The 72,089-nt window shown below is 40.3% G+C and overlaps 4 protein-coding genes and 2 long non-coding RNA genes across 7 annotated transcripts in view; 4 read left to right on the forward strand and 2 right to left on the reverse strand.

The window, feature by feature from the left end:
• The first annotated feature begins 1,400 nt into the window (after positions 1-1,400).
• On the forward strand, positions 1,401-36,805 carry LOC115581342 (GTPase IMAP family member 8-like). Of its 2 annotated transcripts, XM_030416363.1 has the most exons (6): positions 1,401-1,464; positions 1,567-1,690; positions 3,753-3,826; positions 28,672-28,727; positions 32,535-32,594; positions 32,777-36,805. In XM_030416363.1, the coding sequence occupies exons 4-6, from the start codon at positions 28,709-28,711 to the stop codon at positions 34,846-34,848; spliced, it is 2,151 nt and encodes a 716-aa protein (XP_030272223.1). In that variant the 5' UTR covers positions 1,401-1,464; positions 1,567-1,690; positions 3,753-3,826; positions 28,672-28,708; the 3' UTR covers positions 34,849-36,805. The 2 variants fall into 2 exon arrangements, with proteins under 2 accessions (XP_030272223.1, XP_030272224.1); XM_030416364.1 differs by lacking the exons at positions 1,401-1,464; positions 1,567-1,690; positions 3,753-3,826 and adding an exon at positions 26,889-26,949.
• Positions 8,120-14,370, forward strand: LOC115582207 (GTPase IMAP family member 8-like; the record flags this gene model as incomplete). The annotated part of the gene is made up of 4 exons (XM_030418023.1): positions 8,120-8,765; positions 8,887-8,943; positions 9,560-10,774; positions 13,292-14,370. Coding segments are annotated over 4 exons (2,997 nt in total), but the record flags the coding sequence as incomplete, so codon positions are not given.
• On the reverse strand, positions 15,413-24,529 carry LOC115581402 (uncharacterized). Its single transcript, XR_003984030.1, has 3 exons — positions 24,003-24,529; positions 23,497-23,586; positions 15,413-17,802 (listed from the first exon to the last, which is right to left on the reverse strand). It is a non-coding gene; the product is annotated as an uncharacterized LOC115581402 (long non-coding RNA).
• A 10,450-nt stretch (positions 36,806-47,255) lies between the features above and the next one.
• On the forward strand, positions 47,256-53,280 carry LOC115582208 (GTPase IMAP family member 2-like; the record flags this gene model as incomplete). The annotated part of the gene is made up of 3 exons (XM_030418024.1): positions 47,256-47,268; positions 52,457-52,516; positions 52,700-53,280. Coding segments are annotated over 3 exons (654 nt in total), but the record flags the coding sequence as incomplete, so codon positions are not given.
• Positions 53,281-54,389: 1,109 nt separating this feature from the next.
• Positions 54,390-72,089, forward strand: part of LOC115581356 (GTPase IMAP family member 8-like) — a 25,044-nt gene continuing 7,344 nt past the window's right edge. The window contains exon 1 of the mRNA XM_030416380.1: positions 54,390-54,652. Within this exon, the coding sequence (XP_030272240.1) occupies positions 54,465-54,652 (188 nt within the window). The 5' untranslated portion in view covers positions 54,390-54,464. The remainder of the gene's footprint in view (positions 54,653-72,089) is intronic.
• On the reverse strand, positions 67,993-70,850 carry LOC115581405 (uncharacterized). Its single transcript, XR_003984033.1, has 3 exons — positions 70,039-70,850; positions 69,534-69,623; positions 67,993-68,078 (listed from the first exon to the last, which is right to left on the reverse strand). It is a non-coding gene; the product is annotated as an uncharacterized LOC115581405 (long non-coding RNA).

Here is a 72,089-nt window from a genome sequence, read left to right on the forward strand (position 1 = left end):
TTTGAGTCGTGGACCACAGCTCAAAATGTATTTTCATAGGTAGTTTTCCAAAATCTTTACCCGAAGCTGAGTATGTTAAAAGAACTTGAGGCCATTGTTTTTTTTATTAAGGCACTCATCCTGAGTAACGCTGATGAACTATCTGAACTATCTTATCCTGAGCTAATATTCTGGTTGATCTGCTTGTTTTTCAGTCTGTTTGTTTGGTGCAGATTTGCAAGATACGGCTAAACTGGCTGATGGGGAGGCTTTTTTTTGTTCAAGTGAAGTGAATGAAATGATTGTTAAGGCAGGAACACACCAGCCCAACCGTTGGACGTCTGAAGCGTTTGGAGAGACTCGGAAGAGGTCGGGAACACATATGTTTAGTGTGTTCGGCTCTGTCGGAAGCTTTCGGAGCCGCGCGGACGTTGTCGGATCCGACTGAGCATGCGAAGTCTGAGGAGGAGGGCTGTCGGACGTCTGAGCCATTGGATCCTCTGATTGGTTGTGTGCCAGCTGAATGGCCGTTCTGATTGGCGGTGTGCTAGCGAATCACCGCGGTGTGTGGGAGGGACGGAATACTGTGTGCGCTTTGTTTTTCTATGCACTCCGTTCCGTCATTCCCCGTTTTCATGTTTTGCAGTAGTGACACCAGACAAGTTGTTACGTCCGTTCAGGACGAATTAATTTGTGTAAGTTTGGTAATGCCTCGCTGCATGTTCAGTATGCAGCTGTTTTTTATCGGAAATAGTTAAGTTTCGTTTTGATCGAAAGTAAAAAGAGTTGCATGCATAAGGTTCTCGTTTACAACTCACAACACAAGCGCCACCCGCTTATTGCATCTCGCGCAAGCGCAGAACGCACACGCTACTGTGGCGTAGTCAGCACGTCGAAGCGGTGTGTTCAATGCAACTTTTCTGCCGAACGGGTCAGACAAGAGGCAACGGAGTGGTCGGAGAGTGGTCGGATAAGGCAGTTGGACGTCTGGGCGGTGTGTGGGGGACCTTAATGACTATTCACCCTCACATCAAACTAGACTGTCAAAAAACTGATTTGTTGTATGATTTGTCTCGATTAATGGTCAGTTTTAATTGTTACCATTAACAGTGTAAAACATTATTTATATACAATGTATATGAGTATCTCTACTTCTTAACTTTTTATTGTATTGTTTTTTTTCTTTTACTATTATTATTGTTTATTACATTATCACTGTCCTTTGGCTGCTGTGATGAAGAAATGTACCTGTTTGCAGGACAAATTAAGGAATTTCTGATTCTGATGACAGTTATTGTGATATTTAAAACACACACACACAAACACACACACACACTCTCACACACACACAGTGATAATAATTAACTTAGCTGATTATCTGATGTCAGATCCGTGCCGTGTCCTGCCCAGTCTGAAGGAAAGGTTGTCCAAGGTGAGTTTGGCTTCAGTGTGATTTCTCCGATGTTCCTGGCAGCAAAGAGGACGGTGAGAACACAGAACTGAAATAGAAATTCAAATCAAATGTGTTTGATTATAAGACAATATTCTCAAGATGATGAGTGAAAACTGTTTGTTATTAATCCTCAGGTGATCGTAATTACCTGGATCACTGCTCGTATTAACCGAATAACTGAAGCTGAAAATAAAATCTACTTTCAACCATCCATGATGTGAGACCGACAGGCAGAGACAGCAGCAGCACACACCTCCGGTAAGTCATGACATGGAAACAAAATTTTGCAGAATTCCGGAGAAAGATCAAACCCAAAGCTACAAAGTTTATGATACTGCGAAATTCATTGGCGCCTTTATTAAAAATTAACAGATAAGCTGTAAGAAGAAACAAAGTTCAGACTGAAGCTGAACACGGATGTCATGTTGAGACGAGAGCAGCTATAAAACCAAGATTACAGTCACAGATTTTATAACCTCTGATTACACTTTAACTATATTTTACCAAGCAGAGTGTAAATGTTTATTTTATATTAAGTGCTTTGAAAAGATTTATGAATGACAATATTTTCTACATAAATCTTCCACCAGATTTGATTTGATTTTAGTCTGAGTTCCACAATGTGTTCATGATTGCACAAAAAATCTGCAGGTAAATAATTCGATTTATGTAGTAAACTTTATCTATAACATGTGTTGGATTACATTTTATCAAACATCTTGAAATGTTTTAAAAGAGTAAAAAAATGACTGACTGCCTCCAGCGTGCTTCAGCTGAGAGCATAGAGCTACATAATATATTGTACAGACACTTTAGTTACAGGCCTCTCGTGACATCCTGAAATCCACGAGTAAATCAAACTGTCTGACAAAACACAATAAAATATGTGTTGTCTGTGGCTGTAACAGGCCTGTAATAAAGCCACCCAATCATTTCATTTGTCTCAGATCAGGTTACATCCTTTTGTTCTGGAATAAAGGCTAACAGACAAAGAATGAGAAACATATAAATAAAAGAAAACCAATAATAATATATAAGCACCAAGTAAAGAACTCAAAACAGTCTTTCACACTGCCGTTTGCATGCGAGGATCCTGCGCCAATTCTCCGCAACCTCCTCTGTGTGAAAGTTTCAGATGTGGAGAGGGGGGAAATTTCGCTCCGGCGCTGACCCGCCTCTGCAGATAGTATCAGGGCTGCATTATTGGTGAGCCGTCTCCCTGTGTGAACGGAAAAACCAGAGGCGCGGAGCAATTAGTGCTCGTAACATCACTAAGGTCTCTACTCATGAACACGAGCATTGAGAACATTGTTTGTGTACACAGAGTTTATGAAAAAGAAGGTTTTTGAACTCAGGTCGCACTCGGGGATCGACACTTTTTGTCTGCCTTGACGACGACGCGCAGGAGATTCAGCAGCTAACGTGAGTAGTTCAAAAACCTTTTTTCATAAACTCTCTGTACACAAACAATGTTCTAAATGCTCGTGTTCATGAGTAGAGACCCTGGTGATGCTACGAGCAAAGTTTCATGTTGTGTCGAGCCTTCTTAGTGTTCTAAAAATAGCGAACTTGATGCTAGCATGTCCTGCTACATGCACTCCCGTTCAAAATTAACGTGCCCAAAACCGAAACTACGGTAAATCTTAAAAGTGCCTCTTTCGTCCTAATTATGCTTTCACACGAAGGTTTGACTCATATTCAATCCCAAATAAAGACTCGGTTGCTTTTTGGCGAGAGTTTTGCTTTAACTTTGTATCAATGCTGCTCACACTAAGATCCACACTACAAGACTTTGTATTAGTAGTATTGATTCTTTAGGGATCAATCCATCTACCCCCACTAACAGGAGGGGGTGGAATTCTTTTCAGATGAATACTTTGAAAATCAGAATTCCTCTTACATGTTTAATCAAATGTTCCCTGTCATCAGCTCCAGCTTTAGAGAGTCATCAAATGAAATGAGACAGTCAAATGTTAGTTTTCATCATTGACTGAGTTAAATAGTGGACAGAGCCACTGTGACGCCACCCACAGGCTTCTGATTGAGTCAGACTGAGGCTCAGAGTGTTTGGTACCTGCAGTCGCCATCTTGACAATGCATGACTTTACAAATGCCCATTTGAGGAACTGCAGTTTTTGGTATTTCTGCATTGACTACATTTTTCAGACCTGCAGATGGCTGCTTGGTTTTTACTCACTGGATTGCTCTACTAAATCAAACTGAACAGAACTTTGAATAATTTGAGCGTTTGATGTTTTTATTCCTGTGTGATGACAAAGACTGTGATGATGATGATGATGATGGTGACAACATGTTACAGGACAGTTGGTGACTCAGAGTTTCTGACTTCACTCCTCAGAGATCAGAGGACACCGTGCAGCAACACTGACACAAGTATGAGTTCACTGCTTGTACAAAGACATTAACTTCACACAGATTCATGATGACGTATCACCAGATAACTTTTACTGTGATTTGACTTTATATAAATCAAGCTGACTATCATGAGTTAATCATGGCTGTCTGGGTGAAACAGAGAGTTCAGTATCAGAGAACATAAATTCTGTTCCTTCTTCCCTCCAGGTGAACGAGTCCCTGAGGTTTACAGCAGAGAGACATCATGGCGGCAGCAGGATCAGGTCAGTCCAGTCAGACTTGATTAATCCTGATAACACTCTGTCTTCTCTCTCTGTCAACATATTAACTTAGAATATGAACCTCAGAACTTAAATCAGGTCTGTGAGTCCTGCATAAAGTCTATCTGATTGGACATCCTCAATTCTGAAGCATTATATTTTATTCCTTATTTGCATTTTGATTTAAAGAAGTGTTGTGATCTATAATCTGAATGAAATGTTGCCTCTGACCAAGTCTTTAATGTGACTGTAAATACTGTTAACAAAGTTTCACTCCAACAATTATTTACTATGTTTGTAAAGTAGAGCTCAGGCCTGAAACTGAGACCTGAGTCTTTGACCCCATTTACACTTTTCATTTCAAGTCTCATCAGGTAAATATAAATATCCAGACCTATCCTCCCCAGACCTAGACCCTCCTCTTCTCTCCACAGCAACACAATGACAGAAAGCTAAAACTGAAAACCAGTGAAATACTGACATGAAGAAAAAGTCAGAAGATCGTCACTAAAAGACTGATTGATCAAAAAACTAAAAAAATAAAGAAATAATATTTAATGTCTGTGCACAACTCTCAGATAAACATATTTCAGTGTCAGTGTTTCCTTTGTCGGTTCAGGTTTTGTTTTCAATGACACATTTTATGTTTTTGATTCCAAAATTCAATGTAACTGTTCTGACTCCATATATACATACTGTACACTATGTTGACTGATTATCACACTGATATCCAGCATTTTTACTGATTTCTGATCACTCTTTTCTTTTCTTTGATTGGCAGTAAAATGAATTAATTTGATTTCCACTCTGATGTGGCATGTTATCTCCAAACTAACTAGTGACTAAAGTTATTGAACAAATGTGTAAAAAGTAAAGTATTTGCCTCCAAAATAAAGTTGAAGTATAAAGTAGCAGAAAAGGGAAATATTCAAAGTATAAGTATATAAAGAGATGCATTTCTTAATAATTAGTATTTGAAATAAACATACTCTAGCCTGAACCTTTTTGCAACAACACAGTCCAAACCTACAACCTGATACTTTGTCCAGACCCGTCAGGTTCAGGTTGCAAGTAGAACTCAAGGTTCAAGGTTCATTCAACTGTCGTCTACGACACAAGGCTGTACCTTCAAATGTAAGTTGTCATCATTTTATGCTACACAAGAACTTAACTCTATAATGTTTGATTAAAAAAATGTGAAACAAATTAAATTACATCAACATAAAAAGATCTAGAGTTAACAGGTATGAGCAGGCTGCAGTATATACATACATGGTTCTTACCATTACTGTCTGTCAGTTTCGCTCTTGTTACGATTTATACATTTTCATTATGCCCCATCGACCACTTAGTATGTCCCCCTATGACCCCGGCCTACTAAATATTGCCCATGACTGCCCGTGACTCCCCTTAACAAACACACTACTCATGAAACTACACGCACATCATTCATTGCTCATTAAATTATGACGTCTGCCACACTGTGACACATACAGATTGTCTTTTCCCATCTTTTCCTGTTATCTCACATTATTAAGAGTTGCACATATCCTGCTGACTGAAATGGTCAGAAGCGAACAGAACATATTCACTCATCCCTTTCACACATGAAGAGGCCTCCAAGGACAGCGATATCACCTCCCAAATCCCTTATGTGTATGAGACAGTGAAGGCGCCATAAACAAAGGCAGATAACGGGGAACAGGCAGTTGAGGCCAGGAACAAATTGTTTTCTTCAACAGGGTGACGACTCCAGGAATCATGGTTCGTGTGCTGAGAAACTGGGACCAGTTTGTGCACCAACGACGGGAGGGCTAAAGTCTAAACCACGGTTTCTCCCCACCTTTTTTCTTGACTGTCCAATAATAGTGCTCATCCTATCTATATGATTGACCAATGACAATTCAACACATACATTGTGACAGCAATATATAATGTATTACATGCTGAAATTCTGCATCTTTTTCTGGGCGACTGGTTGCTTGGCTTTTGCGGCCTGCGATTTTTCAAACAGAGAAAGACCTTGATCAAGCTTTTTTTGCTTTTGCTTAAATGATACAATTCTTTTTATTAAATAGTTAACAGTACGTCGTAGTCTGTCTTCTATATTCGTCTGTCTACTTTCACCTCTCAAACAAACGAACACGCCTGACACTCTGCGATCATGAATTCTGTCTGACAGGATGAAAGCATCATCCAAGCAGTGGTTCAGAAAATATCTAAATTAGTATCCGGATCAATGGATGTAATTATACTTGAGTCTGAGCGTATCTGAAGGACAGTGTGGATGATACCGATGATCACCGTCAGAGTTCATGACCACATAGCTAAACATTCAGCTGACTAATGGTTACTAACGATTATCATGTCTGTATGATATAATTTACTCTGTTGCTCCTGCTAACACAACAGACCTGAGGTAGACGGGGACACAGAACAGGAACTATGAGCAAGGCTGTCAAACTGTGCAGGGCTCCGTCTGTATGCGATGAACTTTCTCGATGTTGATGTTTTGAAAGATTGCTCGTGTTCCCACCCTGACATGCAAAATACTTTTTGCACTTGTGGCAATGAACATCGTCTGCATGGATTCTCATTAAGTATAAACACATTTCTGAAAGTTGACTCCCTCCGCCCCCTGCACAGGACAGGCTCCAACAGATCTGTGATCAGGATTTGGAATAGTGAAAATTCATAATAGACAAATGGCTTCTTTGTTTCAAAACAGTAGGGGGCTGAGCTTACAGCCCTGAGGGGCTCCAGTGTTGAGCACTAATGTAGAGGAGGTGTGACCGTAAGGTTAAAGTTCAGGTTCAGGTTTTTGTTGTCCCTCGAGGGGAAATTTGATTTACAGTAGAGGGCAAAAAATGACACAAACACATCATGAAGAGGACATGGGACATTAATCACAGTAACAGCAAACAACCAACCAAAAGATTAAAAGTAGAAGTATCAAACCATTGAATTAGTAACCATAGTAAAGTGCTGCTTGTAAGTGCTGCTGAGCAGTGCAATAAAGGTTTAGTGCAAATTAAGTGCATTTATTGCACTTGGAACAAAGGAAAATCGTTTTTTACCCTCTGGGACCTGTAGTGTTGTACTGAAGCCCAGAGTGTTTAGTTTCCCACTGTTCTTATTGTCAAGGCATATAAAAGCTGTGCAGAGGAATAGTTTTAGGTCCAAGTGTGACTGTCTGTGTTTATCTGTAGAAGGATGGTGGATCTGTCCTCTTAAATCTCTGGTGCAGGAAGGCTGGCACGGCCACACAGGACTTGTTCTCTCACTGGCTCCTTAATCTGACATAAAAATCAACAGCCCAGTCCTCAATAACACTGTGTTAGGTAACTGTACGCACTCAGGTCTCCAGCTCAGGTGTATTTTTCCTTTTTTCTTTACAAAAGACTAATATATATTTTCACATTACAATGTCATTAAAGTCTTTTAACCAACGTTCTAGCAGTAACATGTTGTGAATTCATACTGGTAATCTTACAGACACCCTTTTTTCAGCACCCATTAGTAAGAGTTATTTCTGTGACATTTACAATAGAAAAAACATTATAGAAAACATGGACCGCCTGATAACAGGAGGGAAAACCACTCAAGAGGAGGAAATGAAAAGAACACAAGGGCACAATTCAAAATAAAACAGGAAGTCACAGAAACCAAAACAGGAACATGACAGAAGAAATTCCTAAGAGTAGAGAATTGGTAAATCACAGTTATTGATACAAAACCTCATGATAACTGCATGTGTGAATGATGCCATTGTGTCCAAATCTTGTCCATCAGAAATTACATGAAAAAGAGAGAATGACTGAGGGAATGTTTGTGTTTCTGTATTTTATAGTTACAGATGAACTTCAACCTCGTGAACGCAGGGACAGCCTTGAACTGCCTCCTAGCTGTGAGTCAAACTGAACTGAGTCAGAATTATTCTTGTGTTCAATAACATTTAAAGTCAGTGTTAATAGTTTATCATTCTGAGAGTTTAGTGTGTTCACTGTAAATTGTTAAAAGTGCAGGTGATTAAATAATTTAACTAATTGTCTCTCCAGTGTCTGAGCTGAGGGTGGTTCTGCTGGGGAACAGCTGGTCTCAGAGGAGTTCAGTGGGGAACTTCATACTGGGAACAACTGTGTTCAACACTGAGGAAGAACCAGACCGCTGTCTGAGAGTCAGTGCAATGTTAAAGGAGAAAGAAATAGTTCTGATCAACACCCCAGATCTGCTGCATCCCAACATGCCTGAATACAGACTGAGAGAACATGTAGAAACCTGTGAGAGACTCTCTGATCCTGGACCTCATGTGTTCCTGCTGGTTCTACAGCCTGAAGACTTCACTGAGGAACACAAACTGAAGCTCTGCAGAGTCCTGAACCTCTTCAGTGATCGATCATTTGATCATTCACTGGTTCTGATATCAACACCCAGAGAGAAGAGTCCAGGTCTGAAGGATGAATATGTGTCAAATCCACCGTTAAGAGACATGATCGGAAGGTGTAGATCCAACTTGTTCTGGCACCGTGACCGTCAACAGTTGTTGACACTCATAGACAAAATGGTGAAGGAGAATAATGGAGATCATATAAGCTGTGAGGTTTTCAAAGACTTAAAATCTGATTTACCTGCTGGTCATCAAAGCCTGAAACAAGGTGAAGAAGCCCCCATCAACTTTGATCCTGTTGGAGATGTTGGTAAGTGGCAGAATTACTTTAATAATGAATGAAGATGATGAAAATGAAAACATCTCATCCATGATCAGATTTCAATATTAAGTTCAGGTTTTTCAGGTGACTGTGTTTTTCTGTTTTACAGGACAGAAACATCTCAAGTCAAGCAGAAAGCATTCAGTTAAGAAAACATTCAGCAACTGTGAGTACACTTAGATTAGTTATCATGCAGTTAGAGAGGAAGTTAATTTTTTGGATTAATACTGATGTTTTGTGTTCTAACAGTGATGAAACTTTGGTCCACATCACCTACTCCATCATCAGCGGAAAACAGAAGCAACCAGTGTAAGTAAACTAAATAAATCCAGCAGTGTAGTGTTGCAGTGGGCCATAATACATTACCTAGTAGCAGGACAGCTGTGTGTCTTCACTGTGAAAAGATTATCTCCATAGTGTCAGAGGGGAGGAGGAGCTGGATAGATTAACATTAAACTCTTGATCTATAGTGACAGACCAAACGGGTGTTGTGTTTATTTTTTTATTTAGTTTTCATTAATAGAAATATTTAGTATCCTACAAGTATTACAAGAAAAGAGAAAAAGAAGAAGAAGAGTTTTTTTCCTCCTCGATCAGGATTTATCTGATGGGGGTCCAACAGGGACCTGGATGATGGATGAGGGAGCACTGGTCCAAAAAGAGAGAACCAGTGTTACAGGTGGTTTTCAGTCAAACTGCTTCTTGTTTGCTCTTGTCTGAATTGGGCTCGACTCATCTGTTGCCATCAACCCTAAACTGTGACTTTCCCTCTTTTATTACAGTGTCTGCACCCAGGATTGTTCTGTTGGGGAAGAGTGAAGACAAAATGACAAAACTTGGTAACTTCATCTTGAAGAATCAAGATTTTCATTTCCAAAAACATTTTAAACAAGTTGTGGCCGCCCAGAGACAGTGGAGAGGAAATTCTCTAACTGTAGTTAAAACTACAGACATGTTCAGTCTGTCTGTGGAAGCTGTGAGAGAAGAGATGAAGAGCTGTATCAATCTTTGTCCTCCTGGACCAAATGTTCTCCTGCTGTTAGTGAAACCTTCTGAGTTCACAGAGAAGAACAGAGAAACTCTGAAGTTCATCCTGAGTTTGTTTGGTCAAGATGCTTTTAAACATTCGATGGTCATCATCACACATGAGGAAAAGAAAATCACTCTCCCTGTTAATGAACTCCTTAAAGTCTGTGGAGGAAGACACTACAACATGTCTGAAGACAACCGCTGGTCATTAATGCAGAAGATTGAGAAGATTGTCCATGAAAACAGGGGAGCCTTCCTCACCTGCAGTGAAGAGACCATCAGACCAAAGTCTGAAGACATCAGAGCAGCTTTAAACCTGGTTCTGTGTGGGAGGAGAGGAGCAGGGAAGACTTCAGCAGCTGAGGCCATTTTAGGTCAGACAGAGTTTCCTTCAGTCTCCAACTCATCAGAGTGTGTTCAGAGTCAGGGAGAGGTGTGTGGACGTTGGGTTTCCCTGGTGGAGCTGCCTGCCTTGTGTGGAAAACCTCAGGAGGAAGTGATGGAGGACTCATTCAGGTGTATCTCCCTCTGTGATCCTGAGGGCGTCCATGCCTTCATCCTGGTCCTACCTGTGGGTCCCCTCACTGATGAAGACAAGAGTGAGTTAAAGACCATCCAGAACACATTCAGCTCTCGAGTCAATGACTTCACCATGATTCTGTTCACTGTGGAGTCAGATCCTACAGCTCCAGCTGTTGTTAACTTAAAGGGAAACAGAGACATCAAGGAGTTCCTTCAGAGCTGTGGAGGAAGATATGTTGTCCTCAACATCAAGGACAAGCAGCAGATCCCAGAGCTGTTGGACACGGCGGATAAAATGAGACTGAGACCCTTCAAAGAAAAAACGTGCAGCTACACAACAGAAACATTTGCATTTGCTCAAATGGAAAAGATCAGACAACAAGAGGAAAACATCACCACACTGCAGGCTGAGCTGAAGGACCTGAGAACAAAAAGGACCATCAGCTGTAAGTACCGAAGATGACAGATATTAATAATAATAAATCATACTTTTGTTAATATTAATCTTCTGTCCTGAAACATCCACAGGACATTAAACAATCTAAACTGTCTCTCTAAGTGTTGTATTGTAGGCAATTGGACTTGTTTTAGTTTCTCGAAGACGTTTCACCTTTGATCCAAGAGGCTTCTTCAGTTGTAAATAACTGGAGGGACGTTACAGGCTTTTAAACATTGTGAGCACTGACTTTCAGGGTTGTTAGGGCCACTTGTGGGTCGCTGGTCCAACCAGCCTTCCAGTGGGCTGCTGGGGCTAGGTGAGCCCAGGTGTGAATGGTTGTTAAGCTGTCTAGGGAGAGAACTCAGTAGGCCTTAACAACTCTGAAACTTAGGGGCCGTCCTTCCTCGGCATCATTTCAAGAATATTTGCGTCTACACGGATCCACTGACAATCGACCGAAAACGCTTTAGTTCATATTCCAGGCCTATAGGTGGCGCTTAACATTCACCAAAAATGGAGAAAAAGACACGGAGCATGCGCATTATGCTTGCGCGCTGTAAACAAACAGACAGTAGATGGAGAAACCAAACACAACAAGAAGAAGATGAAAATGGCGAGTGCAAGGAAACCAGAATCGTTTGTGTGTGGACCGTTAATGAGGTCGAACTGCTGCTGCGACACACACTCAACTACAAGGCGAGCATGTAGTCCGCGTTGTTGTTGTTGTTATGAGACGTTGCGGGGTGGGTCGATGGCGTCATCGTTTTGGCCCATTTTCAAAAAAGTGCATTTTCAGGCACTGCGTTTTCACGATCGGAATGGACGGTCGGCCAAAACAATGCAATACATGTGCGTTTTCGCAAAAGAGCATTGTTGTCTGGACGGGGCCTTAGAGCTCCCACATGTCCTGAATGACTCTGTAAGGACACTCCCACACAGGGTTTAAAAGCCTGTAACTAATACATTTTATTTAAAGAAAGAAAACAGACAGAGTAGGACAATGTGGACAATTAAGTGGGGTATGCAATTCCCCACTTAATTGTCCACATTGATTTGAAGAGGGGGAGAGAGTCAAGGTTCCTGATGTCCGGTGGCAGTGAGTTCCAGAGTCGGGGGGCTGAAAGCCCTGCTCCCCGTGGTGACAAGGCGGGCGTGAGGGACAGAGAGGTGGACAGAGAAGCCAGATCTGAGGGAACGGGAAGGGGTGGCAATGTGGAGGAGTTCAGACAGTAAGGAGGGGAAAGGTTATGGAGGGCCTTAAATGTAAACAGGAGGATTTTAAAGTCTATATGGAGTTTGACTGGGAGTCAGGGGAGCTGCTGCAAAACAGGGGTAATGTGGTGAATGAAGGGGGTTCTGGTGATGATCCGAGCTGCAGAGTTCTGAACCATTTAACGTTTATGTAGGTATTTGTGAGGTAGACCAAAGAGAAGGCAGTTACAGTAATCAAAGCGGGAGGTGACAAGAATGGCAGTGGAGTGAGGAGAGAGGGAGGGGCGGAGGCGGTTGATGTTGCGTAGATGGAAATAGGCAGACCAGGTTATGTTGTTGATATGTGATTGGAAGGATAACGTGCTGTCAAGGATGACTCTTAACCTGAGGGGAGGGGGAGACAGAAAATCTGTCAGCTTTTGAAAGGGTTGCTTTAGTACCAATAAGAAGACATTCAGTTTTATCACTGTTAGTTTGAGGAAGTTGGAGGAGAACCAGGATTTGAGTTCAGTGAAGCAGTCAGTAAGGGAGGAAGGTGGGAGAGTGGAATTGAGTTTGCTGGAGAGGTAGAGCTGGGTGTCATCCGCGTAGCAATAAAAATGGATGTTGTATTTACGGAAGATATTGCCAAGGGAAAGGAGGTAGATTATGAAGAGAAGGGGCCCCAGGACGGAGCCCTGGGACACACCAGTGATGGGAGACAGGTGGGAAGTGAAGGACTGGAGTTGGATGAGTGCGGCCTGAGAGGTAGGATTTAAACCAGGCAAGGTCTGTGTGCGAAATACCAGTGGAGATTAATTCGTTAAGGAGGATAATGTGAGAGACGGTGTCAAAGGCCGCACTCAGATCGAGGTGGTTGAGAATAGTGAGTAGACCAGAGTCGGCTGCCAGGAGGGGAGGTCATTGGTGATTTTGATCAGTGCAGATTCTGTGCTATGGAGGGGGCGGAAACCAGACTGGAATTGTTCATACAAGTTGTAAAGGGTTAGATGATGGTGAATTTGTGAAGCAACAGTTTTTTCAAGGATTTTTGAGAGGAAAGGTGGATTGGAGATGGGATGAAAATTATTATAATTATTAGGGTCAGTACCAGGTTTTTTCAGTATTTCAGTAACTCCCCTCCAGTTAGTTATAACTGAAGAAGACTCTTTCATCAGAGGTGAAACATCTTCAAGAAACTGGAACAAATCCAGTTACCTACGATATAGCACTTATAATTACCATGACTTGGATGACTGAGAACCTTCATCAACAATCTATACTGTCCCAACCTGTAATATCTAAAGTAACTCTGTGTCTTTATATTTCACAGGTGCTGATGAAGAACAGAGCCCAGAGTGTCTCAGGATTGTGCTGATAGGGAAGACTGGCAGTGGGAAGAGCTCCTCAGGAAACACCATTCTAGGAAGAAATGAGTTTAAAGCCAAATCAGGCCAAACATCAGTCACTAAGTGTTGCCAGAAAGAACAGACTGTAGTAAACGGTCGTCCAGTCGTTGTGGTCGACACTCCTGGTCTGTTTGACACAACTCTGTCTCATGAAGAGGTTAATGAGGAGATGATGAAATGCATCAGTCTTCTGGCTCCAGGACCACATGTCTTCCTGCTGGTGATACAACTTGGCAGATTTACACCAGAAGAGAAGGAGACATTAAAACGTATCAAGCAAGGGTTCTGGAAGAATGCTGAGAGTTTCACCATCATTCTGTTTACTGGAGGAGATAAACTAAAGAACGACGAGATATCTGTTGAAGAATACATTGAAAATAAATGTGATGATTCCTTTAAGAAACTGATCGCTGACTGTGGAGGAAGATACCACGTGTTTAATAACTATGATGAACAAAAGCACATGCAGGTCAGTGAGCTGATCACCAAGATCGACACCATGGTGAAGACAAATGGAGGCAGCTGCTACACTAATGAGATGCTGCAAGAGGCCGAGGCAGCGATAAAGAAAAAGATGGAGAGAATCCTGAAGGAGAAGGAAGATGAGGAGCTTCAAAGAAAACATGAAGAAGAGATGGAAGAGATGAAAAGAAGAATGGAAGAACAGAGAGCAGAAATAGAAAAGGAGCGAAAACTGAGAGAAAAACAACTTAAAGAAAAGGAAGAAAACATCAACAGAGAACGTGAGGAGAGAAAGAAAGAACAGGAAAGGAGAGAAGAAGAAGACAGGAAGAGTAAACAAGAGGAAGAACTTAGACGACAGGAGTGGAAACAAGAAGTTGAAACTTTGGAACAAAAAATCAGATCAGAGAGAGAATTAAAGGAAAACATTCAGAGAAAGTTGGAGGAGAGCAGAGAAGAGATGTGGAGAGAACGAGAGAACTGGGAGATAAAACAAAAGAAGTGGTGGGAAAAACGACTTCAAGAAGAAGAACAGAGACGACAGGAGGAAGAAACAAGAGTCAGAAAACTGCAAGAAGAATACAAACAAGAAAAAGAAAATGATCAAATAAAAAGAAAAGAAGAGGAGAAAGAGCGAAAACACATGGAGGAGGAACTGAGAGCAAAAATTGAAAAGGAGAGAAAACTGAGAGAAAAACAACTTAAAGAAAAGGAAGAAAACATCAACAGAGAACGTGAGGAGAGAAAGAAAGAACAGGAAATGAAAGAAGAAGAAGACAGGAAGAGAAAACAAGAGGAAGAAATTCAGAAACAGGAGTGGAAACAAAGAGTTGAAGCTTTGGAACAAAAAATCAGATCAGAGTCAGAATCAAAGGAAAACATTCAGAGAAAGTTGGAGGAGAGCAGAGAAGAGATGAGGAGAGAACGAGAGAACTGGGAGAAAAAACAAAAGGAATGGTGGGAAAAACGTCATGAAGAAGATGAACAGAGACGACAGGAGGAACAAACAAGACTCAGAAAACTGCAAGAAGAATATGAGCAAGAAAGACAAAATGATGAAAAGAAAAGAAAAGAAGAGGAGAAAGAAAGAAAAGACATGGAGGAAGAACTGAGGGCAGAAATAGAAAAGGAGAGAAAACTGAGAGAAAAACAACTTAAAGAAAAGGAAGAAAACATCAACAGAGAACGTGAGGAGAGAAAGAAAGAACAGGAAAGGAGAGAAGAAGAAGACAGGAAGAGTAAACAAGAGGAAGAACTTAGACGACAGGAGTGGAAACAAGAAGTTGAAACTTTGGAACAAAAAATCAGATCAGAGAGAGAATTAAAGGAAAACATTCAGAGAAAGTTGGAGGAGAGCAGAGAAAAGATGAGGAGAGAACGAGAGAACTGGGAGAAAAATCGAAAGGAATGGTGGAAAAAACGACTTCAAGAAGATGAACAGAGACGACAGGAGGAACAAACAAGACTCAGAAAACTGCAAGAAGAATACGAACAAGAAAGAGAAAATGATGAAAAGAAAAGAAAAGAAGAGGAGAAAGAGAGAAAAGACATGGAGGAAGAACTGAGAGCAGAAATAGAAAAGGAGAAAAAACTGAGAGAGACACAACTTAAAGAAAAGGAAGAAAATATCAACAGAGAACGTGAGGAGAGAAAGAAAGAACAGGAGATGAGAGAAGAAGAAGACAGGAAGAGAAAACAAGAGGAAGAAATTCACAAACAGGAGTGGGAACAAGAAGTATCAACTCTGGAGCAAAAAATCAGATCAGAGTCAGAATCAAAGGAAAACTTTCAGAGAAAGTTGGAGGAGAAGGAAGAAGAGATGAGGAGAGAGAGGGAGGAGCTTCAAAGAAAACATGAAGAAGAAATGGAAGAGATGAAAAGAAGAATGGAAGAACAAAGAGCAGAAACACAAGAGTGGAAACAAAGAGTTGAGGCTTTGGAACAAAAAATCAGATCAGAGTCAGAATCAAAGGAAAACATTCAGATAAAGTTGGAGGAGAGCAGAGAAGAGATGAGGAGAGAACAAGAGAACTGGGAGAAAAAACAAAAGGAATGGTGGGAAAAACGACTACAAGAAGGGGAACAGAGACAACAGGAGGAAGAAACAAGACTCATAAAACTGAAGGAAGAATACGACCAAGAAAAACAAAATGAAGAAAGGAAAAGGAACGAAAAGAAGAGGATCGAATGAGAAGAGAACAAGAGGAGAAAGAGAGAAAAGACATGGAGAAGTACAAGCAGAAAATGGAGGATCTGAAGAAGACGTATGAAGAAGAAGCCAGAGAGAAAGCTGAAGAGTTCAATGAATACAAAGAGAAATACAACAAGAAGTTTGAAGATCAGAAGAAAGAACACGAGGAACAAATGAAAGGAAAATGAAGGAAAAACATCTCAGTCAAGTTTCTGACTTGTGTGACCGTAAAGAGAGCGAATCTGAAACAAATTGATGACTTACTGAAAAATCAAGAAGAAAAATTAAACAGGTGAAAACTAAAGAGGAAAAGAAATAAAATGCAGGAACAACATGAAACACAAATGAATGACTTGATAAAGAAACTTCTGAGTGAAGAGGACTCATGGCGGAGTCTGATTAAGTCATGGTTTGGAATTGATTAGTGAAACTGAAGGAAGAAATCTTTCACTGGTGTCAAACAAAACCTCAGGAGGAGCAGAGTGCTGTACTGTAATGTAGAACATGGACACAGATCAGCTGTCAGATGTCTAAATATTTAAGTGTACAACATTAAACTGGAGGTAACCATAGCAACAGTAGTGTAGTAGCTTAATCAGCAGTTAACTGTCTCAGACTGTGAAGAAGAAACAGACACACAGCTGATCTCAGACAAGATTTTAACTGATTATCCATGAGAAGAATAACTTTATATTTATAGAACATCTTTAAAAACAGTTAGAAAGTGATTTACATACAGTAAAACTGCAAATGAACACAAATACAAGTCGAACTGTTTCTTCAGTTGAAGAGATTCATAACTGAAGTGAATGATTTCATTATCTAACAACAACAAAGTAGAAGTCAGTGTGGTGCAGATGTGACTCGTGTTCCAGAAACATGTATTTACATTTACATACATGTATTAAGTGTCTCACAGGGCTGAAGTTACAGCTCACACAAGACAGAAGACAAGTGAGAGAAGGAAACTGTGTCAGTATGGATCTCTGACATCAGTCATTAAGTAGTTCTGGTTCAAAATGATCTAGAGAGGAACAGTTAACTAAAGTTAAACTATTTGTTTGTGTGTTTAATGCGCCACCCAGTGGACGGCTGATGTCACTGCACTGCTGTGTGAAGAAATTCTGTTGTGTTCTGTGATTGTGAAAACGGGTTGGCACAACATCAACACATGTTCACTTTGTAAAGAGTCTTTATGATGTTTTATTTGTTTTCTTCTGTACAGTTGAGTTGTGAATAATTTCTTGTTTTGCTGATTGTTTTCTTTTCTTTTCTTTGTGTGATTACATATTAAAAACAGACAACCGCTCAGTAAAGAAAGATTATGAGAAGGATCTTGATGTTTGTAAGTGAAATCTCAAATATTATATATTAACTAGGGCTGTCAAACAATTAATTTTCTTAACCGCGATTAATCGCAAATGAATTGCAATTTTCTTTCGGCACTTTTCTTTTTGTTCTAAATGTACCTTGATGTATTTTTTCACTTTCAGCAACATAAGAAAGGGAAAATATGCTTGCGCGATTAACGCATTAAGTTTGACAGCCCTAATATTAACATATCAACTGTTCATATAAAAATGATTTTAAAAATGCCATTATAGACAGTTAATGTATATGTTTTACTTACATGCTTTGTAACTGATTACATCAACTTAAAACAATCCAGATGAATCTAAAATAGTTCTGTCTGTGATCTTTGGTTTCTTTGTCATGATAAAAGATGAACAAAGTGTTTCCTGTAGTTCAGTGTGACTGCTTTGTTTCTACCTGCAGGAGACACTGAGGGAGGAAGTGGGTTCAGTCTGACACACGTCTTTATTCACCTCTCTAGTTATTTATGTACTTTCTTCATCTTTAGATAAAACTGTTACTGAGATACTCTCAAAGTATTCAAAGTATCTGAAGAGTACTTGTCCAGTTTACTACACATGTACAAATGTAACAACTTTGGCAACTGAAATACATCAAATCTGAATCAACCTCAGTAATAGATTACTTCAGGACTCAGTGGCTGATGTTATTCAGTTTTAGTCATTTCCACAGATTGAATGTGTCTCATGATGTCCTAACAGTCAAAAACTTAAACAGTCAAGTAATATCCCTGATATTTGTTCATTACATAGATCTCTTTGTTTTCTATCTTTTCATGTGATGCATGTAAACAGTGTGTAAGTAAGAGGACATTTAGGGTGAAGGACTGTAGTTTTCAGGAGCACAAGATGTCAACCCCAGGACAGAGAAGAGAACCTGAGCTCTGCACCTGAGCTGAAACATGACGCTGTTTCCAAACTCTGTCACATTTCAGACATGTTTTACAAACTTCCTCTTTGCTTACAGGCTCTATGCAACATAGTTAAAAGAGCTGCAGGTTATCGTCTCCTCTAATCGTGTTAAAGATGATTATGTTTTTATTCACACATCTTACACATCACACTTATTGTACATCATCTTAATTAACTTCAAAATCAAATTCCAACTCTGAAATAAAGTTTATCTGTAAATCTGTTCCAACTGGGAGGACCATGGAAGCTGACCTGACAGCTCATCTGACCTGGCAGCTGAAGCTAACTTCTAAAACTTAATCTGGTGACAATAACAACAACAACAGCAACAATAACAACAGTTGGAGATAAAAATGATAACTTACACGTTCGTGTTGGCTCGTGTCCTCTATCACTGCTGCTGGTTGATACAAAATGCATGCTGGGATATTTGATCATCGCAGGTTCCCACAAGTGGCGTCCCGAAATCATCCTCGATGAAAATCAAATGGACGTAGCAAAAATACGTGACGCATTTGAACCACACTTTCATGTAAGTGTTACATTCAGGGCAGCACTTTGGTCATTACTCACGACGTTTCATAAGAACAGACGTGAGTGTAGATTCAGAAAGGTCTCACATATCTGGAAGAGCCTCTGATGTCTGTTTGGTCTGTTGTTTAGGAGCATTTTGGTTTCCGAATTAAATACAGAGATTAACAGAAGTTTAACCAGATAAAATACTGTGCAGAGACGGTTTAACTCAAGGTGGGTATGTCCTCTATTCTTAACCATGTGTGACATCATCACCTCAATAAATCCTGCTATAATTGTCCTTCATGTGTGCATTAGTCCGTCTGTCAAAGGTCTAATCTTTAAGAAAGTTGATTTTTGAGTCTCATTTCTGACAAATACCACACGTTGGGATTGTAGGTCAGGTCGGCTGTCAGCCCAAAGCGTCAGAACTGACGAGTTGGAGTTCTTTCAAATTGGACCTTTGAACCCGGCCTGTAGAAACTAGGCATTATCCACCACCCATCAGCTGCCCTCATCACAGATGGGTGGAGATCTACAGCCGACAGAGACAAACTGTGTCAACTGGACACTGGAGCAAAGTTTAATCTGACAGCCTGGCTGTAATAAAGTTCATTATATCATCCTACTGTTACGACCCTAGAGGTCATAAATGTTTGTCTGTATCCCTTTTTACCTGAGTGAGCGTATGAGTGTGTGATTGGTTGCAGTTGTGTTTGAGTGGTTGTAGGTTGTCCCTGGGAGCTGATTGGTTCCTGCCTAGAAGATGAAGGTTTAAAGGCCAGCTTCTCTCCAGTTCCTGTGGGCTCTCTCCTCCATTGTTCCAGCATGCATGTTTGTGTACAATCAATGTTTGTTAATAAAACCATTTAAATATGCTATTGCTGCTGGTGCTTGGAGGATGGGGAAGAGGGGGAGTTTCACACTCTTGGTGCACCAGGGTTTCCCCTAGGCCCTGGTCGTAACAATTGGGGGCTTGTCCGGGATCTGAATGTCCATGAGGTGAAGTAGATGTGGTTTGGTTTAGTTTGTGTTAGTGTAAGTGGCCTTTAGTTAAGTGTAGTGGTCATCTCTTTTGTTAAGTTGTTGCTGCATGTTGTGTCTGTCTGAGCACCCTGACCAGACGGCTGCTGGGCACTTTCAAGGATTTGCCATGTTTGTTATTTTGCCTTTCTTATTTTTGGTGGTAATCCTGGGTGGGGGTACGCTTCAGTGCTTGACAGTTGACTAGGTTCCTGGTCTTCTGTGATTCACTGAGTTCAGCGTTTAAAGACGCCTCGAGCTCAGCAAGCCACTGAAGACTAGCTAGGTGAGTTAGCCACCTTTTGGTAGGCAGGTAGATGGGGTGTCTCTACAGTTTCCCTTCATTTTATAATTTGCACAGCAATGTGGTTTTGTGTGAGATGGCTGCTTTTGTGTTGGTCATGTTGTGATGTGTGGCCCTAATTAATACTTGTGTGCAGTAACTTTTGTGACTTTTTGGTTGTGGTAACTGGACTCCACTTTTGTTGGGACACTTGTGGTTGCAGCTTAAGTGTAAGCTGGTAACATTTTGTGTAGTGGTGACTACAGAGTGGTGGCTTTTGTGTGTGGTTGTTGCAGTCCACTTTTGGTGTGGTCACATAGGTGTTACTGATTTAGTGTATTAATTAGTGTGATTGGCATGGTGTCACTCCCCAGATCAGTGGATCTTGAGTCGTGGATGTGGCTTCCCAGTTTGTCTGGTTACTTTTTTCTCTTTTTGTTCCACTCCTTTTACAGTAACGTGTGGTTGGAGATCACAAGGTGTCCATTTGAGTGTGGTAGTGGCAGTTCACTTTTGTTGGGTCACTTGTGGTTGCAGCTTAGGTGTAAGCTGGCAACATTTGTGTGTAGTGTTGACTACACAGTGATGCCTTTTGTGTGGTGGCTGTTGCACTCTGCTGTTGTGTTGGGCACCTGTTGCTGTTTTTGTTGTGTGTTACCACAATTGGTGGATTCGTTTTTGTGTTCTCTCCTCATGGTGGTGGCCATTTTGTTACTGGGAGTGGCAACCACGGACTTGATTTTGGTCCTGTGCAGAAGTGTTTTTATGTAGATTGGTTTTAAGGGGGAACAGACTTATGATTGCTCAACACCCGACTGCATTAACTTGAACATTTCTTTAGGGGCGAAATGTTCAGTTTTAAGGGGGGAGTTGAAACGATCCTAGAGGTCATGAATGTTTGTCTGTATCCCTTTTTACCTGAGTGAGATTATGAGTGTGTGATTGGTTGCAGTTTCTTTTGAGTGGTTGTAGGTTGTCCCTGGGAGCTGATTAGTTCCTGCCTGGAAGGTGAGGGTTTAAAGGCTGACTTCTCTCGAGTTCTGTGGGCTCTGTCCTCCATTGTTCCAGCCTGCCAGCATGCATGTTTGTGTACAATCCATGTTTATTAATAAAACCATTTAAATATGCTATTGCTGGTGCTTGGAGGATGGAGAAAGGGGGGAGTCTCACACTCTTGGTGCACCAGGGTTTCCCCTAGGCCCTGATCGTAACACTGCACTTGTCTTGATGAAGATACTTCATTATAAATTTGAGAATGTGCAGGTTAGAGAAGTTCGTAGTAAGAATCAATCAACTCTGATTTTCCCACTTGATGTTTTTGCTTTTTACATGTGTGATATGTAAGAATTTTAGTTTAAAACATACAAGAAAACCCTCAACAGAATGTGAAGACAAAACAGTTTTAACATTATTTCAAAGATGTCTATCTGTTGTGTTGCAGAGTTGCCTACTGAAGTAGCATGCTAGCCCTGGCCTAAAAACCTTGGTCCAAGCTCCAGTTCAAGCAGTGTAAACATCCACACTACCCAGGTAGTTTAGTAGCTGCACTGCTAACTGAGCTAACTAGCTAACAATAATTATATTCATGGAACAGAACACAGTTAGCAGCAGTTAGCTGCTACTCTGGTGATATGCTCCCTCTATTTGTTGGCAGTATGAATTCAACAGGGAGCCAATTCTTAATCATTGTACCTTAACTGACCATATGACAACATGTGAGCATTTTAATTCTTACTGTGAGAATTATATCATTATTTGATGATGAACTCTGAATGTCTGAAGTCGACAGCAGGTCTGTTGAACTGATCAGAACCTTCAGAACTGCTTTTAATCTCATTGTTTTTCTTTGTTTCTAATGTGTCGGTTTCCTTTTTCAAGGTATTTTGTAATGTAATTTGATGAAATGTCTTTGAGTATCATGAAAGGTGCCTTATGAATAACATATCTTGTTATTACTGGTCGAATCAGTAGCGTGAATGAGCAGCACCTCCTAAAATAAAACAGTCCTACCTTGACCTGAGGTCTGGATGCTGGTCCTCTGCTCATGTCTGGCAGTAAAAGTGAGGAAATGATGATGTGAATAAAATACTGGAGAAAGAAGAAGTATTATGTCAATAATAATTAATCATGTGAAGGTGATCGAGCTTATCACAGTGCTCTGACAGACAACATGTTGGATAAAGTTAAAGTTCAAACTGCCTGAAACAGTCAGTTCAGTTCAGTCAGGCTGTTTAAAATGTAAGTCTACTTACAGACAGCAGACACATTAAGAAACATTAAACTTTTTGGTTTTCCTGAAGTTTCTTTCACTCAAACATAATGTAAGATGTTTACAGCACAATAACATCTGATTTAATCCTTTTACAGAACGTCCCGCCCACAACACCATCTGATTAGCAACACGTCAGTTAACAGCCGATAAACACTGAGTGATCTGAATCTGCAAAGTAACTTCTGGCCCTGAAAAAGCCAAATCAGTCAGCCCCCAGTTCAACCCTAATGCAGCTGATACAATAAAAAATGTTTTTAATGTATACATCACAGTTTGGATTCCGTGTCAAAAACTGTCATTAAAATACAATACATTAATATCATGTTAAACATTCAGTGGGTTACATGTTTCAACCAGCATCAGTTCTGATAATAACGACCAAGTATTCATTAATTTTCAGGATTTTAACCCTTCAAATATCAGTTTGTTTACATGATGCCACTCTTTTTTCAATGAAAAAACACAACCAATGGTCATTTTCCATACATTTAATCTATAGTATTTTCATGGCAGTTTTCACATGGAACATTCTTTGTTGCATGAGGGTTTGCATTTAGTTTTATGACGAGGCAGAGCCCCCTGCAGGACGTAAGGGAAATAGTATGCATTTGGCCTATGGGACAAAATACAGGTAAATTGCCCTTTATAGTGAAAATCAGAAAAATTCATCCAGGACCACAGAATGAAAGACTGATAACTGTAATTACTGTGGGATAGGAAAACTAGTTTTAATGGTAAAATGTATGTACAACAGTTGTATCTGTCTGGCTGTGATATACACAACAATTAGTCACTGTATGAGCTGAAGTTGAAATTTAATAGAAAACATTAAATAAACACCCTTGTCAAAATGTATGTAATATGCATTAATACAGCAAAAAAACACAACATTTCATTTTAATTGTGTCATTAAATCTCTTCATGTGCTCCTTGGTGATACAGTTTGTGTCAAGCCCTGAAAAACGTCTCTGCTTAGAATACAATCCTACAATATCATATGTAGTTGTAATCAATATATAGTATATTTAATGACAAGTATACAATGTTAAACTAAGCGTCTCTTCCCATGGTGGGTGTTTGTTCTGTCACTACCAGCTCACCTCCTCTCTCCGTCATCAGTGAGCATCCTCCGGGCTGAAGTGAGTCCCACTCCGCCTCAGTCTGCAGGTTCCATCCGTCTGTCCGTCCTCCTGGAGACACAAACACAATCTGTTAACAACATCTGCTAACGTTCCACTACCAACGGCCATTTAACGGTCACTGACAGCAGACTGACTACACATTTCAACAGCTGAAATAAATCACACAGAAGAAGATATTATCTCCTCCACAACTTCTGTGCTACCAAGATCCAACACAAAAATTAAAATAATGACAAAATAATGAAGTAACTGGAGTGTTTGCTGGTTAACTGCTGATGTCTGGGTTAGCTAGCTTAAATATAACGAGTCATTGAACATCAAGCTAGGAACCTAAATGAATCCTCACATCTGCAGCAGGCTCTACAACTAAATACACACGACTAATACAGTCACAGAATAATTAATAACAGTCATTAGAAGCCCTGTGAACACAACAGAATAAAGAAAAAAACGTTTCTACGTACCAAATGAAGATATTGACGGACTTTGACGGAGTTTGTTACAGACCGACATGTTCCGTCTGACTGCTCATGAACTTTGGGGTTCACCACTCAAGTCTGCAGGGGCTCCACAAGATGGCGCACGTCCCAAAGAAACGGACCCTGATCAGAACAAACTGAGAGAAGATCAGTGAGTCAGCCTTCAGTTCATTACAGCACAATTAACAGTTTATAGCAGTATGGTCAAATGTAGCAGCGACTCATAAAACATCACATTAACAGTGGTGATGGTAAACACATTTTAATCTGCTACATATTTAATATTTTATTGAATTCTGAAACGTATCACATGAGTTGAAGGGTGTTAACAGGTGTTGGGGAGGAAAAATGTATAAAATCCACATCCACAAATATATCAAAGAAAGGTAAGAAAGAGAATCGATACCATCTAAAGGTTTTCCAGATCAATTAAAAAAGTACAAAGCTCACAAACACATGTTGGTTTTATGAAGTTTGAAACATTTACATAGTCTACATGTAAGAGGTATAATACAGATTAGGACCTCTAAATGTCTGGAGAGGGAAACTGTAAAGGAGGAAACTGGAGTTGGAGGATGTTTAAACCAAATCCTCATATCAGAAATCTGACGTGCTCAGTGTGTCTCAGGGAGTCCACTGGGTCACACTGGTCCTGGTGTTGGATCAGTGGCGTGTACAGGTAGACACTAGGTGGTGCTACAGCACCTGCCCTTTGCCCTCTGGACCAAGCAAGTGCCCTTTGAAAGTTTGTTCTTTTTATTTATTTATTTTTTGTGGCCCATGCTTACATGATCATCTATAAGTGCTCGTTGATTAAAAGCGTGTGATAATAATGCCAGTTAATATTCCCTCCACCGCACCCGCACACAACTCTGTCAACGTGAACGCGCAGAGCGGACACAAACGGAGGCGCGTTGTAGCAGCAGACAGTGCGCAGCTGCAGCCCAAACACACCTCCTCCCCTGCACACCTGCCAGGTAACACAGAAATGAATGGAGTCGAGTGTGTTGTTTGCTCCCTCAGCCTCAGTTGCTATAACTTGCATTTATTTGTCTCTGTTGTGAAGTAGCCTGTCTCAACGCCACACAGCTGGGCATAAATTAGCTGACTGCTCACCTGCTTAACATGCTAGACGCAAATATTTAGTAGGCTATTGTGTAGCTTTACATTAGGCTACATAATTAACACTTGCAGGAATTTATCTGCTAAATGACAAACAGGCAATTCCCAGTTACCTGCAGAAAAAGAAATATAACCAAACAGTCTTATTCATATTGTTGGTCTCTTTTTATTTACCAGTTGCAGCATAATGCCTAGAAAGGAGAGGATAAGAGAGGAAACAGAAAGGGAGCTACAGCAGGCAGCCCAGGGGAGCAGCTCTCTGCATCCACCAGCAGCAAGGAGGAAGAGGAAGATGAAAGGTCAGAGTCAAGAGTCATGTTCACTGTTCAGGGCATTTTAAAGCTCAGATTTTAAAGTTAAACTGTTCCTCTAATTTTACTGAAATATCTTAAAAGCTGTCCACATTTTATTTTAACTACACAGAGTGGTTTGGCTGTACTAAATTAGACATTAAGCTATTTTAGCTAATTATATTATTTTGTAACAACAAGTTATTTCTATGTTACAAGACTTGCAGTAATCTTGTATTTACCTTAATGGGCTATATTCAACCTAAAAAACAGGCTATTACTAAAACTATTATTATTCTATTCTAGGCAGCTACAGCAGGGAAGCAGTAGGCTTATTCTTTAAATCTCACACTGCTATAATAAGGCAGCCGTCAGTTCTACATGCCGCATGAAGTGCCCTCATTTTTCACTGAGCACCTGCCCCCAAAATGTCTGTGCATGCCACTGTGTTGGATATTGCTTCTGTGATTCTGGTTTTTGTTGCTCTTTGTGTTTTCCCTACATATGTTAAACCACATGGATGTTAAATAAGATGGATGAAGGTTTTTGTGGAACAAGACGTGGTGCTGTTGACCTTCATGGTTCTACCTGTTATCTGATGGATGTTTGTAGCACAGTTTGATGTAAAACTTTACTGAACACAAGAAGGAGGTAAATCTTTCACTTCCTGTTTGAGTCGTGGATCACAGTTAAAAATGTATTTTCATAGGTAGTTTTTCAAAATCTTTACCCGAAGCTGAGTATGTTAAAAGAACCTTAGGCCATTGTTTTTTTTATTAAGGCGCTCATCCTGAGTAACACTGCTGAACCTGTCTCGGGAACGTTCACCCAACTTTCATCACAGTTTCTTATCCTGAACTAATATTCTGGTTGATCTGCTTGTTTTTCAGTCTGTTTGTTTGGTGCAGATTTGCAAGATACGGCTAAACTGGCTGATGAGGAGGCTTTTTTTGTTCAAGTGAAGTGAATGAAATAATTATAAATGACAATTCACACTCACATCAAACTAGACTGTCAAAAAACTGATTTGTTGTATGATTTGTCTTAATTAATGGTCAGTTTTAAGTGTTCATGAAACTCATTGAGATACTCATAACACACACACACACACGCACACTTTTATGGTGCTGTCTTTCAGGCCTTAACTGAGGAGTGTTAATAATTAACTTAGCTGATTATCTGATGTCAGATCTGTGCCGTGTCCTGCCCAGTCTGAAGGAAAGGTTGTCCAAGGTGAGTTTGGCTTCAGTGTGATTTCTCCGATGCTCCTGGCAGCAAAGAGGACGGTGAGAACACGGAACTGAAATAGAAATTCAAATCAAATGTGTTTGATTATAAGACAATATTCTCAGACTGATGAGTGAAAACTGTTTGTTATTAATCCTCAGGTGATCGTGATTACCTGGACCAGAATCAATGCTCGTATTCGTCACCGAATAACTGAAGCTGAAAATAAAATCTACTTTCAACCACCCATGATATGAGACTGACAGGCAGAGACAGCAGCACCACACACACCGGTAAGTCATGACATGCAAACGAATTATTTCAGAATTCCAGAGAAAGATCAAACCCAAAGCTACAAAGTTTATTGATACAGGGAATATGCATTGGTGCCTTTATTAAAAATTAACAGATAAGCTGCGCTGTAAGAAGAATCAAAGTTCAGACTGAAGCTGAACACGGACGTCATGTTGAGACGAGAGCAGCTATAAAACCAAGATTACAGTCACAGATTTTATAACCTCTGATTACACTTTAACTTTATTTTACCACTCAGAGCATAAATGTTTATTATAAAGTACTTTGAAAAGGTTTACGTACAACAATATTTTCTACATAAATGTTCCACCAGATTTGATTTGATTTTAGTCTGAGATCTGTAAATTGTTTGTGATTGCACTTAATATCGGTAAGTAAATAGTTCATATTAAAAAAACTCTGTGCATTTAACAATTTTCACACAAATATCAGTTCATAATGGGATCTTGACATTTTATATCCATAAGGTCAAGGGTCAACTTCCCTGTGTAATCATTATGTTCTGCACTAATGGTCTAAACACTTGTTCAGACCATTTCTATTTGACTTGTTGTGTGTATTTTCTTCATATCTGTGACATTTTCTACAGATACACACATTAAAACTGTGGTGAAACTCAGGTTTTATGTGTATATGACTGTCTACAGGTCGTTCTCAGCTCTATTTTATCCATAAAACCGCACCTGTTTTAAAATTAGGCGCGACTCCAAATGTCTTTCTGGAGCGCGACAGTATCATGAGGAACACGAGTCATGCATCCAGTGTGGCCGGTCACCACAGGGTTGCTGCCACTCTCCTGGTGTATGACGACTGTTTTCACCCTCAATCTCACTTCTGCCCAGTAACACTTCACAACAAGGTTTACAGAATGTGAATAGAATAGTTAGTTGAGGAGTGAGTGAGGAATAAATCTGGGGCAGCCTGATGATTAATGGCTCATTAGTGAATTATTCTTGAATTACTATGATTTCAGGACTATATAGTAGACAATGATAGAGTACTAAAAAAGAGACTGGGAGAGAATATATTTATAAATCATTAGGTAACGATCAGTTCATATATCTGTGTATTAACAAACTGACCACTTTGATTATGAGTTGCTCTTCATTAACGATCAACCAACCAACGAGTTAAATGAACTGGTGACGACTCATTAATTTCTAATCAAAGCATTTTCAGTTAATCTTTTCGTGTAGAGTTGTTACTGACTAATCTCTCATTACTTAATGATCAGGAACTGAGCATTTCCTGGGAGTTCACAATTAATTCTATAATAACAGACCAGAGACTTTAGATTTCCAAAAAATATTTGAATAATTATTCTCAATATTGTGAATATTGCACAAAATAAACAGAGTATGAAAAAAAGCAGATTAACTAGAATATTAGTTCAGGATAAGAAACTATGGGGAAAGTTGGCTGAGGCAGGTTCAGCAGTGTTACTCCATCATAAAAAAAACAATGGCCAGAAGTTCTTTTAACATTCTCAGCTTTGGGTAAAGATTTTAAAAAACTAAATATATGAAAATTCTGGCACACATAACTTAACAAGGATTCATGATGAAGTGTCACCAGATAACTTTTACTGTGATTTGACTTTATATAAATCAAGCTGACTATCATGAGTTAATCATGGCTGTCTGGGTGAAACAGAGAGTTCAGTATCAGAGAACATAAATTCTGTTCCTTCTTCCCTCCAGGTGAACGAGTCTCTGAGGTTTCCAGCAGAGAGACATCATGGCGGCAGCAGGATCAGGTCAGTCCAGTCAGACTTGATTAGTCCTGATAACACTCTGTCTTATCTCTTTGTAAACATATTAACTTTGTCCTCAGATGTGCTCTATAATCTGAATGAAATGTTTCCTCTGACCAAGTCTTTAATGTGACTGTAAATACTGTTAACAAAGTTTCACTTCAACAATCATTTACTACGTATGTAAACTAGAGCTCAGGCCTGAAACTGAGACCTGAGTCTTTGACCCCATTTACACTTTTTATTTCAAGTCTCATTAGATATAAATAAAAATCCAGACTTGCCCTCCCCTCAGACCCTCCTCTCCTCTCCACACCAAAACAATGACAGAAAGCTAAAACTGAAAATCAGTGACTCTGAAAAAATACTGACATGAAGAAAAAGTCAGAAGATCGACACTGACAGACTCATTTAATTCATCAAAAACTTATGAAAAATGTATTTTTTATTTATTTTGCAACAGGACCAACTATTTGTTTCAGTGTCAGAACAACTTTCAGATAAACATATTTCAGTATGTCAGTGTTTCCTTTGTCAGTTCAGGTTTTGTTTTCAGTTACAAATTTTATGTTTTTGATTTCAAAATTAAATGCAACTGTTCTGCCTCCATATATACATACTGTACACTATGTGGACTGATTATCACACTGATACCCAGCATTTTTCTGATTTGGATCTATTGACACATGTAATCTGCAAACTAACTAGAAACTAAAGTTGCCAAATAATTATGTAAAAAGTATTTGCCTCCAAAATGTAGTGAAGTGGAAGTATAAAGTAGCAGAAAACATAAAGTACAAGTACTTCAAAATTGTTCTTAATTATTTCTTAATAATGAGTATTTAAAATAAACAAACTCGAGCCTGAATCTTTTTGCAACAACACAGTCCAAACCTACAATCTGATACTTTGTTCAGACTCATCAGGTTCAGGTTGCAAGCAGAACTCAAAGTTCATTCAACTGTCATCTACAACACAAAGTTGTACAATCAAATGTAAGTTGTCATCATTTTATGCTACACAAGAAAATCTTAATACTAATAATACATGTCAAGTACAAAAACAATCAATAAACAACAAGCATTATAAAAACAGCAGCATATTCAACAATAAAAACATTTGATAGAGCAGAGCTAAGTTAAGAGTTAATATGAACATTTAGAAACAAACATGAGGTGCAGTTGATGTAGTTAGAGTGATTAAGCTCGTTTAAAAAGATGTGTCTAAAGAGCAGTTTTGAATTTTGTAATGGCGTCCAGTAAGCGGATGTGAGGCGGGAGGTAGTTCCAGAGTTTGGGTGCAGCACGGGAGAAGGCCATCGCACCCACTGTGCTGAGTTTGATGACTGGTGGTGCCAGTAAACCTGCTGATGGAGATCGCAGGGAGCGAGAGGGGGTGTAGATTGGAAGCAGGTCCGTGAGATGAGGGGGTGATAGATTATGCAGAGCTTTAAATCTTTTATGGTGGAGTGTTGAGGATGAGTTCAGGAGCCTCACAGTCTGAGGAGTGAAGCTGCTCTGTAGTCTGGTGGTACAGCAGCAGATACTTCTGTATCTGTTGTCAGATGGCAGCAGGGTGAACAGACTGTGGCTGGGTGGCTGCTGTCTTTCAGTATCTCTGAGCTCTGTGCAGACGTCTCACTTCACTGATGTCACTGATGCTCTGTAGATGGTACCAGGGATGTTCTGGGCTCTGTAGAGCCGTCCTGTCCTGGACTGTGATGAACTGTGACAGTTTGTGATGTTTCCAGTCAAGATGCTTTCTGTTGTTCCTCTGGAAAAGTTGACCAGAATCTTGCTCTAGAATTTAGTTTGCATAGAAAGGAGAGACTTTTCTGTGCTTTTTTAACCACGGTGATGATGTGTAATGACCAAGATAGGTTCTCAGTGATGGTTATCAGCTCCTTGGTTTTACTGAGCTTGGTTTTTGATTGAGCTGTAGTGACGGGTAACATTAATATTTCAACAGCACCACTAATCTTACCAATGCTGCTTATTGATCCGGTTCTTTATAGGTACTCCTATTGGTTCTTTTTTTTCCCTTTATCATAGAAAACATGTAACAATTAAACAACAGAATAATTACTTTATTTTCTTGTACTCTATAAAAACATTCTTGAATTCTGAGCCGCGCTATTTTTAACAAATAACTATATTGTAGTATAATGTAATAATAAATCGAATAAAGTCATAAACATTTTTAACTTGTCTTAACAGCCATGTTCAACAATTCACTGTTAGTGACTCTATAATGTCTGATTAAAGAAATGTAAAACAAATTAAATTACTCACAACATAAAAAGATCCAGTGGTAACAGGATGAAAGCATCATTCAAGCTGTCGTTCAGAAAATATCTAAATTAGTATCCTAAATACTGGATGTAGTTATACTTGAGTCTGAGCGTATCTGAAGGACAGTTTGGATGATGCCGTCACTGTCAGAGTTCAAGACCACATAGCTAAACATTCAGCTGACTAATGCTTACTAACAACTCTCATGTCTGTATAATTTAATTTACTCTGTTGCTCCTGCTAACACAACATGCCTGATGTAGACGGGGACACGGGAGAGGAACTATGAGCAAGGCGGTCAAAGTGTGCATCTCTCCGTCTGTTTGTGTGTCTTTTTCAATGTTGATGTTTTGAAAGATGGCTCGCAAAAGACTGGTTGCACTAATGGCAATGAGCATCATCTGCATCGGTTCTCATGAAGTATGAACACACTTCTGAAAGTTGTCTCCCTCCGCCCCTGCACAGGACAGGCTCCCACACAGATCAGTGTTCAGGATTTGGAATAGTGAAAATTCATGATAGACGAATGGCTTCATTGTTTCAAAACTGTCAACAGCAGAATCGATAACGTTGGAGCTTATTGATACTACAGTTTTTCTAAATTCTCTATCAAGCAATAGACTGTTTTCTGTTCACCGCTCTGCAGGACTGTCTTCCTCATTATATGATCTCCCTTCGTTGTTTATAACGAGGCAGATGTTGGTGATGTCGTTCTCTTACTTCACAATAGAGTTCTCTGGATGTCTGGGAGTGCAGCCATGGGTCTACAGTGTAAACAGGAGGGGGCTGAGCTTACAGCCCTGAGGGGCTCCAGTGTTGAGCACTAATGTAGAGAAGGTGTGTCAGTCAGTCTGAAGTCCACAAACAACATACTGATGGAGCTGTTCTTATTGTCAAGGTATATAAATGCTGGGCAGAGGAATAGTTTTAGATCCAACTGTGACTGTCGGTGTCTATCTGTAGAAGGATGGTGGATCTGTCCCCTTAAGTCTCTGGTGCAGGAAGGCTGGCACCGCCACACAGGACTTGCTGGTCCACTGGCTCTTTAATCTGACATAAAAATCAACAGCCTAGTCATAACCAACGAGCTAGCATTAATAAAACATCTTGTGATTGTATACAGGCAATCTTGTGGACGCTTTTTTATCGAGCGCCCATGAATAAGAGTTATTTTATGTTACATTTGCTTTAATCAAAAAAGATGCAGAACAGGTGTGGAGGGAAAGCAGACTGGTGATGAGCACAAGACAACAGGAGGGAAAACCACACAAGAGCAGGAAATGAAAAGAACACTTGAGGGCACAATTTCAAAATAAAACAGGAAATCACAGAAACTCAAACAGGAACATGACAGAAGATATTCTTAAGAGTAGAGACGTGGTAAATCACAGTTATTAATACAAAACCTCAAAATAACTGCACATGTGAATGATGCCATTGTGTCCAAATCATGTCCATCGGAGATTACATGAAAAAGAGAGAATGACTGAAGGAATGTTTGTGTTTCTGTATCTTATAGTTACAGATGAACTTCAACCTCGTGAACGCAGGGACAGCTCTGAACGTCTGCCTCCTCACAGTGAGTCAAACTGAACTGAGTCAGAATTACTCTTGTGATTCATGAGATTTAAATTCAGTGTTAATAGTTTATCATAAGAGTTCAATGTGTTGACTGTAAATTGTTATTAGTGCAGCAGTTCTTTAATCATTTTATTTTACTTGATAAAGGAGATTAAATAATTTAACTAATGTTCTCTCCAGTGTCTGAGCTGAGGGTGGTTCTGCTGGGGAACAGCTGGTCTCAGAGGAGTTCAGTGGGGAACTTCATACTGGGAACAACTGAGTTCAACACTGAGGAAGAACCAGACCGCTGTCTGAGAGTCAGAGGACGGGTAAAGGAGAAACACATAGTTCTGATCAACACTCCAGATCTGCTGCATCCCAACATGTCTGAAGACAGACTGACAGAACATTTAGAAACCTGTGAGAGACTCTCTGATCCTGGACCTCATGTGTTCCTGCTGGTTCTACAGCCTGAAGACTTCACTGAGGAACACAAACTGAAGCTCTGCAGAGTCCTGAACCTCTTCAGTGATCAATCATTTGATCGTTCACTGGTTCTGATATCAACACCCAGAGAGGAGAGTCCAGGTCTGATGGACAAATACATGGAGCACCCGCCACTGAAAGACCTGATCAGAATGTGTGGATACAGATACTTGAAGTACATGAGTCTTGAACTTCCAGAGCTGGTGACACGTTTGGGTCAAGTTGTGAAGGAGAACGATGGAAATCACGTCAGCCACGATGTGTTTGAGGAGGAAGCTGCAGGTTTAATGATGCCACAGAGACCAAAGTCTGAAGACATCAGAGCAGCTTTAAACCTGGTTCTGTGTGGGAGGAGAGGAGCAGGGAAGACTTCAGCAGCTGAGGCCATTTTAGGTCAGACAGAGTTTCCTTCAGTCTCCAACTCATCAGAGTGTGTTCAGAGTCAGGGAGAGGTGTGTGGACGTTGGGTTTCCCTGGTGGAGCTGCCTGCCTTGTGTGGAAAACCTCAGGAGGAAGTGATGAAGGAATCACTCAGGTGTATCTCCCTCTGTGATCCTGAGGGCGTCCATGCCTTCATCCTGGTCCTACCTGTGGGTCCCCTCACTGATGAAGACAAGAAAGAGTTAAAGACAATCCAGAACACATTCAGCTCTCGAGTCAATGACTTCACCATGATTCTGTTCACTGTGGAGTCAGATCCTACAGCTCCAGCTGTTGTTGACTTCGTAACAAAGAACAGAGACATCCAGGAACTCCTTCAGAGCTGTGGACGAAGATATGTTGTTCTCAACATCAAGGACAAGCAGCAGATTCCAGAGCTGCTGGACACGGTGGATAAAATGAAAAAAGAAGGACCCAGAAGCTTCTCAAAAGACATGTTCGCTAAAGCTCTAGTGGAGAATGTTTCAAGACTTAAAGTTGAGCCGCAGAGTGAGATTGTAGGTGATGATGAACATCAGAGCAGAGAGTGTCTCAGGATGGTGCTGGTTGGGAAGTGCGGCAGTGGGAAGAGTGCAACAGCAAACACCATTTTAGGCAAGAAGCATTTCATACCCAGAATCGCCCCGAAGCCGGCGACGACGCATTGTGAGAGAGCAACAGGAGAGATCGATGGACGGCCTGTTGCTGTGGTCAACACTCCTGCGCTGTTCGATGAGACTCTATCCGATGACGAAGTTCAACAGGAGTTTCACAGATCCATCAGCATGTTGTCTCCTGGTCCTCACGTCTTCTTACTGGTGATGCAGATCGGGAACCTCACACAAAAGGATAAAGACTCGCTGGAACTGATCAAAACGGTGTTCGGCAAGACGTCCAAAGACTTCATCATCGTTATCTTCACCAGAGGAGACGAACTGGGAGATCAGTCGCTGGAGAGTTATGTCGAAAACTGTGATGATTTCGTCAAACAACTCCTGAAGGACTGTGGAGGCAGATACCAGGTGTTCAACAACAAAGATCCCACAAACCGCACACAAGTCAGAGAGCTGCTGAACAAGATTGAGACCATGGTGAAGGAAAATGGTGGCTGCTACCACGACACCGAGATGTTCCAGTGGAGAATGGAGGTGATTCAAAGGGAAGTGGAGCAAAGCAACAAGAGACAGCGTGAAGAAATACAAGAGATGAAAGCTCAGATATCTGAAATGCAACAGATGAAAGCTCAGATATCTGAAATGCAACAGAGAGCGAAACAACAAGAAGAAAGTCAGGAAGAAATGAAACGTCTGAGACAAGAACTAGAAACCAGGAAGGTCAGGACGAACAAATGCTCCATCAGCTGATGTGGAACAAAGAACACAGTAAAGTAGTTAATGAAGAGCGAGTGAGGAATGACATTATTAATGAATCACTAATTAGTAATTCCTGAAAAACTGTGATTTCAGGACTGTGTTGTCGATAATGAGGAGACACTGAAGGACAGACTGGGAGAGATCTGTGAATACTGATCACGTTATCATGAGCTGTTCCTGATCAATAAAAACCTCCTGACTCCAAGCAGCACGCAAAGATTATCTAATGATTAAGTTATTAGTACTTAATGAGCCTATTGAGGAACTACTCAGTATTATGTTTTACTTAACATGATTAATCATTATTGACAAATTACTTCATCATTAGTTACTGTTTGTGTATCTATACAGTGAAATGTAACACTTAGTAGTTCCTCAGTAGACCCATTAATTACTCATTACTTAATCATTAGTTACTGTTTGTGTGTATCTTTTAAGAGATATAATACTAGTTACTTAATAGTCTATATTTAGGGAGGATTAGTTTCCACCTCTTCTTCGCCTCCTAATCCTCCAGAAATGTAAATAAAGTGACTGAGCTGCTCGGGGAAAGATGCATTTGCCAGAAGAAGGCAAAGCCAGAGAACAGACTGTGTATTAACAGAAGAACCGACGATGAGTGCTGAGTACGGCTGCTGTGCATCATCGAGTTGTGATTTCAGACCCGTCCAAAAGATCTTAAACACATAAAATGGTGATGAAATAATTAACTAACTCTGCAATTCAGTGTGATATAGTAAAATAGCTTTTAACAATAACATATTTTGAAACAAATCTCTTTAAATGCTACTGAGCAGTTACTTAGTAGACTCATTTAAGATGTATTACTTTATCCCAAGTAACTCTTTTTCTTTCTTTTGTTTTTTTGTACCTTCAAGTAAAGTGATTCAGTGATTTTCACATGTTTGTGTAAAGTGTTTACTGGAAGTCTGACATCATCCCGTTCTGTTCTCCGGAGGTTTGGACCCATGACAGGAGGTTCTGACGGGCTTTTATCAGAACAGTACAACACAACAACAAGAGCTGCAGGAGCTCACAGGGAGAGATGAGATCACGTGTTTAATGTTTGGTGTCACATCTTTAAAACTCTTTAAAACTCTTAACATAAATCTGAAGAATGTTTTTATTGTATTCTGAAAACAAAACAACAACCTGCAGCTTTCAGAGTGTTCCTGTTATTGTGTCCACCCCCTGTCCAATCATAACAGCATGTTTCAGCTGATACAGAGTGGATCCACTGTGATCCTCTGTGATCCTCTGTGATCCACTGCTGTGTGCTGAGTGTTTGTCCAGCAGGTGGCGCTCTAACATTAATTTGAAGTCAGTTTTAGATCTTGTTTGTTTTTAACTCCTCATCTTTTGTTTGCATCACATTTAATATTGTTTAATCACGTCTAATATAAAGTCACACTTATACTTATTCTGATTTAATTTTCATTTATAAATGTAAACTTGTTTTTTTTCTTTAAAGTTTCAGCTGTAAACTCAGTTTAAACAGACAGAGAGTGAGTGAATGAAAACAGCTGTTCAGTTAATTAACATCATGTTTGTGAAGAGGACCAATGATGAGTTCCATCAGTGAAAGATTCTTGTGTAACAGAGAATTTATAAAATATCACACTATATTTTAAACATGTAGCACACGAATAAAGAAACATGTTCACAGAGTTTAACTTAGACTCCGACAACTTTATTCATCCTTTTGGGAGCATCCTTTTAATGAGCTCATCTTAACGTCTTTACTCTGATTATTATATTTTGTTTTAATATTCTGACTCTGTGAAGTAACTTGTGACTTAAACTGTCAAATAATTGAAGTATAGTTCAACATTTGACTGGTAGTGAAGTAGAAGTGGAAAGTAAAATGGAAATACTGAGTTGAAGTACTTCAGTCCACTACACATGTTGTACTGAACATGTTGGGATTTAATAAAAAGTCCAAACATTACGAGGCTCGTGATGTTCAGTTGTTGGTGACGTTGTTTGTTGTGATGTCACAGCTGCTGGAGGTGGAGCTCATTTATCTGTGTTAGTTGTAATCAATATATGGTATTTTTAAGTATAAAATATTTAAACTAAGCGTCTCTTCCCATGGAGGGTGTTTGTTCTGTCACTACCAGCTCACCTCCTCTCTCCGTCATCAGTGAGCATCCTCCGGGCTGAAGTGAGTCCCACTCCGCCTCAGTCTGCAGGTTCCATCCATCTGTCCGTCCTCCTGGAGACACAAACACAATCTGTTAACAACATCTGCTAATGTTCCACTACCAATGGCCATTTAACGGTCACTGACAGCAGACTGACTACACATTTCAACAGCTGAAATAAATCACACAGAAGAAGATATTATCTCCTCCACAACTTCTGTTGTACCAAGATCCAACACAAATATTAAAATAATGACAAAATAATGAAGTAACTGGAGTGTTTGCTGGTTAACTGCTGATGTCTGGGTTAGCTAGCTTAAATATAACGAGTCATTGAACATCAAGCTAGGAACCTAAATGAATCCTCACATCTGCAGCAGGCTCTACAACTAAATACACACGACTAATACAGTCACAGAATAATTAATAACAGTCATTAGAAGCCCTGTGAACACAACAGAATAAAAAAAAACGTTTCTACGTACTAAATGAAGATATTGACGGACTTTGACGGAGTTTGTTACAGACCGGCATGTTCCGTCTGACTGCTCATGAACTTTGGGGTTCACCACTCAAGTCTGCAGGGGCTCCACAAGATGGCGCCCGTCCCAAAGAAACGGACCCTGATCAGAACAAACTGAGAGAAGATCAATGAGTCCGCCTTCAGTTCATTACAGCACAATTAACAGTTTATAGCATTATGGTCAAAAATAGCAGCAACTCATGAAACATCACATTAACAGTGGTGATGGTAAATACTAACATACTGTACAGATCCTGCATCAGCCACCGGGACAGCTTCAGAGACATTTGAGGTGAACTGTAGTTTTCAGGGGCTCCACCAGATGTCGCCCGCAGCACAGAGAAGAGAACCTGAGCTCTGCACCTGAGCTTAAACATGAAGCTGTTTCCAAACTCTGTCAGATTTCAGACATGTTTTACAAACTTCCTCTTTGCTTATAGGCTTTATGCAACACAGTGAAAAGAGCTGCAGGCTGTCTTCTCCACTCATTGTGTTAAAGACGATTATGTTTTTTTCACACCCAGTGATGTGTGGCCCAATTATTGAAAAACACACGCTAAAGTGCCCTTTTCAGTGGCGAGAACGTGCTGTATTTTCGCCCCTGCCCTTCAAAAAGTCTGTGTAGTCTCCTCTAGCCCCCACCTTCCTGCTCCCTGCTCCTCTCACAAGCCGTTTTTAGACAGGGCACCAAGCCGCCAATCTGCTCGTCCTTTTGGCGACTCGGTCCGCAGTTTTAGACAGAGGGCGGCAAATTGGGGGTCTGCTTTTGGTCCGCCGATTTTCCGCCTCGGAGGGTACACTTATTTTCGCCTCGGCCGCTATCTAAAAACGAGGCGGCAATGTGGCGGCCTCTGCGTGAGGTGGGCGGAGGTGTCGATGACCTGCACTGTTGTGCGACCCACAGCCGGGGAGTTTAAAACCAGGAAACAGCTGATCACAGCAGTCAGTCCATCACTTCATCCACGGACATTAAGATGAGAAACTGGACAGCTGCTGAGATCCAGGAGATGCTAGCGTCTCCTCAGTCTCTGTAGCTGTTTGGTTGTGTTAGCTTGTTGTTGTGTCCGCAAGCTAAGACCGGTCGCTACTTTCAAATTAAAAGCCCCCCGCTAAGAACCCAGTTCTAAACTCCAATGGGGTGCAATGTAAAGCTCTTATTTTGAAGACAAATTTGTTGTCACTGTTCACAACCCAACTTCGAGCTTCACGTTACGTTACATGTTTACGTCTACCTCAGAGGCGACTTTTGGAAAAGAAGGAATATTACGCCTCCGTTTTAGAAAGACAGGCCAGCACATTGCCGTCCTTACCTTGGATCAAATGTGCTGCCTTTTCTATCTAAAAAGGGCTACAGACTGCTCTGTCTCCTCCGTCTGCAGCTGTCGCTGTTGAACCGTTTTAAGTGGATTTTCTTCCAAAGAAGAAACTTTTTTTTATGATATAATATATATAATATTTTATAAATGATACTGAGATTTGGTAATGATTTATTTCAACCAGTTACTCTTTCAAAAATTCAAAATTGAGCTTCCTCTTGCCTCTCGAAAATAGAGGAGGACCAACCTCCTCTGCCTCTATGGACGAGCCTCCTCTGGTGCACACCTTCACTTTACTTTCACTGTCAACTGGCTCACCTGGTGACGATGGCGCAGCGCGAGTTTCAGCAGGTGAGTAAACGACTAAAACCAGAATAATAGAATAAATCAATAAATGCAGCCTGTCTGTTAAAGTGGATACAGCTTGTTATCATCACAGTCACTTCACTAACTGAGCTGCTAACAGCTGTTTGTTCACTTCACTGACAGAATACAGACAAACCGTCAGTCCACTTTATAAATGTGGGAAATTCACACTGTCGGTAAGAAAACGATGATTGTGTTATTTGTTTGACTGCAGTCAGAGGAAGTTGTGTCGACGTTCAACTGAATAATCTCTTTAAGCTTCTATTGTTTTATTTCATGTAGGCCGAGATAATATGAAAGTCATTCAGTCATTTTAGATTGTAGGAACACAAGCCGTTGTCTCTGCATCTTAAAGTGGTCTCATTTTGGCCATGATTACCTTTAACCCAAATCAACTCCTTTGTCCAGCATATGGGACTGAAAGCCCCCGCATATCCTGGCCTGGCAAATCCTCTCCTCTCCACAAAGTGGGAAGATGTTGTTTATCTTGCTATAAACAGATCACCAGAGATCTTCTTTGTAATTCACAACGACAAAGCACATCTGGTCTGTTCCTCTTCCTCCAAAGAAGATGAACCCCTGTTCCTCAGGTCAAACAAGGTCAAGCCCGATGGAGTTTTCTTTGGTCACACCAAAAGGAAGAAGGACTGGTTTCTAACATAGATGTGGTGATTTAAGATGTTTTACTAATCTACGTGTCTCTTCCTCTGGAACAGTCTCCAGTGGGGGAAGGCTTAATGGGAAACCTAATCTGTGTGTTCTTCTCCTCACATGCCCAACTGTTATTTACGACCGTTGTTGTTCCTGGGTCTGACATACCAATCCAATTTCAGTCTTCTGTTCTCACCCAAAAGTTCTAAATAACAAATAAACTACATCTCAATTTCTTAAATTTAACGGATCCCGAAATAGAGTAAGAACGTCATTCAACAGATCTTTCTTATGTTCTTGTGAAGCCCAAATGAAGTTTATTACTCAATAAGTTTGAGGTCAACAGAAACCCCCTCCCCTTTGTCGACGGAGGAGAGATTTGAAGATCATCATTCCTTGTGTAATACTTGTATTATTTACCAGTTAAATGTCTGATATGTTTTGTTAAAGATAGAACTACAAGGAATATGTATAAGTCCTTGGTTCTACTGTGTGTTGTATACTTTATTGTCATATGTTGTATACTTAAGTGCTTCATGTCTTAATCAGGTTATAATTCTCTTGAATGACAAATGATCATTATCATGTTGCATCTTTTCATAAAGACAAAAGTTCGACTTTTAAGATGGTGAAGTTTTGGGAAGGTTAAAACACGATTTCAAAATGTTAAATACAATAGTATAGTTAGATTAACTTTTGGGAGCCTCAACTCAGATCACAGGAGGTGTGACACTGTCAGCCGGCCCCTGCTGCAGGTCATTAAAACAGACACTCTCGGACAAGCTCTCTCTCCCTGTCCTCTTCTCCCCCTGCTTCTTCTCCTTCTTCTTTTCTCTTCACTTCTTTGTTTTTCATTTTTATTTTTATTTTTAAAGTAATCTTTACTTTTATTTTTGCAACCAGCTAAGACAAGCGAATTGAATCCCTACTTTAAGTATTTACTTTTATTCAAGCTTTTAATAGAACAGATTCTTTTCTTTTTGATTTTATACTGTTAAAGTATCACCGCCTGATTCAGAAGAAGTTGAATTAGTTTCAGAATCAGAACTTGAGTACCACTATTTGAAACCATCAAGAAAAGTCTTTTTCAAGACTGTGATCATCTGATGAAGAACGTTGCAAGCCTTGCAAAGAGTCCAACGAAAGAGACTTTGTGTGCTCCCAGCCGAGACCGACTCTGCCCCCAGCGCTCCCAAGGCGGAAAACCCGCTGGGCCTTCGGACCAAGAGTTCCTCAACAGAGTACCGGCCTTCCCTCTGGCTACTGGACCGACGCGCCGTGCTGTGGTCCAACCCAGAACTCTCAAAGAGACCAAGCTTCTGTGCCTCCTGACGCCCAGACAAAACAGGCTGAACGTCTTCATACAGCTGGATCCACACACGTGAGAATGAGTGGTGTCTAAAGTTCTGACTTCTGTCTAAAGCTCTGACTTCTGTCCAAAGCTCTGACTTCTGTCTAAAGTTCTAACCTCTATCCTATGAACTTAAGAAAGTTGAGGTAGGGTCTCGTTAGTATTAAAAGATTACTCCCGTAATATTTAATATATAAAAACCCGACCCTTTAACTTTACCATCTGCCGACGGTCACACGACTTTATTACTTTCCTAAATGCAGTCTTTACATTTTCTGTTATCTGTTGTTCGTCTAAAATTGTCATGTCTTTTATTTTACCCAAATTATTTAGTCAATAAACATATAATCGTTTGTCTTTGTCTGGAACTTAATTTTAATGTGGAGAACCGATGGATACGTGCAAAGAATTCACTACTTCAGAATATTTAGACTGAATAAATTGATTTTGAATGGACTCTAACTGTCTAAGCCAACTTGTACAGTTAAGTGTTTGGAATAATGTCCTCCGGATTATTCCAATAACTAAACACGGAGGTGGTGCCCCTTTAACGAGTGTAATATTAATTGCCAGTGATTAATAATCATATATATATCAAAGTAGTGTGTGAGCAGTGTCTCCTACATTATATATTTATGGTGCTGCCCATGTCAGGACCACATACCATAGTATCCTACATTATTATTATGGTGCCCCGTGTGAGGCCACCTGAAAACCACGGTTCTCTGCATTAAATTAAGTACAGACAAACATTGGTTGTAATAATCAAAACCCAAGCTGTTTTAATATCGTCTGACTGTCCACCGAGTGATTAGTGTGATACTAAGCTTTTTTTTTATATTCCTGACTGCATACACCTTGAATTGTGCATGAACCTAAAACTTCGCTGAGCTTTAAAAGTTGCTTAAGATAAAATTAATGTGTATGAATGTTGCATTGTAACCAGATCTGTGAGCGATAAGAAAGCCTTCCAACATCGCTTATGTTGGAATGAGTGTGCCCAGGTCCTGCGTGTCACCAGGCCTGTGAGTTAGAGGCTGTTTAGAGCCACCGCGCGTTATTGTTTGGTCCGGATGCTGCGTGTTACCAGGTTCGTGACTAATTGCATGCAGAAGTATCACTGTACACTTTTTGATAATCGATTTGGATAAGTCATTTCTGCTGCGCTGTGCCAGAGGATCGATTTTATCCCTAAGTTAAATTGCTATCGGCCTGCGATGCTCCAGCGATATGTTTAATTTGCTTAGACCCTCGAGTGTTCTGATTAGAGTAGCTAACTAAACAGAAGACAGCTGTTTTAACAGTGAGGTTGTTCGTTAAGGTATCACTCTGTGTAGTGTAATACCAAGATCGGTTGCCATGGCAACAATCCTGTCAAGAAGACAGTGTATTTTGACTGTGTAAAGGCGACGAAATCCCTTTCTCAAGTCCATATTGCGAAAATACCAGTAAAGAAAAGCAATGCTTGTAGCTGGTTAAAAGAAAAAGTTTAGGCCGTGAAAAAGGGGCGAAGAAATCCCCCTACCGGTTTAAATTGTGAAATCCAAAGTAAATGGATAAAATGCTTGCTGCAGATTAAAAGAAAAAGTTTAGACTGTGTAAAAGAGACGAAGAGATCGTTCTATCAGTTTAAATTGTGAAAATACCAGTAAAATGAATGAAATACTGGTTGTCGTTTGAAAGGTTTTCTAAAGTACTGGAAAACTGTCTGTGAAAAAGAGATCACTTCTGGCCGCCGTCGCCCAGAAGTTGCTGTTGAGTGAAAAGTGAACTCAACTGCTGTGAATTCCACAGCTTAGAAGTTACTCCTTCAGTGGTCAAACCACCACTGAGCCAAATCCTGCTAAACAAGTGGGGGTATATCAGTGGGTGGAGCTAAAAAGTCCTGCCTCTTGACTTGTTCTTGATCTGCTGCTCAAACTGCAGTAAGACATCCCAAATTTGTGAATAGCACCCATCTGTGCTCGGCTCTATTAAATTTAATTTGTTAAATTACTCCCAAGTGGCTGATTGTCTTAACAACAAACACCTTTAAAATAACCTGCTTTGAGGATTGACTTGGTAAATGGAATTGTGATCTTTTCAGCTTTAAACAGGCTGAAATTCCAAACACTGAGTTGATTAATTGTTAATAATAAAACTTGCAATACTACCAAACTTAACATAATAAATTGATGTGTCTCATTACACAGGTAAATATAATAATTAAATTGTAGAATCACACATTTGATAACTTAATCCAAATTTAATTAGAACTTCAATTTTCTTTCAAAATTATTTGAAATTTGATTTTGATATATGCTACGCGTATGCAAGTAAAACAATTAAACTGTTAACTAGTATCAAAGTAGCTTTACGATTAGATTAAATACTTAGCTTTTGTGTTAACACACTAGCTCTCAGACCCTTTAAAACTTAGGCGTCTGCGGTTTAAATCAAACCGCAAGTCAATTAACCAAACAAACTCCACTTTTAATTCAAATTAAAAGATCATATTAGATAAATAAAATAAGCAAAATACTGATGAAATAATTTAAAAGTTACACGCTAAAGACAGGTCTAACTACCGATATAACTGTCAAACAGGGAAGACAAAAATCCCTTAAGAGTCCTACAAGAGGCCTCATAAAGCCTACTTTGGACCCAAGAATGAAACACAAATTAAGGAAGAATACGGTGTAAACTTGATAAATGCACAAATGTATTATCTGAAATAATCTGAAGGTCGTGACTCCAATGAGTCTTACAGCTAGTCATGATAGTCACTAACACTATAAGACTGGTACTTCTTACTAACCCTCAGAAGAAGTTAGGGTTATCAATATTGTTTCCTCCTCCCTTTTCCTTTGCTATATGATTAGACCTTAGCATGTAGAGACAGACACCCACTCTGATCTTGAAGCGTGCCACGAAGATGCCTCGACGACGGACAGTGTGACGTCATCGATCCAAAGTTCCTGCTACCACGGACATTGGATCGAAGTGGGGGAATATGTAGGAACACAAGCCGTTGTCTCTGCATCTTAAAGTGGTCTCATTTTGGCCATGATTACCTTTAACCCAAATCAACTCCTTTTTCCAGCATATGGGACTGAAAGCCCCCCCATATCCTGGCCTGGCAAATCCTCTCCTCTCCACAAAGTGGGAAGATGTTGTTTATCTTGCTATAAACAGATCACCAGAGATCTTCTTTGTAATTTACAACAACTAAGCACATCTGGTCTGTTCCTCTTCCTCCAAAGAAGATGAACCCCTGTTCCTCAGGTCAAACAAGGTCAAGCCCGATGGAGTTTTCTTTGGTCACACCAAAAGGAAGAAGGACTGGTTTCTAACATAGATGTGGTGATTTAAGATGTTTTACTAATCTACGTGTCTCTTCCTCTGGAACAGTCTCCAGTAGGGGAAGGCTTAATGGGAAACCTAATCTGTGTGTTCTTCTCCTCACATGCCTAACTGTTATTTACAACCGTTGTTGTTCCTGGGTCTGACATACCAATCCAATTTCAGTCTTCAGTTCTCACCCAAAAGTCCTAAATAACAAATAAACTACATCTCAATTTCTTAAATTTAACGGATCCCGAAATAGAGTGAGAACGTCATTCAACAGATCTTTCTTATGTTCTTGTGAAGCCCAAATGAAGTTTATTACTCAATAAGTTTGAGGTCAACAGAAACCCCCTCCCCTTTGTCGACGGAGGAGAGATTTGAAGATCATCATTCCTTGTGTAATACTTGTATTATTTACCAGTTAAATGTCTGATATGTTTTGTTAAAGATAGAACTACAAGGAATATGTATAAGTCCTTGGTTCTACTGTGTGTTGTATACTTTATTGTCATATGTTGTATACTTAAGTGCTTCATGTCTTAATCAGGTTATAATTCTCTTGAATGACAAATGATCATTATCATGTTGCATCTTTTCACAAAGACAAAAATTCGACTTTTAAGATGGTGAAGTTTTGGGAAGGTTAAAACACGATTTCAAAATGTTAAATACAATAGTATAGTTAGATTAACTTTTGGAAGCCTCAACTCAGATCACAGGAGGTGTGACACTGTCAGCCGGCCCCTGCTGCAGGTAATTAAAACAGACATTCTTCCCTTCTCATGCTCTTCTTCTCATCCGGGCTCTGCTTCTTCTCCGGACAAGCTCTCTCTCCCTGTCCTCTTCTCCCCCTGCTTCTTCTCCTTCTTCTTTTCTCTTCACTTCGTTGTTTTTCATTTTTATTTTTATTTTTAAAGTAATCTTTACTTTTATTTTTGCAACCAGCTAAGACAAGCGAATTGAATCCCTACTTTAAGTCTTTACTTTTATTCAAGCTTTTAATAGAACAGATTCTTTTCTTTTTGATTTTATACTTTTAAAGTATCACCGCCTAATTCAGAAGAAGTTGAATTAGTTTCAGAATCAGAACTTGAGTATCACTATTTGAAACCATCAAGAAAAGTCTTTTTCAAGACTGTGATCATCTGATGAAGAACGTTGCAAGCCTTGCAAAGAGTCCAACGAAAGAGACTTTGTGTGCTCCCAGCCGAGACCGACTCTGCCCCCAGCGCTCCCAAGGCGGAAAACCCGCTGGGCCTTCGGACCAAGAGTTCCTCAACAGAGTACCGGCCTTCCCTCTGGCTACTGGACCGACGCGCCGTGCTGTGGTCCAACCCAGAACTCTCAAAGAGACCAAGCTTCTGTGCCTCCTGACGCCCAGACAAAACAGGCTGAACGTCTTCATACAGCTGGATCCACACACGTGAGAATGAGTGGTGTCTAAAGTTCTGACTTCTGTCTAAAGCTCTGACTTCTGTCCAAAGCTCTGACTTCTGTCTAAAGTTCTAACCTCTATCCTATGAACTTAAGAAAGTTGAGGTAGGGTCTCGTTAGTATTAAAAGATTACTCCCGTAATATTTAATATATAAAAATCCGACCCTTTAACTTTACCAGCTGCCGACGGTCACACGACTTTATTACTTTCCTAATTGCAGTCTTTACATTTTCTGTTATCTGTTGTTTGTCTAAAATTGTCATGTCTTTTATTTTACCCAAATTATTTAGTCAATAAACATATAATCGTTTGTCTTTGTCTGGAACTTAATTTTAATGTGGAGAACCGATGGATACGTGCAAAGAATTCACTACTTCAGAATATTGAGACTGAATAAATTGATTTTGAATGGACTCTAACTGTCTAAGCCAACTTGTACAGTTAGGTGTTTGGAATAATGTCCTCCGGATTATTCCAATAACTAAACACGGAGGTGGTGCCCCTTTAACGAGTGTAATATTAATTGCCAGTGATTAATAATCATATATATATCAAAGTAGTGTGTGAGCAGTGTCTCCTACATTATATATTTATGGTGCTGCCCATGTCAGGACCACATACCATAGTATCCTACAAGATGATCAGCGGCTCAACAGGAGCAGGAAGACGAGTTATAACTCATTAAAGTTACATCAGGACAGGAAGAACACTTGAGGGAGAAACAAGAGTTTCTCTGAGTTTACATCTAAATACATGTTAAAATATGTTATATGAAGATATTTATCTAAAAATGATTTAACACTGCTCGTACACACCCAACACACACACACACACATACACACATTGCTCGACTAAAATCCAACCTGAACAGAACTTTAAATCGAATGTAAAAAATGTTTGTTGATGTTTTTATTCCTGTGTGATGACAAAGACTGTGATGATGATGATGATGATGATGATGATGACGACATGTTACAGGACAGTTGGTGAAACAGAGGTTTTGACTTCACTCCTCAGAGATCAGAGGACACCGTGCAGCAACACTGACACAAGTAAGAGTTCACTGTTTGTACAAAGACATTAACTTCACACTGATTCATGATGAAGTGTCACCAGATAACTTTTACTGTGATTTGACTTTACATAATTCAAGCTGACTATCATGAGTTAATCATGGCTGTCTGGGTGAAACAGAGAGTTCAGTATCAGAGAACATAAATTCTGTTCATTCTTCCCTCCAGGTGAACGAGTCTCTGAGGTTTCCAGCAGAGTGACATCATGGCAGCAGCAGGATCAGGTCAGTCCAGTCAGATTAGTCCAGATAACACTCTGTCTTATCTCTTTGTAAACAGGTCTGTGAAGTTTATCTGATCAGACAACCTCAGTTCTGAAGCATCATATTTCATTCCTGTAGTCTGGTGGTACAGCAGCAGATACTTCTGTATCTGTTGTCAGATGGCAGCAGGGTGAACAGACTGTTGGTGGTTGGGTGCTGTCTTTTAGTACCTTTGTGCTCTGTGCAGACGTCTCACTGTAAGACACGTGGCCGTGGTCGCAGATGGTGGGGGAAACGATTATAATGGGACAGAGTACTCACCAGGCTCCCATGCCCCAAACTCACACACCGCGCCAAAGAAAGTGAATAAAGTAAATTGTGAAGGACGTACAAAAATAATCAAACCCGTGATTGTGGGGGTGTGAAGCACAGGTGAGAGACTCTAATTACCAAAACCCTCCACCATTTGAGTGGGTTTGTGTTGGAAAAAAAATTCAACCAATCAGATATTTTTCTTCGGTGGCTCTGGGGAGAATATCCTCCATCCAGGGTATTCTATTTCCTTTATAGAATGCCTTGATCAATAAAGTAATGAGAGTGTAAATTTGGATTGACAATTTGATCAACAAATCATATTTTTTTTCTACAGCTCCAGGGTATTCTAGAAGGCCTGCTTGCTCAGTCACGTGAGACCTAGCTTAACTAGCGAGTTGTGATTGATACAGAAGGTCAAGTTCTGATAGGCACGGTTTGCCACTGATTTACAGGATATGTAAGAATGATGTTTTTTTAAAAAGGAACCATTACACGCCGCTCATAAACTACAGTATTATCTCAAAAAAACAGAAATACCACAACAGAAACAAAAGGGAAGTAAACAAAACCATTTTATGTAATTAACCAGGATTAATAAAACAAAACAATGAAAGTAACCTGACAACAAAAGGAAGAAAATTAAATAAGACAAAACAGGACAAAACAAGGTAAGCAAAACAGCAGTACCAGTCCACAAAAAGCAGAACAGATTAAATGAGGAATGTAATCAATATAGTTGGCTTTACCTCTCCTGCTTGATTATCGCAATGTACTATCAGCGCACTGAGCAGTAGATTGTTCTGTTTTCCTCATGATATGATCTCCTTTCAATGTTTCTCATGAGGAGGATGTTGGTGGTGTCGTCCTCATACTTAACAAAAGAGTTCTCTGGATTTCTGGGAGTGCAGCCATGGGTCTACTTTATGAACAGGAGGGGGCTGAGCTCACAGCCCTGAGGGGCTCCAGTGTTGAACACTAATGTAGGGTCCTATGATTTCGAAATCGCGGAATTGGCCGATTAAAACTGAATCTATTTTTTAACGTGGAATCTCGCGGAATTTGACATAATTTCACTGAAATGCTGTTTTGGTGTGGAAGAGGAAAGTTTGTCTGAGGAAAACTACATGGAGGGAAGATAATCTGGGTGGCACAACAAGCCCCCTTCACAGACTGAGCCCCTCCCCCTTCAAAAAAATGTAAGCATGGCAAAGCGGCTGCCCATGACTCTGTCTTCGTCGGCGAAAAAACTGAGAAACTCGACATTAACTCCTCAGTACAGAGCTGAGCAGTTCCCGAACGACGAATGGTGATGTCGCTGATAGGTGGGAAACTTGAAGAGAGAGAGCTCAAAAGTACTAACTAGTCCTACAGCTTCAATAACTTGTTTAAGTTACTTTTGAATAAGTTTAAAATGTTTGGTTGTTGTTTCAGAATCAGAATCAGATTTATTGGCAAAGTATGTGAACACATACAAGGAATTTGACTCAGTTTTTTTTTCTTCGCTCACAATGTACATAGACGTAAACATGAACATAAACATAAAATAACAAACATTCAACTAGGAAGAACAAGAAGAACAAAGACCATTAAATTAAAGAATGGTAAATAAATAAGTAAATAGGTAAGTAAAGTGTTCAGAGGTCCGGACTATTATATATATATATATATATATATATATATATATATATATATATATATATATATGTTCAATTATGTAGAGGTAGTATACTGAACATGATAAGACATGATAAGACATATGACAAGTCAACTAAAGTTTCATTACTTGTTGCTTGTTTTTGAAGGACTTTAATGTACTGTACGGTACAGTATTGAGGAAATGTGTTGTTTGTCACCTCAATAATTTAAGTTAATTTCTATGTAAGTTTTAGTACATTTTAGTCAGTTACATTAAAAACACACTGTTTTTGGTAGTAAAATAAGAGTGCAAGTTTTAAAAAAATGGGATTCCCAAAAATTAAAACGGAATAAACTGAATTTTGGAAAAAATAAAACGGAATTCGGGAAAAGATAAAACAGATTTTATAGGGCCCTACTAATGTAGAGGAGGTGTGGCTGTCAGTCAGAACTCTCTGGGTTCTGCTTGTGAGGAAGTCCAATATCCAGTTGCTGTTGTACTGAAGCCCAGGGTGTTTAGTTTTCCAGTCAGCTTCATGGGTGAGATTGTGCTGAATGCTGAGCTGAAGTCAACAAACAACATCCTGATGGAGCTGTTCTTACTGTCAAGGTATATAAAGGCTGGGCAGAGGAATAGTTTAATGTCCAAGTGTGACTGTTGGTGTTTATCTGTAGAATGATGGTGGATCTGTGCCCTTAAGTCTCTGGTGCAAGAAGGCTGGCACGTCCAAACAGGACTTGCTGGTCCACTGGCTCTTTAATCTGACATTATAATCAACAGCACACAGTCCTAAATAACACTGTGGTAGGCAATTGTAGGCACTCAGGTCTCCAGCTCAAGAGTATTTTCCTTTTTTCTTAATTAATTAATCTAATACAATTAACGTTTTCACATCACAATGTCATTATAGTCTTTTAACCAACGTTCTAGCAGTAACCAAACATGTGGTGATCATTTACTGGTAATCTTATGGACGCCTTTTTATAGAGCACCCATTAATGAGAGTTATTTCTGTAACATTTACAATAGAAAAAACTACACTGTAAACAACACTTTTAACAATAAATGGAACTGCATATTATGTACTGTGTACTGGTACATTTAGTCACTTAGAAAAGTTACGTTTCTGTTTTACTGTTGCCTATATGCTTCCAAAAATAAAATACAAATGAAATTTTAAGAAAGTCCTACAGATCAAGGCCCAACAGCACCCTCTACTGGTGCAAATTAAGACAACAAGCAGTATATGTTACGTATATAGCTACGTTATATAGTTACGTTATATAGTTAGGTGGAGGAGCAGCAGACCAGTCAGCCCCCAAGCTGCATGGACTTTCTCTTATTTCCCTTATTGTGTGTGCGATCTTGAGGAAATGTAAGTAGTTTCTGCTTGTAGTTATAGGTAATTTGTTCACTATTGCAGTTTGTGTAATTTTACATGGGAGTATGTTGTTTGTGTTTGAGTTAGCTCAGTAGCCTGTGTCTCAGCAGTGCTTAGCTGCCCTTTGCTAGCACATTACACATACATTTTGGACTGTGACCAAGCTTATTTTTAAGTGAGTTTATTTCCTTTCTTTATTTTCAGACCACATACACACACACACACAGACACAGACACAAAGACGTACATTGTACAGTTACGTAAAATCCAACTACTTCATTAAAGAAGTCAAATCTCTCTCTCTCTCTCCAAGTGCCTTGATTCTCTGACTGGAATCATAGTCCATTATCTGCTGCCTCAACCAGCAATCCTTTCACAGAGGCTCACCCTCAAACATAAATATAAATGATAGAAGCAGGTGAAACACAAAAAATTCTGCACACGAGTGTCTTTAACTGTCAGATTGGATTCTAGTCGTGTTGATGGTTGAAATGCATGTCATAATAATTACAAGAACAACTTCAAAGCATTAAAAGCTCAGGAGTATTTCCCTTTGGTGAGGCACAAACAGTGTGCCAGGAGGAGCCCTGCAAATGCAGTTACACTAATAACCCACCAGGTGGCTCTAAACTAGTGGAAGGAGGGAAAGGCTGAAGGCCCCCACCAGAGCATGTGAGCCAAGCTGAGTGGCGAGAATTTCCGCTCCCCGCTTACGTGGGTGTTCGCTCCTTTGCTTCATCGCTCAAAGTTACACCAGACAGCTCCGCTCAAAGACCGCTCTCCGCTCACCTAAAATTTCATTCAGCTCCGGTGAAATCGCTCCACGCTCGCTCAAATTTAAAAGAGGGAGAAATTCCTGACATTGCACCTATATGATCTGTCTGCTTGCTTTTCGAAATATTTTACAAACTCCATCTCTCAACGAATGACCTCTGATGTAGGCTTGAAGGCACATGTGAGTCTGTGTGGACTTGTGAATGAACGGAACGGAACTGGAGCAAAACGGAACCATCGCTCTGGCCTTTGGATTAAAACCCGCTCTGCGCTCCGACTATATTTCACATGCTTCGCTCCCCGCTCGCTCCGCTACGCTCACATGCCCTGGCCCCCACACACCGCCCAGACTCAAACCAACAGCCAACTGCCTTTATCCGACGACTCTGCTGCCTCTCGTCTGACCAGTTCAGCAGAAAAGTTGCATTGAACACACCGCTTCGACATGCTGCCTACTCCACAGTCGCGTGTACGTTCTGCGCTTGAGCGAGATGCAAAAAGCAGGTGGCTCTATTGATAAAGACGCTGGACTAGAGGCAACTCTCTTAACTTTCGATCTTTCTATCTTTTCGATATTTCAGACAAAAACAGCTGCATACTAAACATGCAGCGAGGCATTACCAAATGAACACAAATTAATTTGTCCTGAACAAATTAAATACATAATAACAGCTAGTCTCGTGCCAGTACTCCAAAATATGAAAACAACAAATGACGGAATGGAGTGTGTAGAAAAACAATGCGCACACAGTATTCCGTCCCTCCCACACACCGCGCTGATTCGCTAGCACACCGCCAATCAGAGAATCCAATGGCTCAGACGGCCGACAGCCAACCTCCTCAGACTTCGCATGTTGAATCGGATCAGACAACGTCCGCACGGCTCCGAAAGCTTCCAGCGCAGCTGAACACACCGCACAGATTTGTTCCCGACCTCCAACGGTTGGGCTCGTGTGTTCCTGCTTTCAATCACAGTTATTAATACAAAACCCCACATTAACTGCACAGGTGAATGATGCCATTGTGTCCAAATCATGTGCATCAGAGATTACATGAAAAAGAGAGAATGACTGAAGGAATGTTTGTGTTTATGTATCTTATAGTTACAGATGAACTTCGACCTCGTGAACACAAGAACAGCCTTCAACGTCTGCCTCCTCACAGTGAGTCAAACTGAACTGAGTCAGAATTATTCTTGTGTTAAATAAGATTTAAATTCAGTGTTAATAGTTTATCATGCTGACTTTAGAGTGTTTACTCTAATTTCTTATTAGTGCAGCAGTTCTTTAATCATTTTATTTTACTTGATAAAGGTGATTAAATAATTAAACTAATTGTCTCTCTAGTGTCTGAGCTGAGGGTGGTTCTGCTGGGGAACAGCTGGTCTCAGAGGAGTTCAGCGGGGAACTTCATACTGGGAACAACTGGGTTCAACACTGAGGAAGAACCAGACCGCTGTCTGAGAGACAGAGGACGGGTAAAGAAGAAAGAAATAGTTCTGATCAACACCCCAGATCTGCTGCATCCCAACATGTCTGAATACAGACTGACAGAACATGTAGAAACCTGTCAGAGACTCTCTGATCCTGGACCTCATGTGTTCCTGCTGGTTCTACAGCCTGAAGACTTCACTGAGGAACACAAACTGAAGCTCTGCAGAGTCCTGAACCTCTTCAGTGATCAATCATTTGATCATTCACTGGTTCTGATATCAACACCCAGAGAGGAGAGTCCAGGTCTGATGGAAAAATACATGTCAAATCCATCGTTAATATACATGATCAGAAAGTGTAGATCAAGCTCGGTGTGGCACCGTGACTGTCAACAGTTGTTGACACTCATAGACAAAATGGTGAAGGAGAATAATGGAGATCATCTGAGCTGTGAGGTTTTCAAAGACGTTACATCTCTTTTACCTGCTGGTCATCAAAGTCTGAAACAAGGTGATGGAGTCCTCGTCAACTTGGATCCTGTTAGAGATGCTGGTAAGTGACAGAACTACTTTTATAATATGATGAAAACATCTTATCCATTATCAGATTTCAATATTAAGTTCAGGTTTTTACATTTGACAGTGTTTTTCTGTTTTACAGGGCAGAAACATCTCATGTCAAGCAGGATGCATTCATTTAAAAACCCATTAATCAACTGTGAGTACACTGAGAATTAGTTATCATGCAGTAAAAGAGGAAGTTGATTTTCTCGAAATAATTCTAATGTGTTTTTTTTTTTTACAGTGATGAAACTTTGGTCCACATCACCTACTCCATCATCAGTGGAAAACACAAACAACCAGTGTAAGTAAACTAAATAAATCCAGCAGTGTATTGTTGCACTGGGCCATAATACCAGGCCCGCTGTGTGTCTTCACAGTGAAAAGATTGTCTCCATAGTGTCAGAGGGGAGAAGGGCTGGATAGATTAACATTATATAGTAACAACATCTGTAGTGACAGACCACCAAACATGTTGTTGTTTATATTTTTCATTTACAGAAATTAGTTGGTAATAGTTAGTAGCCTACATGTATTACAACAAAAGAGAAAACGATAAAGAACTTTTTTTTCCCTCCTTGATCAGGATTTATCTGATGGGGGTCCAACAGTGACCTGGATGATGGATGAGGGGGCGCTGGTCCAAAAAGAGAGAACCAGTGTTACAGGCAGTTTTCAGTCACACTACCTCCGGTTTCCTCTTGTCTGAATTTGGCTCCACTCACCTGCTGCCATCGACCCTAAACTGTGACTTTCCCTCTTTTATTACAGTGTCTGCACTCAGGATTGTTCTGGTGGGGAACAGTGAAGACAAAATGACAAAACTTGGTAACTTCATCCTGAAGAATCAAGATTTTAATTTCCATTACCATTCGAGGCAAGTTGTGGCCTTCCAGAGACAGTGGAGAGGAAATCCTCTAACTGTAGTTAAAACTCCAGACATGTTCAGTCTGTCTGAGGAGACCGTGAGAGAAGAGATGAAGAGATGCATCAATCTTTGTCCTCCTGGACCAAATGTTCTCCTGCTGTTAGCGAATCCTTCTGAGTTTACAGAGAAGAACAGAGAAACTCTGAAGTTCATCCTGAGTTTGTTTGGTCAAGATGCTTTAAAACACTCGATGGTCATCATCACACATGAGGGGAATGAAATGACTCTCTCTGCTAATGAACTCCTTAAAGACTGTGGAGGAAGACACTACAACATGTCTGAAGACAACCACAGGTCATTAATGCAGAAGATTGAGAACATTGTCCATGAAAACAGAGGAGCCTTCCTCACCTGCAGTGAAGAGACCATCAGACCAAAGTCTGAAGACATGAGAGCAGCTTTAAACCTGGTTCTGTGTGGGAGGAGAGGAGCAGGGAAGACTTCAGCAGCTGAGGCCATTTTAGGTCAGACAGAGTTTCCTTCAGTCTCCAACTCATCAGAGTGTGTTCAGAGTCAGGGAGAGGTGTGTGGACGTTGGGTTTCCCTGGTGGAGCTGCCTGCCTTGTGTGGAAAACCTCAGGAGGAAGTGATGAAGGAATCATTCAGGTGTATCTCCCTCTGTGATCCTGAGGGCGTCCATGCCTTCTTCCTGGTCCTACCTGTGGGTCCCCTCACTGATGAAGACAAGAGTGAGTTAAAGACCATCCAGAACACATTCAGGTCTCGAGTCACTGACTTCACCATGATTCTGTTCACTGTGGAGTCAGATCCTACAACTCCAGCTGTTGTTAACTTTGTAAGAAAGAACAGAGACATCCAGGAGCTCCTTCAGAGCTGTGGAGGAAGATCTGTTGTTCTCAACATCAAGGACAAGCAGCAGATCCCAGAGCTGTTGGACACGGTGGATAAAAATAGCCAGTCTAAAAACAAACCACACTGCTATACAACTGAAACACTGGCACATGCACAGATGGATAAAATCATACAACAAGAGAAACAAATCCACAGACAACAAGCTGAACTTCAGAGGCTGAGTCAGGATAACAAGATCACTTGTAAGTAATTTGAATTTAAACAGTATTTACAACATTTCTACACGACTTTCTGGATCCTATACTGCAGCAACTGTGAATATTTAAGTAACTCTGTGTCTTTATATTTCACAGGTGCTGATGAAGAACAGAGCCCAGAGTGTCTCGGGATTGTGCTGATAGGGAAGACTGGCTGTGGGAAGAGCTCTTCAGGAAACACCATTCTGGGAAGAAAGAAGTTTACAGCTGAATCAAGTCAAATATCAGTCACCAAATGTTGTCAGAAAGAACAGACTGTAGTAAACGGTCGTCCAGTCGTTGTGGTCGACACTCCTGGTCTGTTTGACACAACTCTGTCATGTGAAGAGGTTAATGAGGAGATGGTGAAATGCATCAGTCTTCTGGCTCCAGGACCACATGTCTTCCTGCTGGTGATACAAATTGGCAGATTTACACCAGAAGAGAAGAAGACATTAGAACTTATCAAGGAAGGCTTCGGGAAGAATGCTGAGAGATTCACCATCATTCTTTTCACAAGAGGAGATACACTGGAACACGAGGGAACGTCCATCGATGAATATATCGAAAAGAAATGTGATGATTCCTTTAAAAAACTGATGGCTGACTGTGGAGGAAGATACCACGTAGGGCTGTAGCGGTTACCGCAAACATGAAATATCGCGATTTTAAGAAGCCCACCGCGCTGCATAACGGGCCACCGCCATCACCGCACGTGACCTGACCCCACCATAACACACGTTGAGAAGGAGACAATGGCAGTTGCACTGGTATCTAAACTAAATGAAACTTCGCCCCTATGGGAGCATTTCGGCTTTCAGCCAAATGAAAAGGGGGAGCCAGCCAATTTAAATGAGGCAATCTGTAAAGTCTGCGGCAAAACGGTTCAAGTAAAACGAGGAAACACGACGAATTTAAGGGCTCACCTAGCAAGCTACCATCCAGCTATTGAGGCGCGGCTGCCTCCGCCTCCTGCCACACAGAGTCGCGGGGCAGCTCATGCCGGTGCCAGCCGACAGCTTGGAGTCAGCGAAGCCTTTGCTCGAGTCGCCAAGTACAGCAGAGACAGTGACAGACATAAACACCTCACAGGCGCTGTTACACGGTATCTGGTTGAGGAGATGGTGCCGTTTTCCACTGTGGAGAAACCTGCATTCAAGTCGCTTCTCCAGAAATTTGACAAGCAATATGAGTTGCCAGGGAAAACCTACTTCTCAGAAACTGCTGTGCCGAAAATGTACAATACAGTTAGAGCATCGGTTCAGAGTGAGCTCAAAAGTGTGGACTTTTTCTCTGCCACCACTGACATGTGGTCAAGTGTGAATATGACTCCTTACATGAGTCTAACTGTACATTACCTGACCACAGACTGGACTCTTAAATCACGCCGCCTCGGAACAGTGTTTATGCCCCAGAATCACACAACCGACAACATCGCAGAGGCTCTACGCAGCGCGTTTGATGAGTGGTCCCTGGATGAGAAGAAGCTGGCGTGCATAACGACGGATAACGGGGCAAACATCGCCGCAGCAGTGAGAAAATTGAGCTGGAAGTGGCTTAACTGCTTCGGACATAATTTACACCTGGCAGTGACAAACGCAATGGCAAGCGTTAAAGATCGCACATCCCGAGCAATGGGTCTGTGTCACACATTAGTAGGTGCGTTCTCCCAGAGCTGGCTGAAGAGGAGAGATCTGGCGAAAGCGCAAGTGGAGCTCCAAATCCCGCAGCACGGACTCATAATGGTAAACTAGCTTTCAGAAGTTATATTTATGATCTAATTGTAACCCACTGTAAGTCCACTTAATAACACAATTATCATTGAGCGTTCATATTATGATTTCTTAAAATAAACACCTACCATGCATATATATATGTGTGTCCTTTTTAGATAGGCCCAATAACTTTACTAAAAAATATGAATTATGTTTTAAAAATGTTGCCTGAAATACATAAAATATAGATGCAACCTAAGTGAGCAGTTGTAGCTGAGATTGAGATGCTTAAAAAATATTTTTGGTTTAGAAGAAAATACACCGAAACACAAAATAATGTTAAATGTTGACTTTTAATTAAAAAATAATAATAAGCAGGTGTAATTTCAGTTCAGTAATTATACGGCCATTACTCCGTCCATGCAGGACTGTCCAACAAGATGGGGCTCCAAACAGAAAATGGTGGCCCGAGTCTTGGAGCAAATCCCCGCTATAAAAAGAGTTCTGGATGATCGGCGGCATCAGCATCTCATCCCCAGCTGGCAGGACATTGCAGTTTTGGAGTCGGTGAACGCGGCATTAAAGCCAGCGGCTGAATTTATGGATCTGCTTTCTGGCGAGAACTATGTCACGGTGTCATCCATTAAACCTGTCCTGAAACTCCTCACTGAAGATGTTTTAAAACCATCAGACGAGGACACCACTCTGACCTCGGATATCAAGTGGAAGATGTGCAGTGTTCTTGAGGAGAAGTACAGACCAGCTGCTCTACAGAAAACATTGGCAAAGTCCTGCTTGCTGGACCCAAGATATCGGGGCAACAGTTTTGATGATGATTTGGAGGATGAGACAAAGTGTGCGCTGATCAAGGAGATATTAGACATGGAAGATGGAGGGAGCGGTGCCAGTGTGTCAGCTGCTGCCCAGCCAGAGTCCTTGGTGCAGACAGCGGTGCCACCAGCGGCAAAAAAAAAAAACCCTCGGAGACCTGCTGAAGTCACGGACAAGCATGTCTGCAACCGTCCCAAAGAGAGCCAGAGCAGACCTGGAGCTCACTCGCTACCTGCAGGAGGAACCCATCGACCCTAATGAAAACCCCCTGACATGGTGGCGCAACAACCAGGAGAGATTTGCCTTGCTCTCCACAGTCGCACGCAAGTACATGTGTATTTGCGCGACAAGCACACCATCCGAGAGGATTTTCAGTGTCGCTGGAAATGTTATCACCCCTCTCAGATCCTCTCTCAAACCGCATAAGGTTAACATGCTTGTTTTCCTTGCGCGTAACAAGGACATGACCGAGCTATAAATCATTGTCCTTTTTGTGTATGTGTGAATGTAAAATTGTAGTGCCTGGTACATCTCATTTTGTATACTTAATTTAAAAAAACTAAACGGGCACTTGTTTTTTATTTCAGCAAGATGTTGTAGCAAACTTTGCATTTAAAAGTTCAGCCCTCTCCTGAATTTTGTTTTTAAGTTAAATCAGTAGGAGAAACAACGTGCATCTTGCATCTGTGCTGTTACCGCCCTTTGATCTGCATTCAGTAAAACAAAAAGTGTTATATAATTGCCATGTCTTTTTTTATAACTTTTTTTAAATGCGCCATGGAAATATTGCAATGAGTTTAGTAATTAACAAACAAATTTGCTAGATAAAATTTATTTATTTTTTTTTAAATGGTGCAATAATATCGCATATCGCAATATTGAGCCGCCCTGACTCACCGCAGGGGGAATTCCTCAACCGCGACAGCCCTAATACCACGTGTTTAATAACTACAGTAAACAAAACCACATGCAGGTCAGTGAGCTGATCACCAAGATCGACACCATGGTGAAGACAAATGGAGGCAGCTGCTACACTAATGAGATGCTGCAAGAGGCCGAGGCAGCGATACAGAAAGAGATGGAGAGAATCCTGAAGGAGAAGGAAGAAGAGTTGAGGAGAGAGAGGGAGGAGCTAAAAAGAAAACATGAAGAAGAGATGGATGAGATGAAAAGAAGAATGGAAGAACAGAGAGCAGAAATAGAAAAGGAGAGAAAACAGAGAGAAAAACAACTTAAAGAAAAGGAAGAAAACATCAACAGAGAACGTGAGGAGAGAAAGAAAGAACAGGAAATGAGAGAAGAAGAAGACAGGAAGAGAAAACAAGAGGAAGAATTCAAACGACAGGAGTGGAAACAAAGAGTTGAAGCTTTGGAACAAAAAATCAGATCAGAGTCAGAATCAAAGGAAAACACTGACAGAAAGTTGGAGGAGAGCAGAGAAGAGATGAGGAGAGAACGAGAGAACTGGGAGAAAAAACAAAAGGAATGGTGGAAAAAACGACTTCAAGAAGATGAACAGAGACGACAGGAGGAACAAACAAGACTCATAAAACTGAGAGAAGAATATAAACAAGAAAGAGAAAATGATGAAAAGAAAAGAAAAGAAGAGGATCGAATGAGAAGAGAACAAGAGGAGAAAGAGAGAAAAGACATGGAGGAGAAATATAAGCAGAAAATGGAGAATCTGAAGAAGACGTATGAAGAAGAAGCCAGAGAGAAAGCTGAAGAGTTCAATGAGTTCAAAGAGAAATACAACAAGAAGCTTGAAGACCAGAAGAAAGAACACGAGGAACAAATGAAAGACAAAGATGAACAATACGACCTCTTAAAGGCTCTTAAAGTCCACAAAGAAGAAGAGATGAAGAAAAAAGAAGAAGAGATGAAGAAAAAAGAAGAAGAGATGAAGGAACAACATCTTGGTGAAATTTGTAACTTGGTAAAATGTGTGATAAGAAATGAAAATAATCTTGGAAAAATCTATGATTTACTGAAAAACTACCAAGAAGAAATGAAAAAAGTGAAAACTGAGGAGGAAAAGAAAGAACTGCAGGAACAACATGAAAAACAAATGAATGACTTGATAAAGAAGCTTGTGAGTGAAGAGGGCTCATGGTGGAGTCAGATTAAGTCATGGTTCGGATTCAATAAGTGAAACTCTGAAGGAAGAAATCTTTCACTTGTGTCAAACAAACCTCAGGAGGAGCAGTGGGTTGTACTGTAACGTAGAACATGGACACAGAAAATACTTCATCGGCTGTCAGGTGTCCAAATATTTAAGTGTACAACATTTAACTGGAGGTAACAATAGCAACAGTAATTTTTTCCAGAAACATGTATTTACATTTACATACACTAGTGCAGTGCCCGTAAGAAAAATGTATTCCTATAGAAAAGTGGGAGGTTAAGGAGCTTTTTCATGGATGGCCAAATGAGGCTGTGTTTGAAGGTGGGACGTCGGGGATATTTAGGTCTGTTGTGAAATCCGATATTCCAGGGTATAATTGGCTGTTTTTGACTATTTTTGATTTTGCCATTATATTTCACCTTAAAAATTATTTACTTGGTGTCGTTATTTTCAGCACAACCTCACATGTGTGACTGTACAGTTATTTTTTCATTTTGACATACTGTATTAACACAATGGACCTAAAATCACAAAAAAACCATAAAATCCGAGTAGAAAAAGTTAGATTTTTTTACTTTAAACCACAACTATGTTTAACAAACCATTTTTTATTACTTATAATGCAAATATAAATTGTTGTTTGCTAAATATGTGCATACATTTTAAAAATTTACAAAGTTATATGTAACTTTTTACATTTAAATGCAGGCAATGCTCATTCAGCATCTCCGCATTGTTTTGACTCATTAAACAAAAAAACGACTCCACTACTCACTAAACACACCAAACACTACATAACACACTAACTATACACTCCAAACACGCTAAATGTCACAAATCTCTCAACCCTCAATATCGCTGTCCCACCATCGTTGCCTGTCGTTCATCTGCCTCCGTCCCTCCCACAACTTTCTGTTCCTCAACAACCAAACTTGCTGCTTGCCTTTACCCTAGGTCCGGTTTTGGATGTGCTGATGCGTCCGGTCCGTCGCCTCGGGAGGTGGGCCGTGTGGGCTAGCTGCTAGCTAGCGGCTAGCTACACACGAACATCCACAGATTCCGATTCCACTTTGTTGTCCGCGCGTCTCCGGATCTCCTCAGACCCGAACAGACTCGGTCCGGACTCTTTTAGTCTCATTAATACACAACAGTCAGTTTAGATGCACAGAACAGAACAGAACGGGACCGAACTGCCAGGAAAATCCCGGTCCAGCTCGCGCCGCTGCAGGTATAAATCTGCTTGTTTCTTAAGGTGGGGGGGTCGCGGTGGGCTCTGCAGTGATTGGCTCTGGTGCACAATTCATGGAATTTGTAAAGCATTTATGAAATATTTAATTAACGGTATCATTGCAGGCCAAACAAATGCAAAGTCGCACATCCTTGAACCACGCAGCAGCCATGTTGAAACTCTCAGCTCAGTCTGATCCTGATCCGCAGAGATATTTGAGGTATACACACACACACACACACACACACACAGAGATTCCTTGCTTTTATAGAGAGATGTATTAACTGTCTCACAGGGCTAAGGTTACAGCTCACACAAGACAGAAGACAAGTGAGAGAAGGAAACTGTGTTAATATGAATCTCTGACATCAGTCATTGACTAGTTCTGGTTCAAAATGATCTAGAGAGGAACAGTTAAGTAAAGTTAAACTACTGTTTGTTTGTGTGTTTCATGAGCCACCCAGTGGACGGATGATGTCACTGCACTGCTGTGTAAAGAAATTCTGTTCTATTCTGTGATTGTGAAAACGTGTCGGTTAAACATCAACACGTGTTTACTTTGTAGAAAGTCTTTATGATGTTTTGTTTTCTTCTGTACGGTTGAGTTGTGAATAATTTCTTGTTTTGCTGATTGTTTTCTTTCCTTTTATTGTTTGTGTGATTTATTTACAAATTAGAAACAGACAACCGCTCAGTAAAGAAAGATTATGAGAAAGAACATGATGTTTGTGTCATGACTGTAGATTCTTGTTCGTTGTGTTCTTGTGTCTGGTTTTGTCTTGTGGTTTCTTGTATTTGATTTCCGTGTCTTTGTATCTTGTCTTGTGTGTTGTTTTTCCATGCCCTCATGTGTCCTTTAAGTTCTCCTGTGTATTTTCCTATGTTCTTCCCTCTGGCTCCCTCTGTCTATTGTTTTGTTCCCTTCATGTTCTCATGTGCTCCTCCCCTTCATTATCTCACCTGTTGGTCCACCTCACCTGTTCCTCGTCTGTTCATCAGTGTCTGTTTATTTAGTCTGTGTGTTCCCTTCACTCCTTGTCTGGTCATTGTATTTGTCAGCCTCTGTCTTTGTCCATGCTCCCAGTCTTGCGTCTGCTCCTGTTCATGGTCTTCGTGTCCCCATGGTATGTGTTCATTGGATTTTGATTTCTGATGTTTGATTTGAACTTTGATTTTTCCTTTGTACTTTGTCTTGCCTTTTAGTTGTTACTTTGTCTTGCTGTTTTTGGTTGCTACTTTGCCTCTTGCCCCCGTTTTGTCTGCTTTTGGTTTTTGGACTCAGCTTTAAAATAAAGCTCGCTTTTTGTTTCCCCATATCCTTGCCTCTCGTGTAAAACTGCATTTGGGTCCACTTTCCCTTTATCCATAGTCTTCCCTCTAACCCCCTGCCTGACAGTTTGTAAGTGAAATTAAAGGTCAAATATTATATATTAACATATCAAGTGTTCATATAAAAATTATTTTAAAAATGCCATTATAGACAGTTAATGTTTATGTTTTTCTTACATGTTTTGTAACTGATTACATCAACTTAAAAAAATCCAGATGAATCTTAAATAGTTCTGTCTGTGATCTTTGGTTTCTTTGTCATGATTGTAAGATCCCGAGTTTTACCCCTGTCCAGGAGGTACTCGACCAGCTCTCCGTTATAAAGGGTTAGATCCCTATAACCCATAAAAGGTTACTAAAAAGTGGGAATTTTAAATGGGGATGTTTAAGCTGGTGACGAGGAGACTCGCCTAGCTTCTAACTGCCTGAATCCGAACGTCTACCCTGCTTCCTCTGGTACGGCACCTGACATGAATAGCCCTTGAGTCAGATACAGCCACCAGCCACGCCCATTAATGGCAGCTCTCCTCTAAATGATCTGGGCTCTTGGTATGGTGCTAGGTTTGATTTTAAGGGCTTTTGGTAAACCCTAAGGGCCTGTTTCAATTTGGTAGGCTAGAGTAACCTTTAAGAACCTTTAAGATATTATGCACACTTAACACCTGACTTTTACTTCCAGTCAAAGAGACATAAAATCAATGTCCACAACTTTAACTATATTATGTAGGTTTTATTGCATAGATTTTAGCAAGGGCAAAGCATACAGCGCAATACTTGTTTCAATTACTATCAATCATTATCAAAAATCCTTATTGATAAATCACAATACTTCAAATAACAAATTAATCTAAAAGAGCTGAGGCCTGGTTAGAAATACTTAAATTTAGGTGAGATGGAGAGGGTCATGTCTGTCCATGGCTTGCCTTTCCCTTCCTGCTGAAAATCCAAGTCCTTGAGGCAAATCACCAACCCAGCCGGAGCTCTCGTAACTTCCTCAAAGTCCAAACTTCACGCCAGCAGCGTGAACAAAAGTACTCCAATATCCAAATTGTAATCCACAGCATGTTGGCAAAACTGGTTGATAACCCCTTGATTAAGATTTCATAACGCTTCTCTCTTGCTTTGGACAGTGGCACGGATTTATGTCCTTATGAGGACATTTTCCCACCATCTCTCCATTCAATGACTAATAGTCCCTTGATGACGGCTGACGATTTCATAATGATCCAACATGCCTAGGTCACGGTCTGTGCCCGTGCCCAAAGCGTGATCAAATTTCGACACATCCTTTTGGCCTCACGTTGACCTGACCAGTTCTTTAACACTTTCTCATGACCTCAGCTCAACACTGTTTCTTTACTGATTTTCATTAGATCTCTAAACTTCAATACATCATGGTTACACCTTACACCTCCTTTAACTTTGCAAAGTTAATACTAAGTCAAAAATGATCATCAGAGACAGAATGACAGACAGAGCCTTGAGTGTAACACTTCCTCTTTTTCACAGACACCCCGTGTTGCCCTTTCCTCTTCACTTCCTATTTCAACACACCTTTAATGTAATGGTTTAACACTTTCCAATGAATTTATGGCAAACACAATGCAGCAAGCAAAGTTTTGATATATTGCAGAATCATTTCAGGACTAAGTATAATGTCCCTTTCTTGCATTTGTGTCTGACAGGAGTGTATGACTCCCAACTTTCTTGACACTGTCTCTGTGTGTGTGTGTACATACTGGTATTTATATTAGACAGGAGTAAATGGATCTCAACTATTTTGACATGATAAAAGATGAATAAAGTGTTTCCTGTAGTTCAGTGTGACTGCTTTGTTTCTACCTGCAGGAGACACTGAGGGAGGAAGTGGGTTCAGTCTGACACGTCTTTATTCACCTCTCTAGTTATTTATGTACTTTATTCTTCTTTAGATAAAACTGTTACTGAGATACTCTCAAGTATTCAAAGTATCCAAAGACTACTACAGTTTACTACACATGTACAAATGTAACAACTTCAGCAGCTGAAACACATCAGATCTGAATCAACCTCAGTAATAGATTACTTCAGGACTCAGTGGCTGATGTTAGTCAGTTTTAGTCATTTCCACAGATTGAATGTGTCTCATGATGTCCTAACAGTTAAAAACTTAAACAGTCAAGTAATATCCCTGATATTTGTTCACTACATAGATCTCTTTGTTTTCTCTTTTCATGTGATGCATGTAAACAGTGTGTGACTGTAGTTTTCAGGAGCTCCACAAGATGTCGCCCCCAGGACAGAGAAGAGAACCTGAGGTCTGCACCTGAGCTGCCATGACGCTGTTTCCAAACTCCGTCACATTTCAGACATGTTTTACAAACTTCCTCTTTGCTTATAGGCTCTATGCAACACAGTGAAAAGAGCTGTGGGTTGTCTTCTCCTCTCATCGTGTTAAAGACGATTATGATTTTATTCACACATCTTACACATCATACTTATTATACATCATCCTTATTAATTTAAAATTTTCAAATTCCAACTCTAAAATAAAGTTTATCTGTAAATCTGTTCTAACTGGGAGGACCATGTAAGCTGACCTGACAGCTCATCTCACCTGGCAGCTGGAGCTAACTTCTAAAACTTAATCTGGTGACAACAACAACAGTTGGAGATAAAAATGATAACTTACACGTCTCTGTTGGCTCGTGTCCTCCATCACTGCTGCTGGTTGATAAAAAAATGCATGCTGGGATATTTGATCATCGCAGGTTCGCACAAGTGGCGTCCCAAAATCATCCTCGATGAAAATAAAATGGACGAAGCGAAAATACGTGACGGCATTTGAACCACACTTTAATGTAAATGTTACATTCAGGGCAGCACTTTGGTCATTACAACGTTTCACAAGAACAGATGTGAGTGTAGATTCAGAAAGGTCTCAGATATCTGGAAGAGCCTCTGATGTCTGTTTGGTTTGTTGTTTAGGAGCATTTTGGTTTCCTAATTAAATACAGAGATTAACAGAACTTTAACCAGATAAAATACTTTGCAGAGACGGTTTAACTCAAGGTGGGTATGTCCTCTATTCTTAACCGTGTGACATCATCACCTCAATGAATCCTGCTATAATTGTCCTTCATGTGTGCATTAGTCAGTCTGTTAAAGGTCTAATCTTTAAGAAAGTTGATTTTTGAGTCTCATTTCTGACAAATACCACACATTGGGATTGTAGGTCAGGTCGGCTGTCAGCCCAAAGCGTCAGAATTGACAAGTTGGAGTTCTTTCAAATTGGACCTTTGAACCCAGCCTGTAGAAACTAGGCATTATCCACCAACCATCAGCTGCCCTCATCACAGATGGGTGGAGATCTACAGCCACAGAGACAAACTGTGTCAACTGGACACTGGAGTAAAGTTTAATATGTTTCTTATATCATCCTACTGTTACGACCCTAGAGGTCATAAATGTTTGTCTGTATCCCTTTTTACCTGAGTGAGAGTATGAGTGTGTGATTGGTTGCAGTTGTGTTTGAGTGGTTGTAGGTTGTCCCTGGGAGCTGATTGGTTCCTGCCTGGAAGATGAAGGTTTAAAGGCCGGCTTCTCTCCCATTCCTGTGGGCTCTCTCCTCCATTGTTCCAGCATGCATGTTTGTGTACAATCCATGTTTGTTAATAAAACCATTTAAAAATGCTATTGCTGCTGGTGCTTGGAGGATGGGGAAGAGGGGGAGTCTCACACTCTTGGTGCACCAGGGTTTCCCCTAGGTCCTGGTCGTAACAATGGGGGCTCGTCCGGGATCTGAATGTCCATGAGGTGAGGAAGATGTGGTTTGGTTTAGTTTGTGTTTGTGTAAGTGGCCTTTAGTTAAGTGTAGTGGTCATCTCTTTTGTTAAGTTGTTGCTGCATGTTGTGTGTCTGTCTGAGCACCCTGACCAGATGGCTGCTGGGCACTTTCAAGGATTTGCCATGTTTGTTATTTTGCCTTTCTTATTTTTGGTGGTAATCCTGGGTGGGGGTACGCTTCAGTGTTTCGCAGTTGACTAGGTTCCTGGTCTTCTGTGATTCACTGAATTCAGCATTTAAAGACGCCTCGAGCTCAGCAAGCCACTGAAGACTAGCTAGGTGAGTTAGCCACCTTTTGTAGGCAGGTCACGTTGGGGTGTCTCTACAGTTTCCCTTCGTTTTATAATTTGCACAGAAACGTGGTTTTGTGTGAGATGGCTGCTTTTGTGTTGGTCACGTTGTGATGTGTGGCCCTAATTAATACTTGTGTGCAGTAACTTTTGTGACTTTTTGTTTGTGGTAACTGGACTCTACTTTTGTTGGGACACTTGTGGTTGCAGCTCCAGTGTAAGCTGGTAACATTTTGTGTAGTGGTGACTACAGAGTGTTGCCTTTTGTGTGTGGTTGTTGCAGTCCACTTTTGGTGTGGTCACATAGTGTTACTGATTTAGTGTATTAATTAGTGTCCCTGGGAGCTGATTTGTTCTTGCCTGGAAGATGAGGGTTTAAAGGCCGGCTTCTCTCCAGTTACTGTGGGCTCTCTCCTCCATTGTTCCAGCATGCATGTTTGTGTACAATCCATGTTTGTTAATAAAACCACTTAAAAATGCTATTGCTGCTGGTGCTTGGAGGATGGGGAAAGGGGGGAGTTTCACTCTCGTTGCACCAGGTTTTCCCCTCGGCACTGGTCGTAACACTTCACTTGTCTTGATGAAGATACTTCATTCTTAATTTGAGAATGTGCAGGTTAGGGAAGTTAAGAATCAATCAACTCTGATTTTCCCATTAAATGTCGTTTTTTTTCTTTTTTTTTTTCTTTTTAGTTCAAAACATAAAAAAAAAAACGGAATGTGAAGACAAAACAGTTTTAACATTATTTCAAAGACGTCTATCTGTTGTGTTGCAGAGTTGCCTACTGAAGTAGCATGCTAACCAGCTAACCTTGTGCCTAAAAACCTTTGTCCAAAGCTCCAGTTCAAACAGTGAAACATCCACACTCCCCAGGTAGTCTAGTAGCTGCACTGCTAACTGAGCTAACTAGCTAACAATAATTATATTCATGGAACAGAATGCAGTTAGCAGCTGCTACTCTGGTGATATGCTCCCTCTATTTGTCGGCAGTATGAATTCAACAGGGAGCCAATTCTTACTCACTCTTCCTTTAACTGACCATATGACAACATGTGAGCATTTTAATTCTCACTGAGAATTGTTGTGAAATTATTTGAGCTCTGAACGTCTGAAGTCAACAGCAGGTCTGCTGAACTGATCAGAACCTTCAGAACTGCTTTTAACCTCGTGTTTTTCTTTGTTTCTGATGTGACGGTTTCAATGTATTTTACTTTTATGTAATTTGGTGAAATGTCTTTGAGTATCATGAAAGGTGCCTGATGAATAACATATCTTATCATTGGTTGAATCGGTAGCATGAATGAGCAGCCCCTCCTAAAATAAACAGTCCTACCTTGACCTGAAGTCTGGATGCTGGTCCTCTGCTCAAGTTTGACAGTAAAAGTCAGGAAATGATGGTGTGAATGAAATACTGGATAAAGAGAAAGAAGTACTCTGTCAATAACTAATATATCATATGAAGGTGATCAAACTTATCAACTGCTAAACAGTGTTACACTTTAAGATCAGTGCACTAATGGGCAACATTTTGGATAAAGTTAAAGTTCAAACTGTCTAAAACAGTCAGTTCAGTTCAGTCAGGCTGTTTAAAATGTGAGTCTACTTACAGACAGGAAACACATTAACAAACATTAAACTTTTTGGTTTTCCTTAAGTTTCTTGAAGATGTTTACAGTACAAAAACATCTGATTTAATCCTCTTACAGAACGTCCCGTCCACAACAGCATCTGATTGGTAACACGTCACAGTAAACAGCCTATAAACACTGAATGATCTGAATCTGCAAAGTAGCTAGTAATGAAATGATTTTCATAAATGTGCTGGAGAGGAAGCAGAAAGTAGCAGAAAAAGGAAATACTCAAGTTAAGTCCCTGAAAATGTACTGAAGAACAGTACTTAATTAAATTGGTCATCACTGGCTGTTGGACATTTTTACTGTAAATGAATATTGATCACAAATATCAGTTTTCAGTCTCCTTGATTTCAAATAATCACTTCTGGCCCTGAAAAAGCCAAATCAGTCGACCCCTAGTTCAACCCTGATGCAGCTGATAGAATAAAAAAGGTTTTTAATGTATACATCACACTTTGGATTTCGTGTCAAAAACTGTCAATAAAATACAATACATTAATATCATCTTAAACTTTCAGTGGGTTACATTTTTCAACCAGCATCAGTCCTGATAATAACGACCAAATATTCACTAATTTTTTAGGATTTTAACCCTTCAAATATCAGTTTGTTTACACGATGCCACTCTTTAATCAATGAAAAAACAACAAATACATTTGATTTATAGTATTTTCATGGCAGTTTTCACATGGAACATTCTTTGTTGTAAATGATCATTTATCAGTTGCATGAGGGTTTGCATGTAGTTTTATGATGAGGCAGAGCCTCCTACAGGACACAAGGGAAATAGCATGCATTTGGAATATGGGACAAAATACAGGTAAGTTGCCCTTTATAGTGGAAATTAGAAAAATAGTTTTAATGGTACAATGTATGTACAACAGTTGTATCTGTCTAGCTGTGATATACACAACAATTAGTCATTATATGAGCTGAGGTTAAAATTTAAAAGAAAAAACATTAAATAATCACCTTTGTCAAAGTGTATGTAATATGCATTAATACGACCAAAAAAACACACAACATTTCATTTTCATTGTGTCACTAAATCTCTTCATGTGCTCCTTGGTAATACAGTTTGTGTCAAGCCCTGAAATAACTTATCTGCTTAGAATACAATCCTATAATATCATACATAGTTGTTATCAATAGTATTTTAACTACAAATAACAAAATGTTAAACTAAGCGTCTCTTCCCATGGAGGGTGTTTGTTCTGTCACTACCAGCTCACCTCCTCTCTCCGTCATCAGTGAGCATCCTCCGGGCTGAAGTGAGTCCCACTCCGCCTCAGTCTGCAGGTTCCATCCGTCTGTCCGTCCTCCTGGAGACACAAACACAATCTGTTAACAACATCTGCTAACGTTCCACTACAAACGGCCATTTAACAGTCACTGACAGCAGACTGACTACACATTTCAACAGCTACAATAAATCACACAGAAGAAGATATTATCTCCTCCACAACTTCTGTGCTACCAAGATCCAACAAAAATATTAAAATAATGACAAAATAATGAAGTAACTGGAGTGTTTGCTGGTTAACTGCTGATGTCTGGGTTAGCTAGCTTAAATATAACGAGTCATTGAACATCAAGCTAGGAACCTAAATGAATCCTCACATCTGCAGCAGGCTCTACAACTAAATACACACGACTAATACAGTCACAGAATCATTAACAACAGTCATTAGAAGCCCTGTGAACACAACAGAATAAAGAAAAAACGTTTCTACGTACCAAATAAAGATATTGACGGACTTTGACGGAGTTTGTTACAGACCGACATGTTCCGTCTGACTGCTCATGAACTTTGGGGTTCACCACTCAAGTCTGCAGGGGCTCCACAAGATGGCGCCCGACCCAAAGAAACGGACCCTGATCAGAACAAACTGACAGAAGATCAATGAGTCTGCCTTCAGTTCATTACAGCACAATTAACAGTTTAAAGCATTATGGTCAAATATAGCAGCGACTCATGAAACATCACATTAACAGTGGTGATGGTAAATACATTTTAATCTGCTACATATTTAATATTTTATTGAATTCTGAAACGTATCACATGAGTTAAGGTGTGTTAACAGGTGTTGGGGAGGAAAAATTTATAAAGTCCACATCCACAAATATATCAAAGAAGGGTAAGAAAGAGAATCGATACCATCTAAAGGTTTTCCAGATCAATTAAAAAAGGACAAAGCTCACAAACACATGTTGGTTTTATGAAGTTTGAAACATTTACATAGCCTACATGTCAGAGGTATAATAGGCTACAGATTAGGACTTCTAAATGTCTGGAGAGGGAAACTGTAAAGTAGGAAACTGGAGTTGGAGGATGTTTAAACCAAATCCTCATATCAGAAATCTGACGTGCTCAGTGTGTCTCTGGGAGTCCACTGGGTCACACTGGTCCTGGTGTTGGATCAGTGGCGTGCACAAGTAGACACTAGGTGGTGCTACAGCACCTGCCCTTTGCCCTCTGGACCAAGCAAGTGCCCTTTGAAAGTTCGTTCTTTTTCTTTTCTTTTTTTTTGTGGCCCATGCTGACATGATCATCTATGACTGCTCGTCGATTAAAAGCGTGTGATAATAATGCCCCATTAATATTCCCTCCACCCCCCACCGCACCCGCACACACCTCTGTCAACGTGAACGCGCAGAGCGGACACAAACGGAGGCACGTTGTAGCAGCAGCAGTGCGCAGCTGCAGCCCGAACACACCTCCTCCCTGCACACCAGCCAGGTAACACATACATGAATGGAGTCGAGTGTGTTGTTTGCCCCCTCAGCCTCAGTTGCGCAGCTATAACTTGCATTTATTTGTGTCTGTTGTGAAGCAGCCTGTCTCAACGCCACTAGCTGGGCATGAATTAGCCGACTGTTCACCTGCTTAACAAGCTAGACGCTACCCAAAATCAATAATAGATATGACGTGATGATGACCACCGGTAGAGTTTGTCATTGGTATCCTACAGCATGTGAATCTATCAGTATACTTACTTAAGATGAATATTTAGTAGGCTATTGTGTAGGTTTACATTAGGCTACATAATTAACTGAAACTGATTTGTTGTATGATTTGTCTTAATTAATGGTCAGTTTTAAGTGTTCATGAAACTCATTGAGATACTCATAACACACACACTTTTATGGTGCTGTCTTTCAGGCCTTATCTGAGGAGTGTTAATAATTAACTTAGCTGATTATCTGATGTCAGATCTGTGCCGTGTCCTGCCCAGTCTGAAGGAAAGGTTGTCCAAGGTGAGTTTGGCTTCAGTGTGATTTCTCCGATGCTCCTGGCAGCAAAGAGGACGGTGAGAACACAGAACTGAAATAGAAATTCAAATCAAATGTGTTTGATTATAAGACAATATTCTCAGACTGATGAGTGAAAACTGTTTGTTATTAATCCTCAGGTGATCGTGATTACCTGGACCAGAATCAATGCTCGTATTCGTAACCGAATAACTGAAGCTGAAAATAAAATCTACTTTCAACCACCCATGATATGAGACTGACAGGCAGAGACAGCAGCACCACACACACCGGTAAGTCATGACATGCAAATGAATTATTTCAGAATTCCAGAGAAAAATCAATCCCAAAGCTACAAAGTTTATTGATACAGGGAATATGCATTGGTGCCTTTATTAAAAATTAACAGATTAGCTGCGCTGTAAGAAGAATCAAAGTTCAGACTGAAGCTGAACACGGATGTCATGTTGAGACGAGAGCAGCTATAAAACCAAGATTACAGTCACAGATTTTATAACTCTGATTACACTTTAACT

This window comes from Sparus aurata, chromosome 5, assembly GCF_900880675.1.
Source record: "Sparus aurata chromosome 5, fSpaAur1.1, whole genome shotgun sequence".
In the NCBI taxonomy this organism is placed as follows: Eukaryota; Metazoa; Chordata; class Actinopteri; order Spariformes; family Sparidae; genus Sparus; species Sparus aurata.

Excerpts from the sequence above, each read along its gene's own strand:
- LOC115581342 (XM_030416363.1), top strand. Across the intron at positions 32,595-32,776 it reads TGAACGTCTGCCTCCTCACA|TGTCTGAGCTGAGGGTGGTT; the intron begins GTGAGTCAAACT and ends TGTTCTCTCCAG.